This window comes from Theobroma cacao, chromosome 2, assembly GCF_053813885.1.
Source record: "Theobroma cacao isolate CCN51 chromosome 2, ASM5381388v1, whole genome shotgun sequence".
Taxonomy (NCBI): Eukaryota; Viridiplantae; Streptophyta; class Magnoliopsida; order Malvales; family Malvaceae; genus Theobroma; species Theobroma cacao.
The window spans coordinates 15,497,837-15,569,925 of NC_142640.1; the positions used below are offsets into that span (position 1 = coordinate 15,497,837).

The window sequence follows — 72,089 nt, forward strand, 5'->3', positions numbered from 1 at the left end:
GTAGCCACGAGATGGCACACAGTTATAATATTATGATGATGTTATGTACATGTTAGAAAAGAAGAAGAGAATATAAATTATGTATTGATAAAACTTAAGTATTTATGCTACATAGAGAGGGATATATACAAGGCTAATCATAATCTTATTTATAGTATAACTCTAACTAACTAAGGGTACGTTTGGTTCACAAAATAGAATAGAAGGGGAATAAAATTGTTATTCTATAGGAATATAATGAGGGAGGAATAACTATTGTATAGTTTGGTTCATGGGAATGGAATAGAATAGGAATTATTATTATGATTTATTCCAATAATTGATTGATAGGAATAGTTTTAAGAATAAGTAAGGAATAAGTGATAAATGATAAAAATAACTTTTATTAAAATTAAAGAATTTATTTGTTAAAAGATAAAAATATTCTAAGTAATAAAATCAAAATACCTTTTACTATAATTAAATAATATTTTCACCAAAATACAAACATATTTTTGTTATAATTTAATAATATTTTGTATTAGAAGATAATTAAACTTTTTATTATAATTAAATAATATTTAATATTAAAGATAAAATATATTCTTCATTAAATTTAAAAAATACTAAATAATATTCTTTATTACATTTATTATATTCAAATAATAATATTAAAAAATATTCCTTATAATATTTATTATAGTTAAATAATATTAATATATTAAATAATATTTAAATATTTTCATTTCTTTTTCTTTGAAAATGAAGTAAAAAATTTCATATCTTATGTGCTTTAGAGAGAGGAGTGAGGAAGAGAGAAAAAAAAATAAATTTAGTGTTATTTTATATGGTAATTTTTTAAATTATAAAAAAATATATTTATCTAATCAACTTCTTTTCTTATTCCCAATAATTCGAAATAGCCATTACCAAGAGAGGTCTTGATAATGGCTATTTAGGCACCTCTTGGAATGGCTATTATGAGGAATAGCCATTTCATTGAACTAAATGCAGTTTTATCTCAAGAATGAGAATAAGGGAGGAATAACTATTCCATTCCCCCCAACCAAGTACGTCTTAATAGTATTATAGTATAATTTTAACAAGATATTGTAATCTAACTAAGTAATACTATTGTATTATAACTCTAACTAAATAACTCATATCATTATCTTAATAATCCCCCTCAAACTCAAGTTGGTATCGTACATGCCAATTTGAGGTTAAAAATTAAGATAAACTAAGATAAACTCTTAAAATGTACTTGAAATCAACTAAAGGCTGCACGACATTTTGACGTAGTGAAACACGTGAATGACATGGTGAAACATGACATAAAAAGTTGAATGACGTGGTGAAACACAGCAAATTGAATGGCGTGATGAAACACGACAAGTTAATGATGTGATGAAACATGGCATGAGTCGAATGTCGTGACAAAACACTGTATGAGTTGAATGGCATGAGAAAACACGGCATGAGTTAAATGGCGTGGCGAAACACAGCATGAGTTGAACATCGTGGCGAAACATGATATGAGTTGAACATTGCGATAAAAACACAGCAAGTTGAACATCATGGCGAAACACGATAAGTTGAACGCCATGGCGAAACACCCACGACAAGTTGAATGACGTCACAGCAAACGTGTTATATAGTGGCTAAAGATGTCAATGCGTGAGACAGAGCTATTGACACGGGGCACATGAAACAATGATGGCCAACAATCAAGGTGCCTTGTAAGGAGGCTCTGATTCCATGTTAAAAAAGAAGAAGAGAATATAAATTGTGTATTGATAAAACTTAATTATATATGCTTTATATATATATATATATAAGACTGATTTTAATTTTATTTATATTCTAACTCTAACTAACTAATAGTATTATAGTATAACTCTAGCAAGATATTATAATCTAACTAAATAACTCATATCATTATCTTAAGAGTACAAGCATTGTGAGCAACTTTAGCTCACACTTGTGCAATATATGGATATTTTTGAAAATGAAAATATGGAAGGAAGAATATACGTTCGTGTATGGATGGAATATGCCTCATAAAAGCATGTACAGGTCGTGTATGATTACAAGGCTTGCTTGGGCTTTTGTTATTAGGCCCTTGTACCGGCCATGGCCTAGATTTGGATTGTGACAAAAGAGAGAAAAAGTGAAAGATGCTGACAATAAAGGGCGAAAAAGACTGTGATGATGAAAGTGGAAAGAAATGGAGACTTGTGGAAGTCAAGAAAGAGGGGAGGGTCAAGGGGGGAAGGTTGAGAAAGACAAAGTGGGGAATGAGAGGTCGAGGGAATGCCGAAGGAAAGGAGGGTCAAGAGACTTGTGAGGGAAGCGAGGAGAGGGTGGAGGGTTTCTTTTTGAAAATTAATCTCTTTCAAGCAAGACGTATATATAAAAAAATGTCAAGATGAGTCTAAGTGTATAATTTTTATCAGATTATTGTAAGTAGATAATTAAATGAAATTATAAAAATCCTTTTGATAGAATTTTTTTTAACTAAATAAAACATCACTTTAAAGACTTTATATTTTTTATTTCTATTAATTTAAAATTTTTCATTCTTACACTTGTACTTAACAAACCATTGAGGATGCTGCCCTTGTTATCAAGTAAATCATTTGAAGAATGAAAATTGGGTGGATGGTCATGGGAGCCTAAATTGAAGCGGATCAAAACGTGTCGACCTCAGCACAAAATTTATAATTAACTAGAAAAGAGGTAGAGAATGCTATGCTTGATTGAAGAGGCATTTTGTGGTTGGAGCGTCTTATCGGAAACAAAAAATGTGACGGACGATTTGTTAATTGCGCCAAATCTATGTTTGCCTTTTAGCTAGGGACTAGGGTTACTACTGTATGGTGGCACTTGCACAAATGCAACAACAATCCATTGAAGGCTTTCAAGTAGGATTAATAATATGTTCAAAAATGACAATTCCCCCACTAATTTGTGTGGCGGAAATGGAAAAAAGAAAAGGCGGCGGGTAAATATAGAAAATAAAAATAGCATATTGTTGTGGAAGAAAGCATAGAGACTCTGACCACATCCATGGATGGAATCTTTCCTTAAATTCATTAGTCATGTCATCAGACTGTAACAAACAAGATGCTCCAGCGGAATGCTGAAGGTGCCATCATTTTGCCGTAACATATTTGCACAAGACACAACTTTTTTAGCCAAAAACAGACAACTCAGTTTGAGACAAAGGGTCATTTTGAACAAACACACTTTTGGCTGCAATAGAAGCAATTGCATTTCCTTTTCACCAATTGAATCCTTGATTTGTTGTCCCTTTGGAACCCATCAGCGATGTGCCTGCCTTTATCCCAGATCACTTCAAACACATTCCCATGATAAACTACTGCTAATTTGTAGATGATTGCACTTTTCCTTTACGTCTCTAAAAATGCTCTTTTATCGGCAAACTAGAACACAGATTTTTCACGATTTTACATCACGAGAAGAGTGATGCGTGTATTTGCATTACTCTTCAAGACCAAGGAATGAAACTAACGAAATATATTTACAACTTTACAAGCTAAAATGACTAGTCTAATACCTGAATCAAGATCCCTACACAGGGTTGGAATAAAGCTTCAAATGCATTTTCTGACGCAAAATCTACAGTTTGGCCAAGCTTTATCAACATTTACAAACACCAAGAGGAATAACCTGGTGAAACTGCTCAAGAACATGACTTTATGAGGCCCAGGTTGTAAAGGAACTTCTCTGATCTAGATTTAAACAGAGTGCCCAAAGAGAATCCCCCACTCTCCTGAGGCGGGGATTTTGAGTAAGCATCATCCTTCACGTGAAGTATAGTAAGGCCAAGCTCTTTCCGAACTGCTTCAATTGTTTCACTTTTCACCGGATCTCCTGACGCATCAGTCACACAAAAAGCATTGACAGCTTGGGAACCCCTGGTCGTAACCTCTGCTCGAGTGACTGAGAGACCATTTTCTCTAAATATGCGAGTCACATCAGACAGAAGGCCTACCCTGTCTTCACTACAGAGTTCCAGTCTTATGCCCTGCATCAAAAATAACATATTAACATCAAAACAAAACACTAGCAAAAAGAATCAGCCGGTAGAATGTACTCTAAACTTCCCCATATCCTTACCTTAGAAGCTCGCCTCTTAATAGCAGCCTCCAAACAATTAATTACCCTCTGTCTCTCTGGTTCAGAACTAACAGGGCAACCATCCATGTGCCTGATGTAGTATTCCTATCAATCCAAAAAGTTAAACAAACAATTAACTAGATGCAAGATATCAATATCAATGATATCAGTTATAATCAATGACAATAAAAAACTTAATAAGTTAATGCAATATATCAATTATCATCCATGTGACTTTAAACTTGCATTTAACATAAAACTAATGGATCCAAAAAAATTTGCAATTACAACTTGAGGGAAACAAGGGCAACCTGATAAGCCTCTGGTCCTTCTGCTATCACAGTTGCATGGTATACCACATATTGCATATCTGTCAATGTGCAAACCGTATCAAAGAGTAGCTTAGGCCGATCAAGGCACCTCAAGTTCACAACAGTGTATCCCTTATCAGCACAATTTTCCACAGTCACTAGAGGTTTGCTCCATTCACTCGTTGATCCACTGTCAGCATCATTCATGTCATAGTCACGATCAGCATACATCATCTGGTGCAGCCTCCTTTCTGTATGCGTTGAGCCAACAGAAACAGCAGTATTAGCACGCATCTGATCTCTATCCCCTTTCAGAACATAGAGGAGAAGCTGTTTGATCTTCGTTAATCTTTCAGGATTGTCAATTGATGATCCAGTAGCCTCATCGGTGATGTAAACAACTGATGCCATTCTTGAATTGTGGGTCCACACTTCAGCAGCTACTCCATTACATTTGAGGTCAGTCAAAACAGCAAAAACCTCTGAGAGCAAGCCTGGTCGGTCTCTCCCAGTCAATTCAATAGTTGTGTGTTTTGAGGCAGCTTGAACGCCCACAGATCTTGTCAAGGACCTGAAACTGTATGCTCTTGGTCCCAGTTGCTGCGACATGTCAATTGAATCATCAATATGATATGGAATTCACGACTCCTCATAGCATGTAGCTAAATCATCATAGTAAAGACAGACAGCAAGCACTGCTTTTCCTTTGTCTGACAATGTTGTATTAACTAGTAGATGCAAATAATGTGGGAGGGCTATTATGATAGAAGGCTCGGTATTTAGTGATTGACACATACTACCAGATAAGTACACAGTATGTATACTTGTGCTGTCTATTCCAATTTACAATTTGACTGGCACTATTCCTTCCATGGCATTTGATCATTGACGCAAGAGTCGTTTACAGTATTCGTCCTCGTGCTAAAATTTTCCTCATCCTTTTGGTTTGTTGACTTTTTATAAGGATAATATCCAGTCTAAATGCAGACAAATGAAGGCCAATTCTGTGGTTGAAAATTTAAGCAGGAGTGGAGCATAAAAAGTGAGCAATCAGAGATAGAATACATAAAGCAGTTTTAGCAATCAATGGTGGTGTTACCGCTCTAGCAACTAGCAGAACACTTGATTCCCACTCGAGTAAGAATTGGTGGAGGGAACTCTTTGGTTTCTGTTAAAAATAAATCTAACCGAACCTCAGTCTCAGACACCACTTTACATTGGATCTCCAGCAAAATCATCTTTCATGAATTTGTTTTAAGATAAATCAAGTAATAAGATCACCACTAGTTTTGCAGAAGTACCTGCTGAATTCTTTCGGCCACATCAACTTCAGATAGCTTATTCCCATACTGATCTGTCACGTGAAAAACTGCAAAGAACCATTTGAAGGAAAACCCCAATCAGATTCCATACAATTAAACATTTTATCAAACAAGTTCAATACAACCAAGGAGCTAACCATCCATGAACCACTCCCCATCTGAAGAAATGTAAGCTCGCCTAATAATAAGATCCAAATCAGTCAAAACCTGAACCACTTCTAGCAGACTTCCTCTCTTATTAGCACTATCAACCTGCAAAGTTTCCACGAAACCAAACTTCATCAGACAATCCTCACAATTGCTTGTAAAAAAAAAATTCTTAATAATTCAATCTGTTACCTTAATTAAAGTTGCTTTCCTGCTTGTGGCATTATCAACTGTAACCCTGCAAAGCCAACAACAAAAATAAACGAAAATTCTTGAAACTATTCGATTTCATATCAATAAAAAAATGGTGATTTTTCAAGAAAATATAAACAAAAAGAACCCACTTTAATTACAAAAACAAAGATTTGAAAAATACTACCATAAAAGAGAATCCACCCCCGGGACCCAAATAGTCATTAAAAAAGAAAGAAAGTAAAAATCAGAAGAAATGAAGGACCTTGGAGGGTTCATTCGAATCACAAGCTTCTCAAACTCTGCATCCAACGTTAAAGAAGGAGACCAACAATCCATTACCAAGAAAAAGAAGAGAAAGAAGAAAGAAAAAAAAACCCAGAAAAAAGAGCTATATAAAAGTATGGAAGAGGAATCGAAATGGGGTGTGTTATCTTGTTCGAAATGGGGGGGTTCAGCAGTGTTATCTTGTTCAAATTTGCGCGAGTTTGTTAAGAAGAGCCCTTGAATTCTGAGTTTGGTTGTGGCTTGTGTGGGGTGTGTTAAGAGTTTGTTGGGCGGTGGTGGCTCTTGAGTTGGACGAAGAGTTTTGGAGGGACACAACAGTATAACAAAGAAGCAAAGCTTGTGTGTGTGTATATATATATATATATATATATATGTGTGTATATTTATATATATATATATACACGTGTGTGTGATTATGTCAATTACTCCTCTGACCTCTCCTAGTATAGTAATTTAATATTAAATAAATTAATAAAAGGCAGCGCATGGTGCTCTCATACGGGCTTGTCGCTGGCACAATGGGCCCCACGTTGCTCTCTTCATAACATTTGGTGGCCGCCCCCCTCATTGCGTTTTTGGTGTGCTGTGGCTGTTCTTTCACAAGGCGGCTCAATGTTGCTACGTTTGGTGTTCAAGGCTATTTGTTACTAGTAAATAAACGGAGAGACGCCCCGGCCCCTGGCACCTGGCCCCTAGCCCCGAGCCTCTTGACCTGGTTAAACCCTGTTAGATATCTTTTTTGCTCAAATATCATCTGAAAATCTAGCAGGATTTTGCTGTGCTTTGGGGGGTTAGAAGAATCACCGCTTCTCATCTTCCGTCACAAAGTGAAAATTGCAATCTAGTAGGGATCTTAGGGAGGGGTGAGGATGCCTCTACGCCTCACTTAGTAGTATTCCGATAAGCTGGCAAGTGGATCCTTTTGTCTCTCTATTTCCATTCTTTACAGAACATCCGCTATCCTCATATTGGATTTTGCTTGCCTACTTGCACAACAGAATCCATAACCCATTCACTCTTCCCCTTCTTTTCTCTCTACCATTTACCCATTTCTACATACGCATGTTCTTACTATTAATATACCATACATAAGGAAATGTTTCAGTCAAAATATCCTTAATTTTTCTCGTGGGATGTCTTGGAAAGTATTCTCCATTACTTTCACTTTGCTTCACCTACTCATTTCTTCCATTTAACTCTTGTTTTTATATTGTGGACTATGGATATCCCTATCATACCCACTCTTCGGAGCACAAGAGAGTGGAGAAATCATTTGTTTATAGTAATAGGGAACGACAGAGATAAGTCCAAGCAACTATTTCATTTTCCTTTTCCTCATTTTTCCTCAATTGATGAATTATAGTTATTTTTTGCAGCTCCGAATCAGTTTAGAGGCATAACCTGTGATATACAATTGGTGTAATTTAATAGGAAAAATAAATTGATTTGAATCTTGAGATAAATCATAAATCAGCATACTTCGACTTCGATTTTGTGCAACCGCTCAATTTTTAACTTGTAGGTTTTTTTTTTTAATTTCCATATTATCCAGAAGAAAAGGGAACAAAAGTTCCTCTCTTTACAGAGATTTTGCCTAGTATGCCCCGTACAAAATAAAGGGGTATACTTATACAAAATCGTTTCCAACACTCAGGTAAGCAAAAAACCACACCTGCAAAAAAACCCTATACACCAACCTTCAATGAACAATTAGAAAACACTGCTTAACCCAATCATCAACACAAGGTTTAAAGGCTTAAAAGAATTGAAAGACGTTCCCCTATTAAGCCAACAAATCTATTCAATGCCTACAGCCAAAAAAGAAAAAATTAACCGTTAAAGAAGGTCCTCTACCTCACTCCTGCAGGAACAGGTGAGACAGATGCAAACTTTGGGCAGACTCAATCGTTTATATTAGTAGCCTCGCCCCAAACGTTAAGCAGATCTTGAACTCTTCCTATCCCTGATTTTGCTAAATTGTCAAGTTGCTGGTTGGCTTCCCTGAAGACATGCTGGACTTCCTATTGAACCATTTTCCTTTTTAGCATCTCAATGTGAAGGATCCACTTTCTCATTCTCCATGGGGCTTTTTTGGGTTCATTAATCCACTGAACAACATTCTTGGAGTCACTTTCAACCACCATTATATGTGTGCTTCTCCATCTTGATGCTAAAAAGAGTAAAAAAGCTTCTCTTATTGCCAACACTTTTGCTAAATTTGAATCACCTTTTCCTATGGATTTAAAGAATATCATTTTTCTAGTCCCTTTTTCATCCCTTAGAATCCCACCTATTCTTGCCTCTCCCGGACACCCATTCGCAGCACCGTCAACATTAAACTTCATTTTCCCCTCCTCTGGCTCTTTCCATCGCATCTCAGGCCTGTCTTTTTTTTGCTTTTTAATATGGACTTCTGCCTTTGGTGTTCTATAGATGTCCAATACACTATTTTGCAAAAATGGCCATTTAGCCTTGGCCCATGAAGCTACTCGGAGTTTGATAAGCTCAAACAATTGGTCCTGATCCCAATGTTTTCCGTTGAAAACGATTTCATTCTGAAATAGCCACAGCTACCAGACCACAGTGTAGAAAGCTATTTTCCATATTGAGATTTCACCTTCTTTTATAGCAACTGCGTTTCGTGCATTAAAGAGAGTAGCGGAATCGTTCGGCATGACCCAAGCAATGTCCCATACGTTGCACCGGCTTGACCAAATCATCCAAGATTTTTTACAATGAAGAAAAAGGTGCGAAACAGACTCGTTTGCCTCATTACACAAGGGGTAGACAGCAGCACTCCTATTCATCAAACCACGTTTCACAAGCTCTTCTTTAATTGCCACCCTTCCTTGAAGAACCTGCCACACGAAGATCTCTGTTTTGAAGGGAGCTAAACTGACCCACACACTCTTCCACAATTTATTCCTGCTGTTGTCCTCTTTCAAATATTGATAGCAGAAATTTTTAACAGAATACTCTCCTAAAGGGGTGCCTTTCCATACTATGGTGTCTGGCATATCTTCATAAAGTTGAATTTCTTCCAATAGATCTTTGAAATTATTCCAATGCTCCTCTTTTGTCACGACCCGAAACCTCCATCGGGTCTATGACAACTGCCGTGACTTTCCGATTGATACTCATTATCCAAAATATCAATCGGAACCCCGCAAGGCTTACATATCAGTTTTAAACAATTTTCAGTCGTTTTCGGCTCAAGTAAATCAAAAATAAAAATATAGCATTTTTATATAAAATAATATTTATAGAAACACGTGTAAGTAATCTTTTGTAACTTAGAAGTAAAATAAATTCATACATACAAGAATTTACGAAGTTATAGTGTACACTAATAATTACAATGACAAGTGGCCCCAAAGTACACCAAGTGTTGGTGATAGTAACCAACTGTTTGTAAGATAGAGGGGTCAACTAGAATCCTCGACAAAATCGATATTTACAAGCTACCACAGGCCTGAAATATTTGGAAAGGAGGTGGGTGAGATTTCGCAATCCCAATGAGTAAACAGACATTATCATAAATATCTAAAGACGAGTAACATGGAGGCAAGTTTAAACAACAAATTACAAACCATTTCACAAGGTTTGCAATTTATTTCTTAAATCATAAAATATTTGTAATTTACCAAAATAGTTGTTAAGGCTTTTGACTTTTATTAAAAACAAGGCTTAAGCCAAAACTAATCTTCGGAGATACCTTGGCCGAGGCATCTAACTGAGTCCGCCAAGGTTGTTAAGATATTTACATGTAAAACACATTTTTTATTTCTAAAACAAGTCATTCCTTGGCGTTGGCCGAGTTACACATTCACGTGGGGGTTCGGCGTGAAGTGAACTTTAACATTACCTTGGGAGTTACCCTCCTCGCCTCTACTACCAGAGTAACTATATAACCGGGTTTACCGTGCCCCTCTAATAGGCAGTCCACAGAAACTGACCACTGTAGTGACTAAACCCACCAATTTTAATAAAATTTCGACAGTATAACGTGGCTTTTATTTACTTACCCAGCCTGCATAGTGAAAGACAGCTTACATAAATTTCCAATGCAATTATAACATATAGCCACATATACTCATATATCATAAGCCATTTATAGGAAAATATATATTTCAAAATAATTGGCAGCCTCCAATTACTCAATTTCATAATCAACACAATATATTTTTATTTGTCACATTTATTTCTAAAATATCAAAAATCTCATTTTAATCTCATTTTCGTTTCATAAAATACATAAAGATCATTTAAAAATAAACTCTAGATAATTTACAATAATAATGGGTTTACTCACCGTTTGTACAAATTAAATGCTTTCTAGGTGCCCCGATCACTGTTCGTCGGATATGACTTCCTTGCCTTTACTAGAAGGCTCTCCTACTAAACACATTGCAAAAATTTCACAATTTACCACATTGATGCTAAATCACTATATAATTGACTTAAATCCTATACTAATATATGGTATGAAATGCAATAGCCTAAAACGGCTTAAACGTGGTATTAACCTATTTTTGACACTTTACCCGATAAATTGCTAACGCGCTCTATTTTAGCTCTAAATTGTCCCATTTTCTCTCCAACATTTCTAACCATTAAATATCAGCCAATAATCCTCTAAAATCACCAAAATCAGCTCACTTTTCTCCTTGGAAAATTCGGCCAAAAATGGGACATTAACTAGGTAAATTTTTCACTTTGTTTTTCTATCACATTTAACCATTTTTTATCATTTTCTCTTCATTTCTCTTAGAATAAAAATCAGTTCATCATCATTGTACATCATTGAACATTCAGCCAAGGGTGGGTATTGTGAAAATTTCATGCTTTCTTGCCTAATTTGATTTCTATACACATTTAACTAACTAAAACTATCAATTTAACTAAAAATCAAAACATAAAAATTTCAAATTCCTCCCCCTTGAATTTCATCCAGCCCTTGATATCACTTTTTGATCTCTCTCCTCAAGCATGCTAAATGGAAACAAAGGCATAAGAAAGGTAGAGATCAAGCTAAAGTCAAAAAATCTTACCGTTAGACGCATAAATGGTCGAAAAACACGATTTTCCCTTTGAATTTTCTAGTTTTCCTTTGATTTTTCTCTTTTCTTTCTTTCCTCTCTATTTTCTCTCTTGTTCTCTCCTTATGGCCGGCCATCACTTAATATGGGGTTTAAATGGGCTGACTTTTCATTAAAATAATATTAAATCATTAAAAAGTATCATGTGTCACTTTCCCATTGACCCACTTTTAAAATTTCATCCTTTAAACTTCAATTTTTCACCACTTAACATACTATAGTTATTCATACCAAAAATAAGTAAATCCTATGATTTTGACAAGTTTCGGGTGGTGAAAATTACGGTTTTTACCCCCGAGGTGACAAAATTACCGTTTTGCCCCTATGTTTCGAAAATTGCCGAAATTGAAAATTTTCACTTCCTATCATTAAATTATACTCCAAATAGTTAATCTTGGTCAAAAATTTCACTCCATGATCAAATTATTATCTTAGGTGGTAAAATGACAATTTTGCCTCTGAACATCAAAATTTTCAATTTTTTTCCAAATGAACCCTCGAACTCCGAACAACCATTTTTAGTTATTCCTAGACTGTAAAATATTAAATTTTATCCTACGATTCCTATTTGAACTAGTTCGAGGTTAAATTAACTCAAGTGTACCGTTAGGTATAATATCGGGTTTCGTCTATTTTTAGAACTTTCCTAGCATAATAACATGCTACTCAGTGCATGTATGTCATGACATGTATTTATAGGGTCGGGTTTTACATCCTCCCACCCGAAAATTCTTCTCCTTAATTGAACCTCCCATTTCCATTCTTTATTCTGCTAGTTCCCGTACTCATTGATTCTCCCTACTTTGTTAAGTGCTAAGGCGTAGATTCTCGGAAACTCATGTTGTAGGATGATTCCTTCAATCCATTCCTCAGTCCAAAACTGAATTCTATCACCTTTTCCTACCAATTTAAAAAAATTGTTTGAAACCTGCAAGAAAAAATGGTTAGAAAGGGAAAAGGATGAGATTATATTCTGCCAAGTGGTGGACACTCTCTTATTTCTCTCAACATACAGCATGAGGCTATTTGGATCATCTCTGTTTTTTTCCACTATCACATTCCTCCACAAGCTTGATTTTTCCCTCCCATACCTCCAGATCCATTTAGTCAACAAAGCTCTGTTTTTTAAATCAATGTCAACAAGCCCGAGTCCCCCATTCTCTTTGTAATTGCAGACCCTTTCCCACCCAACATAGTGAACTTTTCTTTTATCCTCCGTTCCACTCCACAAAAACCTCTTCTGAATTTTGTCAATTTCTTTCTTTACTCCGACCGAAACTTTGAAGAGAGACATATAAAAAAGAAAGAGGCTGGCAATAACTGATTTGAGGAGTGTTACTCTTCCCCCCATTGAAGGCATTTTTGATTTCCACCCCGCCAAATGTTCCTCAAATTTGTTGATGACCGGTCTCCATGTGATGCTAGACCTATTATTGGTGCCTAAAGGAAGTCTCAAATACATAACAGGAAGAGAGCTAACTTTACAAGAAACATTGTTAGCCTAATTAGTGATAATTCTCTCCTCAATTCTTATTCCCATCAAACTGCTTTTCAAGAAGTTAACTTTGAGATCAGAAGCTAGTTGAAAACACTTCAGCAGTCTCTTAATATTGATTATGTCATCAAGTCTCGGTTGGCAAAAAACTAAAGTATCATATGCAAATTGGAGATGAGAGATAGACAACCCATTATTTCCAATCCTAATGCCCTCCACAAGACGTTCTTCCTCTGCTTTATACATCAACCTACTAAATGTTTCCACCACAATGTTGAAAAGAAATGGTGAGAGAGGGCATCCTTGCCGCAGCCTTCTCCTTATTTTGAACGGTTGGGTTGGGACCCCATTAACTAACACTGAAACTTGAGCTGTAAAAATGCACTCTTTCATCCATCCCCTCCGTCTTTCCCCAAATCCCATATTCCCCATAATTAGGTCTATAAACTCCCAATCAACACAATCATACGCTTTCTCGAAGTCGATCTTAAACAGAAGACCTCCCTTTCCCTCTTTTTTCAGCATATCAATGATCGTATTAGCTATCAGAGTATAGTTTAAAATTTGCTTGCCTTTAGTAAATGCAAATTGGTTAACCCCTATCACCTCCCCTATCATCATTCTTAACCGATTTGCTAACATCTTGGCCACAATCTTATATAAACTCCCCACAAGGCTTATTGGTCTAAATTCGTTGATAAGTGTAGGATTATCAACCTTAGGGATGAGAGTAATGAAAGAATTATTAATCCCCTCACCAAATTTCCCTTTGTCAAAGAATTCTTTCACGAAAGCAAGGACATCTTTTCTAATTATTCCCCATTGGCTCTTAAAGAAGTTCAAATTAAACCCGTCGGGTCTCGGTGCTTTATTTCCATCGCAGCTGCATATTGAATTCCATACCTCTTTCTTTGTGAAATTCTGCTCAAAGAATTGTTTAGATTGATCCCTCAGCTGTTTGAAATCACATCGGATGTCCTTAAGTCTCATCACCCTTTGCTGCTCATAGAAGCTTTTGAAATAATCAACAACCCCTTTTTTATTTCTTCTGGATTTTCATAGTTATTCCCTCCCACTCCAATTTTCCCCATAAAATTCCCTATTCTTCTGGCTGAGGCAATAATGTGAATATATCTAGTGTTCTTGTCACCCTCAACTACCCACTTTGTTCGTGACTTTTGATGCCATTCTCTTTCCTGCACTCTGTATAACCTCCACAGCTCAGCTCTTTTTCCAATAATTAATTTTCTTGCCTCCTCACTGCTCACACTATGTTGCCATTTCTCATGCAGTTTCTGTATCTCCTCTTCAAGCCTACTAATTTTAGCTTGAGTATCTCCTCATGTTTCTTTTTGCCATTTCTTCAGCACCGGTTTCAATCCCTTTAATCTTTGCCATACTCCTTCCTCCCTTTTACCACCTTCTCTTTGTGACCCCCAATAATTTTTAACCGTTTGATGGAAACTGATTTCACTTGTCCAATGGTTAAAAAATTTTTAAAGTTTAAGCCCCCAATCAAAAATTTCGTTCTCCAACAACACAGGAATATGGTCAGACAAAAACACTGGTAAACATTTTTGCATCATATTACTGTTCTCCCCTACCAGCTTAGCATCAATAAGAAATCTATCTAACCAACTTAATGCTGCCTGTTCTCTATAATTACAGTAAGTGAACTTACCTCCAGTTAGTGGTAGATCAATGAGTCTCATCTCTTGAATAAACTCATTGAAACTTGCAACTGATAGTTTAATGTTTTCCCTTCCAACTCTTTCTTCATCACTTCTTACAGTGTTGAAATCTCCTCCCAAGCACCATTCCCCATCAAAGTCATCCATTTCTATTTTTAATCTCTCCCATAGCACCCTTCTATCTCCTTCATCATTGGGTGCATGCACATTCCCAAAGCCATATCTTGTTTGTGAATTCCTGATAGTTCCCTTTAACAAAATGAAATTCCTATTTTCCACAATGCTTTCCACTTCAAAAAGATCCTTTTGCCAGATGCTTATTAATCCCCTGGACATTCCTTCTGCCATGACATCATGCCCTTTGATTTTATCTTTTCCCCAAACTCTCTCAAACACGGTTTGATTGATTTTTTGTAATTTGGTTTCTTGGATAAAAACCATATTTGGTTTGTAGCTTCCTATTATCTTCTTCAATGCCCTCTTCTTCTCTCCCATCCCTATTCCTCTAATATTCCAAGTCAAAACATTAATCATAGCACAAAGGTCCCCCTTTTCACTAGAACCCCTCGCTAACTCAACTTCTTGTTCTTTTATCGACTTCGATGCCTAAAGCATTCAAAGCTCTAATCACAGCATTGCGATTAGCTTGAAATTCCATGCCCACTCTTGTCAAACCCTGTTCTATAAAATAATTACGACGTCATTTACATGCTCAATAGAATGTTTGCAGATTTAGAACGTTCGAGGAATCGTTAAAAGACGATATTGCCCCTAATGGTACCATTGAGTCGATTAAGTCTTGAACTAGTTCAAATAGGAATTTTAAGGTGAAATTAAGAGTTTCACAGTTCAGGGATGACTCAAAATGGTAATTCGGAGTTCGAGGATCAATTTGGAGTCAAACCGAAAGTTTCACTATCGAGGGGCAAAATGGTCATTTGCCACTTGGGGACAAAATGGGAATTTTTAGAAAAGATTTTTTTGGTCCATTTGACTTATTGGAGTATGATTTAAGTATTGGAGTATGATTTGAAGTTTAGAAGTGTAAAATTTTAATTCCAGTATAATTTGGAGTATAAGGGTGAAATGGTAATTTTACCACCCCGGGGGCAAACCGGTAAATTTTCACCCTTGACACTTGTCAAGACTAAGGGATTTTATTCATCATAGAAATGGATAAACATGCGAAATGTGTGGTGGAGAATTAAAGAATTAAAAGTCAAATATTTAAAATTTGAGCCAATAAGGAAATGCCATGTGTCATGTTTTTATTATTTTATTATTTCTTTATAAAAAGGCAAAAAAAATCAGCCCATTTCTCCCATAGTGATCAGCCAAACCAGAAGAGAAGAGAAACCAAGGAAGAACAAACCCTAGGTGGGAAAAATCAAAGAGAAAGTGTTGAAATTCAAGGATTTGATCAAGCAAAGGTAAAATTTCTTTGATTTTGCTAGTGATTTACCTTACCCATGTATTTTTTCTTAATTTCCATGGTTAAATTACATGTTTTCATGATGAAATTATGGCTGGTCAAAATAGGTATGGAGAGAGAAAGATGTTGGAATTGTTTGATTTTGAGTTATGTTGGTGTTTAGGGTTAGTTAAACATGTTTAGAAACAAAACAACAAGAAAAGAATCCATTTTCCCCATGAACCTTCAATGGCCGAAAGTTTCAAGAAGAAAAGTGAAGATAAATTTGCCTAATTGTGTGTTAATTAGTTGTGCTTGGTGAATTGAAGGATTGAAAAAGAAATGGAGAAAGTTGGAGTGAAATTGGACGCATTGGCCAATTTATTGGATGAAAAATCGACTTAGGTCAATACCGGGTCTAGATGGCTACCTATGCATTTTTCATTTCATATCATGCATATATATCGAGCCTGAAATAGCTTATGACTGTTAGACACAATTTAATTGAAATATGTGCCATGGATTATGGCTAGGTGGTGAGGCATTAGATACGGGTAAAAGACTGTACCCGCGAACTGAAAATAAGAGTATATCGACTCCTAGAATAGTGAGTAAACTTACTATCGTCTTAATTATCTAGAGTATATTTATTTAATTGTGTGATTTTATGAAAAAATGGTTTAATTGGAAAATTATTGTGTTTTATGGGAAAATGAGATTTTATAAAATAATTTTATAAAATTTTTGAAAATTTAATAATGATTTCAAAAATAGAGTAATTGAAAACCTATACTATGATTGTGTTGTTTATCTATGATTTTACATTAAATGGCTTATGATAAATATGGGTATGACTGGTTATTTTTATGATTTTAAGAATATGTGAACTGTTTTGATTTACCTTGAATGTGTTAAGTGAGTCATGTCATACTATTGTGATTTTATTGATTGGTGGATTATAAAGTGGGCACTGCAGTGGTGGGGGTTTCCGTGGATTGCTTATGAGAGGGGCACGGTAACCCAATTATATATTTACCTCCGGGGGGAGATGTTGGATGAAGTATCTCCTGAGGTAAGATTTGAATGCACCTCACGGTCCCTGCAGTGACGGGGGTTCCGTGGGCCAGCCTAATTAGAGGGGCACGGTTCCCAATTATTGAGCTTACCTCGATTGGAAAGACGCGCAGGATAACTCCCGAGGTAGGATTTGAGTACACTTCATGCTGGGCACCACGTGAAACTAGGACTCAGCCAACGCCGAGGAACAGCTGTGTTGTCAGAGGTGAAATGTGTTTGTGTGTGTGACAATAAATAGCCTTGGCGGTCTCGGTAAGATGCCTTCACGGGGTATCCCCGAGAATGGATTTTTGGCAAGGGCCAAGTTTTTGAAAAGTGCATAAGCCATGTTGAGTAATTGGATGAAATCTAATTATTTATATGGGTTGGGATGAATTATTTTAATTGTCTCATATTACTCAGCTTTAGATTATTTTGATGATGTCTGTCTGCTCACTGGGATTTTATAATCTCACCCCTTCTTCCTATACATTTTTCAGGCTCAGGACAATTTGTTGATAGTTGATTAAGACGAGAATTAATCTCGGAGTTGCATCTTAGAAAGTAAGGGTTCGTAGCCCTACATCTTCTTAGTCAATTGGGGGCCCACGTGTCACTGTAAAAGTAATTTTATTCTTCAGTTATTTAATTTAAAATATGTATGAATATATTTAGCTTTTACACCATATTTTTGGCGAGTTTTTGGTATTTTCGAAGAAAAATTACAAAAATGCCCTTGTGAGCCAGAAAGTAATATTTTATTGTTTTGATTTGGAAATGACTTATGATTTTTTTTGAAATGTGAGATTTAATAACTATCGCTCACTGGGAAGATGCAGAAGCTGATGCTAAGTCTTGCGGGGTTTCGATCGGCATTCGGGGTAATGAGTGTCTATCGGGACCTCACGGCGATTGTTACGGGCTCGATGGGAGTTCTGGGTCATGACAACTCTACTTCTTATCTCCCAAGTCGTCGTTGCCTCACTCCAGTTTAGACTATTCCTGAAGGCTATGTCAGAATCTGTTACGGAAGCTTGGTTGCTCTCCTTTTCATCCATTTATCCCCCTTCCAGAATTTTCCTGATGCTTTTCCTTAATCGACTTCTCTGCCTTGTTTGCCCATCTAAGAACTCTCCGTTTGTTCCTCTTTTACTGGTGATTCGCCACGGCCTGGTACTTGCTTTCGCTGCACAAATCAGCTTCTCTTTATTCACCCCTTCACTTGTGTTTTTTCCTAGTTTGGTCACGGGAGTTTCTCTTTGAACCTCAGGTGACTTTTTGCTCTTTGTGCCTTGTTTTCTTATTATACTCACTTTGCTCTTCTTACTGTTTTTTTTTTCATTCTGCTCCTTTCTTTTGTTTCTATTTTTTCTTTTCTCTGCTTTTTTTCTCTACTGGCGCTCAATCGGATCACTAATTCTCCCAAGGTCATTTCATCATCCACGCTCTCTACCACTTTACTAAAGCCGTTGTCTGCATAAGAACCCTCCTCCCCTTTTTTTCGACCTTCCTCCTTTCCCATCTGCCCATCACCAATCTTACCTACCTTGATTCTTCTCTATTTTCCCTGAACATTCCTTTTTTTCTCTTGTCCCTTTTCCTCTTGATTTAAGGACTTCAACCCACTATCTGCCTCTTGCCTTTACTTTGACCCAGATCCTTTAACATTATTGTAACCCGGGTTCCCACTATCCTCACTGTCCAACTTAGCTCATCTTACAAGATGACTTGGGGATCCCTTTGCTTTGGGCTTCCTCTCTTTTGCCTCTTCATTGCTGCTACAATTCTCTTAGATATGGGCCTTTGGCTTTGTCCATGGGCTTTCCAGATCTTTCCTTTCCACTTTAGCCCAAACATCCACTGCATAGCAATTTGTTGAATTCTCCTTGCAGTCTCTTGGCTCTCCGTAATTTGAATCATTTTCTTGGGCTCCATAATTTGAATTTCCCTCTTTGAATTCTTTCATCCAATTTGCCCCCTTACCACTTGTCTTGTCACTATATGCCTGCCAATTTTGTCTAAGGTAGTTAGAAGGTCCCCCAAAAAACTGTGCCTCATGCAACACCAGCTCGAGATTCTCCCCATCATTTTTACCCGTTGGATTGATTTCCATCCTCGTCGGGAGATTCGTGTCATCATCTTCCTCCTCCCACCATGACTACTTCTTCAATGAGCAAAGAGAGTCTTGTATTACCTCTTTGCCTTTTTTCATTCCTAAAATTTGTCTCTCAACCTCAGCTTTTTCTGTCTCCACAATGAAAGCTCTGAGAGCAACTGATTTCCCTTTCACTTGGATTCTTGGGATAGCTGAAATATTTGTCTTGCTTTCCACCTTAACACAAATGAGAGCATGATCAAATCGTTCCATCTTAGCTGTGGCGTAGTCAACTTTGATGAATTTACCCCAACTATTCCCCAACACTTCAAACAAATTTGAGCACCATAAATGAATAGGGATTTCCTCCACTTTAACCCATACAATGTACCTTTTTGTTTCAATCTCAGCATTATATGGTGAAATACTTTCAAACCATAAATCAAAGATCTCACTGTATGACTCTAACAATGTTAACATTTCATCCCTATCACCAAAGGTAACCATCACGTTGAGTCCTCCTGCTGGTCTCACTATTGTCGTAACTTCTTCCATAAACATGGCACTCTGGATTGGTTTGCAAGCCTGAACCTTCCTTAGCCTTCCTATCGCACTTCTTTTGAGCCATTCAAAATCACCATAAGGGGTGATAATTTTGATATTATTTTTTTCTTCAGAATCTCACCCATTCTTTGGATTAACAAACTTTTTTGTAGGAGACTTGATTATAGCATTCATCTCCTTGTCATTCCCCATGACAACCTCCTTGTAAGATTTAACAAGCTCGATTCCTTTTCTGTTTTCATAGGATTTTTCTTGATTTTTGACTACTCTTTCTCGGGAATACTTTGCTTTTTTCACCATTAGTCTCTTCTCGTCTACACTAATCCCCGCTCCATATTGAATAGCTCTTTTCATTTCCTCTTCATGTTTGAACCTTACAAAGGCAAATTGACTGTTCCTTTCCCTTCTCCCTATAGGGATGAACACATCAACCACAACCTCAAACTCTTCGAAGCAAGCCTTTATCTCTCGCTATGTTAATCGTTTGCTGATATTATCCAAAAATACTGTAAACAGGCTTCTTATCCACCACTCTAACCCATCGAGATGATCCCCAGATCCTCTGCCGTCTTCTCTTCTCTTCCTAACGCTCTCTCGTATTCCTCTCATACTTTTTTTAGTTGATATTATATCTTATGCTGGCTATTTGAATGGTGCCTTGGCTAGGCTGCCATTTCATCTACTCTTTTGTAATTATCATTCTACTATAAATGAAATCTTTTTTAACTTGTAGTTAGATGTGTCAATTGGATAAGTCGAATCAATTTTGGGTCAAAGTCATTTACAGGTGAAAAGAATTCGAGTAATTTTTGTGTTTAAGTCACTTTGCATTCGGGTCAATTCAAGTTTGGCTCATTTCGAACTTGAATAATTCGAGTTTAACATTAGAGTCAATTCAAGACTAATTATTTCAAGAAGTTGATGACTTTTTAAATAGGGATGTCAATTGGTAGAGTACCCTATACTTTTAAGGTATTCAAACCAGAACTCTATTAAGTTTTGGGTACTCAAATCCTATAATTACTCGGATATATTTTAAATTTATTACCTTAACCCGAACCTTAATACATATCCACTACCAGCTATTAGTTCGAATCCGTTTAAAAAACTGATTATATTAAAAAATTTTATTTAACTCTTTATAAGTACCTAATTACCCGAACCCATATCTAAACTTGTATCCATATACAATTAAATTATATTTTACAATTCATATCCATATTCCTTACAATTCACTAATAATTAAATTTATAAAAACAAATAAACAATAAAATTACAAGTTTACAACAATCATTGTTTAATTTAAATTTGTAAAAGCAAACAAACAATAATTATATTCTAATCTCACAACTCTCTTTAAGTATATATATTATAAGTTTATGTAACCAAAAGTATATATTTATAATTAATAATTTTATAAGTTATAATTTTTGTAACATTAACATAAAATAAAAAGTAAATATGTTTATATTAACGATATATATATATATATATAATAGTAATTATATTCTTTACAAATTAACATAATATATAAATTACATATTTTAAAAGACAGTACAAATTGATCAATAATCATACTTTCATGAATTAATTTAATTTTTTTAAAAAAAGATGCAATTTTTTTGTTGATTGCCATAGCTAAAATAAGCTTTGGACTTATCTACAATGAAATAAATGAATTAATTTAATTAACTCCATAGATTTGTCCTTAATTACATGAAATTATAAAAAAAGTTGTAAAACTATTTTAATCTCACAGTCTCTTAGGTATATATATTATTATAAGTTTACATAAACAAAAGTATATAAATTATAACTAATAATTTTATAAGTCATGATTTTTGTAAAATACAAAATAGAAGTAAAAATATTTATATTAATTGTGTATATAATGGTAATTATATTCCCTATAATATGATATGATATTCATATTAGTTAAACATAACTAATAATCTAATAGTTTTTTAATTTAAATATATTATTGACATCTCATTAATAATTTGATTAACAACCATTTATCATTAATATATCTATCCATTTCTATGAAAATGAATTATTCGTAAAATTGGTAAAAATGAGGAGTATTTTTTATCTTTAGTTCAAATCCAAACATCAACAAAATTTTACATATTTAATTTAATTATCTATTATATATTGTATAAATAATAATAATATATTATATAAATGGGTATAGGGTTCTAGTTTGGGTAGTGGGTACCCAAGGGGTGGTACCCAAACTCAATATAGGTAGTAAAATTATTATCCAAATTTGTCCCAAATCCGATAATAGGGTATTCTAAACCTATATAATTGGGTTGGATACCCACAAATACCCAGTAATAGGATTAATCCTTTAAATGAATATAATTTCATTATCCTTCTTTAAGTTATTTATGGTCGCATTTTTATATTGTGATATATCTTTAATTTTTATTTTTAATATTTATAATAATAATATATTTTCTAAAATATTCATAAAAAAGGAAAAAAAAGTAAATTAGAAGTAATTTACTAATTTAAATTTATTTTATATCTGATATTAACAATTTGCTACTAAAATCATTAATGATTTTTATTGATTAGTATTTAATTTTCATTTTTATTACATTGATTATTATTAGTTATTTACCATGAATTATAGTTACAACTTACAAGGATAACAATATATAGCAACTACTAAAACTATAATTAAGTAGTAATACGGTTAAGATCACGTATTTTAACTAGCATTATTGTTGATTATTTTTCTAGTTTTATGGATATTTTTATTTTTAAAGTTATTTTAAATCTATTATATTATTAATTTTATGATTTGGTAAGAATGAAAAATAAAAGACAAATAAAATGAAATATTTTATGTATGATATATAATTGTAAAACAATGAATTTAATTGTAGTAATAAAAAATTATTTTACTCTTTTTTTTAATTACAACAAGGATATTGAAACAAATCAAAATTAAATATGAGTAAGAAATATAAAAGTAAAGCATAGAAATTTTATCCTAGCTCCTTAAGTTACTCATAGATTAATAGTTTATGTTATTAATTAAATTAACATTTGGAAGACAAAGAGTAATAATTTATGTTATATTCATTAATTTTAATCAAATTAATATTTTAAAATATAGAAAATAGTATTAAATTTAAGTTTGGATCACTTTAAGTTAATAAAGTTTAAATCGTTTCAAGTTCAAATCATTTCTCATTTGGATGAATTTAGATTTAGATTTAATTCGATTATATATATATACATCAATTTAAGTTTGAGTTGGGTGAATTTGGGTTATTGAGTCAAGCATTTGGAGTCAGAAGATTTGAATATAAATTTATGCACTAGTGCCACCTACTAAATGTACACTACTAAAGGAAAGGAGCAAGACATGAACAGAAGCGGAAGGAGAAGGTCCTCAAGATTTAGCATCCTAACCCTATCACCTATAAACCAAAGGGGACCCAGCAAACAGAGTCAAAACTGACTTGATTGGATGACCTTAACCACCCACCACATCTCTGCAGTGTCCAATAGGCAATAAGAAATTCCAAAAGGCACCGTGGTTGGTTAAACAAATAGTATATTAAAACAGCAACACATGGTATATAAAATTAAAAGTGCAGCTGCATTGCAATTAATATCAGCTTCCATAACTACTTGTCGTGCACATGACAGCCACATGGAGTGAAGGAAGGGGGTAGACTTGTTTGATTGTCTGGACGACCACATGCAACTCTGCCACATAAGTGAAGCAGGGTTCTGTCCCCAGTAAACATGGAAAAGAAGAAACGAAGGGTGAAGAGTGATTTTTCACTTTGGGCATAGCACCGGATGGCTAATTCAGCAAATCTTCGCCCCTTTCTAAGCCATGTCCGCTCCATTCAGAAGACAAGCATTGTGAAATTATTCATGTATGCATCTGTTTGTGGCTGTGCAGAATCTATATTCCGTATTTAAATGGGGGGGAGCAGATCACGATTCATAAGGGAAGGGAGACAACATTTCCGTACCATCAAGTAAAGTTGTGTAAGACCCACCTGTTTCCGAAACTTAAGCATGTGGATGGGATCTTTTTAATGGGATTACGTTATTTCTATGAGAAAAGCATAGCGCTCTCTTCTTTTTTTTTTTTTTCTAGTGAAAATAAAATAGGTAAACTTTACCTACATCTTTTATAGTTTCAATTTCCTCCCAAGACATTTCATGTTATTTTGTAATTAACATCCAGAGTGTGGGAGATAGACTATTAATTTTATTAAAATACATTCAATTCAAAATTAGATTATTTATTCAAATTTAAGAATATTTTCGTAATTTCATTGAACAAAATTAATATTTTAATTTTTTGTAAACGTAAAAAGTATAGAAAAAGTTCAACGTATAAGAAATAGAGGTGAAGTTTACTTAAAATAAAAATACTAATGAGTGATTAGGATTCGATCTGAAAGTTCTGAAAATCAAATAAAATTTTTTAAAAAATTAAATCGATCCAATTGTTAACGGAAATCGAACTTAAAGAAATCAAGTAAAAGAAAAGTAGAAAGAAGAAAAGGTTGAGCCAAGCTGCAGAATGAGGCCATAGACCACTCCAAAAGTAAGAATGATTTCCAACAACTAAAACCAACGAACCACAAATAGACGAAGAGAACCATCGCAAAAAACATAGGAAATTAAAGGGAACCAATTACCTCTCAAACAATCAAACTTAAAAGAAGCAAAAAAATCCTCTTCAAGAACCGAGGCTACTTGAACAAATTACAAGACAAAAACCGCCAATACAACTATGTTTCATATTATGGACATAAAAAACAACATTATAATGTAGTATAGATACTATAATTAACATTATAATAGAAATATTATATAAATAAAATGAAAAAACAACACATCAATAGAATGTTTTATGCTTTAATTATATATCAATGTAGATACTATGATTAACATTATAATGCATATGTTATACAGATCAAATAAAAATTTACTTACCATGAAGGTTGAAACAAAAAAAAAAAAAAACTGAAGAATAATTGAAGAACTAAATATTTGGGATTTGAGGTTAGGTGTCACACTTCGCAGATCTATGAGTAGTCCAGCCCATATGGATTGTCAAGTCAATCCACATGTAGGGGTCCATCAACTGTCACCTGAGGAGTCAAGTAAAGTATTATAGGGTAGTTAGAATACTTTTCAAAAAAAAAAAATCTTTCTTATTGATTACTTGTTGATTAAGGAGGTATAGTTTTAGGACTTTACTTTTCTTGTACTCTAAGAAAGTGTAAGTTAGATACTTTTTTATTTGCTTTTACTTACACACCAAGTTTAGATCATTGGAATAATAATACTTTTTATTCTCCCTAATCTCTTTTTTTATATTCATTTATTTTACGTTTCAGCACCAATTGTCAAAAAACCTCGTTTAATCTTGCTTAGTTTTACGAACACGAATCTACAATATCGCACGAAACTTGGCTAAAGTTCCAAGCCCGTGACATTAGAGTTTTTCTAATTTGGGGCTTAAGGTTTCAAATAGGAAATTAAGGAATGGGAATAAGGGAAAATTGGAAAAGGAGGAAATTGGTTGAGGAGTTTGTTTGGAAAGGTTTTGATGCTGCGCAGAACAGATGAACTGAATTGAACTGAACGAAATAAGAAGGAAATGAAATTATTTCTTTATTAGTAGATTTTATTCTTAATAACAAAAATATATATTATTTAAGATTGGTTTATTTGGTTAGTTCAATTAGGAATTGTAGACATTGTAAACTGAGTAAACAAACCAATGAAAATAATTAAAATCAAAATGATTAAACTGTATTAATTGAATTTATTTGAATCAAAATAATTTTACTCAAGATGAAAAAGATTTCTTATATAAATCATCATTATTACACACACACGAGAGAGAGATTCATTAGTAAAAATAATGACAGTTGTACATGTGAATAATTATTAAAAAGCTCAAAGTTAGATTCGGCCTTAGGCACAAAACATGCTGGAAAGTCACGGAATCACACATAAACAGTAAAAACGACTTAGATTTTTAATCAAAAGACGTAGAAACTGTTTTCTGTTTCATGGTTGCCACCAAATATCAAATTAGCTTTGCATTGGAGTTGCCAGAGAAAGAGATCACATGTGCATTTGTAAAGCTGAGCATCATCTCTAATATTAGATTGGATCCACTTCATCTTGACGTGGTCCAAAAGTGAGTGGACCCCTACCCATCCTGGATTTACTAGCACTCATTTCTGAGGGTTATCCTTCTCCAATCTATCGACCCTTACCATTGAAACAAGACAAAAACAATTATTTATAGATTTTGTTTGTTCAACATCATTCTTATTTATTGTCATTCGTGTCTTTCTCAAGGCAAGGCGGAAACAGCTTTAACAACGCCCTTCTTCATGGGTTCAGGCCTTTCCCTGGAATACTCCAAATTTGACTGTCCTACGTTTGAGGTCCTGTATAAATCGGTTGGGCTTTTAGACACAATTGTCACATTTGGAGAATGGACTCGTCTGCAGCACACCACTTGGGGCCCAGCTAATTCAAGTTTAGGCTCAATGTAGCCCTGCATGCAAATTTTTATTCATCCAAAGAAGCAGGCAAGGCAAGCCTGCTACAAACTGCACTGGGCAGCAAACCTGATTGTGAAAACAAACAAATTAATAGCAAACATCAGCTATACAAGTATATCTTCCCCTAGCGCCCCCCAACCCCAACACCCCCCCCCCTCCCCCAATTTTTAACAAGCAGTCTATTAATTCTGTCCCCTGAAATATGCTAAACTCCTTTAAGCCTTCATCTAACAGCTGTGTCGACATTGGAAGCACCCCCATGATCTGATTCTTTGCTTTGTAGGAAGCCTGTCAAGAATAACCATCCAAGCAATAATGGCATGTCTAGGGATATAATATTGAAACCATATAACCCTATGCCATTCCATCTTCTCCTGCCTAGCTATGTCAGATTGCATCCCATCTTGGAGCTGCACTATATCTCAATGAGCACAATTCAACCAAGCAGCCTCCCCATTCTGCTGCCTGACAAAGGAAAGGGCAGGGTTCCCAAGCTCTGACTTTGAGAAGGTTGAATTTGCCATAAGTTCTTATGCTTGAGCATGCAAGTTGCTTCTGAACAAGCATTATGCAATGTTTTTATATATGAAGGCCAAGTCCATCTTCTATCTATATAAATGATTGATGTAAACCGTGAATAATTAGAAATTCGATAATTCAATCTTAAATATTTTAATCGAAGGTCTCAATTTTAAATTATTAGAAAAATACAGTAAAATATTATACGGCCTTAAAATCTATTGAATTTTTTAATTGAAATAAAAAAATTTATTGAAAGACAAAAGGAGAGTTTTCTGTTTAATGGATTCGAATTCAGCTCTTTAAGTAGAGGATTATACATCAATTAATAAACTAAACGCTCGGATGTACCAATTAATGAACTAAATGCTCGGATGCACCAATTAATGAACTAAATGCTCGAGTGCAGAGTTTTTTTTTTAGGTCTACTGTCACATTTTTGCACCAAAATGCCCTCAAAATTCTTAACAGGTTTCCATTAAGTTAAAACATAGGTTAATCCCTCCCCTTCCTTTTATGAGTTCATTGTGAGGTTCTCTGGAAGAGGAGAATAAAATACGGTTGCATCCATTGCCGCTTCTCTTTGTCCTTTCCCTGGCCCATCCCATAACTTTTCGATATTCCACACCATCATTTGTTATCCTATTTTGTGTTTAAGGACGGTAAAGCTCAGAATTAGGAAGCGAGCTGTACAACCTTTTTCATTTTTCTCCCTCAGCAAGCAAGCAATAAGCACTGCCACTTCAGTGCAGACAGGCGAGGCAGAAGAACAGTGCAGAGTTGTACACATTTGACTAAAGAGCATAAAGTATACCATTACGATCTACGTAAGGAAACCATTGAACTTGGATTTCCTATTTACCTGCCAGTGCCAAATTTCCCTGGAAGATCATCTTTGGTATCTGTTTTGCCTTAAAAAAAGTTACTTTAGATTTGCTAATTAACGAGGTTGCTCTTTGCATCTAACAAAGTCACTGGATTGTCAATCAAGATGCCTTGAGTAGAATCTGAAAAGCAGAAGCAACGTTGCTAGGCTTCTGTAAAGTAGATTGGAGAGGAAAAAAGAAGATGAGAGCAGAAGAAATCAAAGTAACGAGTTGAAGATTCTTAATTGGGAGGGTTCAATAACATTTCTTCAACCATATCTTTTTGTTCGATTGTTTGTCAAAATTATTTAACCATTGACTAATCATTAGTTGGTTGGGATCGTTCAAACCCCAAATAGCCGACAGTCCCTGCTTTAGAGCATAAAGTTCAGATCAAATCTGTAACTTGGCGGTGCCTTGATATTGCTAAGATAAAATTGTATCGTCTGCAGGATACAAGTGTATATTTATCATTTTGAATCTCATGAATTTATGTTTAATACAATTTGACTATATAATCTTATATATTGATAATGCATCAAATATAAACACTTAGCTCTGCAACAAGATTTTCTTCATCATCTCTTTGAAGGAAGAAATCTCGTGTATGTAGGCAAAGCTAATAAAGATCCAATGTTACAGAGAGAGTACTAAAGTTATCTGAAATTAGCTCTGTTGGACGCATCAGGATACCGAATGACTATCGCACATAAGAAATATGCTGTAATTTCTGTAACATTCTAAATCTCTACTTCAACATTCAAAATGGAAATCCTACAGTATTAAAAACAGAACGCTACTTTGGACATGTAAAGCAAACAAGCGATATTTTCCCAACAAAATTGTTGTAGACTATAATAACACACCTCAAAGTTTAACAAGAAGCAAACCAAATCCAATTTCCAAGCCATTGTGCTCTTCAGAACTCATCTGCATGCCACAAGCCAAGGAGATAGAGTTATGCTAATGTTGTAGGAATAAAATTAGAACAACATCAACAAGAATTTGCATGTGTTTCGTGATAAAGAAACCAGAATACTAGTCAAAACTATATAATTCTATATAACCCTAGCCCCAGCTAGTTAAATAATCAGAAAGCTGCTTCAGCTTTTACCTCTAATTTCTCGTCTATGAAGACAACATAATGGGGTTCGACTACCAGCTTCTAAACTTAAGTGACTCGGTACTGACCAAAATTGAGCTCTTCTTCTTTAATGCTTGTAGCTACTGTTTAGATCCTTGGGAATCATCCTTATCAGAAAGCTGCTGCTGCTGATTCAAGGAGCCTACACCACCTCGCTGCTGCCCCATCTGCTGGTAAAACTGGCTAAAAGCTTGAGAATTCAACACTCCAAAATGCGGATCCTGTGAAAGCCCAAGCTCCAAACCTGGAACCTGCTGATTGCTACCGTTAAGCAACGAGGAAAAACTCACAAAACCCATATTCATATGTGGAAATTCAAGCCCATGGAACCCATATTTTGGGATGTTATTGGAGTTTTCACTTCCAAAATTTGATGCTGATGTGAGTTGCCCTGAACCTTGAGCAAACCCTGATGCAATTCCATTAATAGAAGGCCATGCCCCACTTGGAATGTGAGATCTTTCTATATTTCCACTCATCATTGACCAGTTGTTCCTATCTCTGGACCCAATACCTGACCCCAGTCCTTCGATTTTTGTATGCAAACCTGCTGGAACAGAGTTCCCCTGCTCAGAAACAGAGGTTCCTGCAGCTGCCAGAGCTGAAGCAGGAATAGTCCCAGTTCCAGTTGCGGCTATGATCGATGGTTCAGCTTGCTGCAACAGCCACTGAATCGTCTCTCCATCGGATTTATGACCCAATTCTCTGGTCAATTGAAAAATCCTGGCCGCGCATAGAGCTGGCATCCTTATTCGTCTACCTCTTCCATCAACTTTCTTGTGCCTGTCTTTGTTTGAGCTTCTCTTGGGTGCTAGTTGCTTCTTGTTATCATCTTTGCTCGCAATCATGATTTGGAAGTTTTTGATCTCTGCAGGCTTGTTGTTCTCTGCCATGTTCGCCTTTTGGGGAGGAATCAAGAAGGTGGGCACCTCTTGTGGATGATGATTTGAGCCCTTAGGTTCCATGTAAACATGGGAAAAAGAATTATGGGGCCTTCTTGATTGGAGAAGGTGACCTCTATTGGACTTTGCTTTCTTACCCTTTCAATGTAATTGTCAAATGTTTTGGCTTAATGTTCAAATATTGGAACCACAAAGTTTCAATTTAAAGTTACCCCTCAATGATTTTATGTCAACTTTTTTTCTCTGGTTCACTTGAGGAAAAAGAAAAATAAAAAAGGTTAGCTTTTCTCATTCTCTCCCTCTCTATCCTACTTTCCCCTCCTAGCCTGTTACTCTTTTGACTAGAGAAGATATCATATTATTACCTAATTCAGGTGGCAAATTCTCATCGCCATAGAAAGCAAAGTTAAAACCCTCAATATAATTATGATATAATTAAATTAAATTAAATCTCCCATATGGGATAGCAGGACACTCAATTGTACTTTTGTAGGGTAAGAAAAGTAGAAAACTAGGAGAAACAAACAAGCAACAGACGGGCCTATTGAGAAAGAGAACAGGTCTTATTCATTTCCCTATGGTGATATAACATGAGAACCAAGTAAAAATCATATGACGCAACACAGCCTAGGATAAGAATGAGTCCCCACCTCGTAGTTGGGGATTTGCACCTTCTTCAACAAGTCATAGACAGTAAACTGTCGAGTCTCCTATTTTAAGTTTTTTTCTTCTTCTCAGAATCCTATCATTAGAAATAATGGCAATCACGCGTCTTTTGTGCCTAAAATTAATAATCAATCTCCACACGGTTTTAGATAATGCTGTGTCTCGAGGTATGAAGCAGTGGGTGACTTCACTGCCCTTCTTGAAAGGGTAGAGAAACTGAAGGGAATGCGTCCACATGCACAGGAGATATGAAGTCATGGCCAGGGCTAGCTGCAGATAATAAGTGGGTCCTTGAAACTAGGCACCTTCAACTTTATCTACTGTGCAAGCAAAAATCTGCATAATCGGCAATCAATTTTCTTTATATATATTTAAAGTCCATAATGGAAAGACGCCCATCTTTCTGCTAAATAAATATGTGAAGTAAGGCATTTCAGCCAGGCCTATCAGCCAAATGGAAACTAGAGTTGAGTAGTGATTCAACTTATATAGTCTCTAGTATTTAACAAGATTGATAAAACCAAACCAAAACCATGAAGTTGAACAACAGGGAAATGGAGAGAATTCGCTTTTTCTTGCAGAGGGTAGGTTTGATCCATGCGTCTACTTGAGTTGCATCGTTTTCTTATGTTTGTTGCCCACCTTGGGGACACATCGGGGCCCTTCCAAAAAGTTTGCTATTGACATATCACCCAACATCACTTAAGTTTGAACCTTTGTATCAGAAAGTTGTCACTTTAGTAGGTTTGAAAAGTTGCTCCATAAATTCAGTATAATTAACCTTTTAATACTTTGAAGTGCTTGAATTGTCTCCATATGAACGGCATTGGTTTTGATTAACCCCAATCCATTTCTTGGCTCACCAAGTTTCATTGATCTTACTCCAAAATCAACCCAGCTTTTGTGGCTTTGCCACCGCCTGTTGAAAGAAATTCATTCTCTGTGAAGAAAGTTGTCAATGCAGATCACAAGGTTGATCCTGGAGGCTGTTGGGTCATATATTTGTCTTTACAATTAATGTTTTCGGTATGTATAGTCAATATTTGTATGCTGTAACTCAACAACTTGTCCACCTTTTCCTTGTGTTTTTTCATATTGGATACATCTGGGATCCTCCTTTCTTGGTGCCTGGACATTTCAAGGTCCCATTCATTTAAGGTTGTGAATCAATTCAGGTATATTCTTTGTTAAAACTTAAACCTGCCCTTCCAAAGATGAGTTGAGATGTTATCAACCTCAAACACCTCTTAAAAAAATTTAATTATTTTTTGTTCTCAAAGTAAAAGTGATATTCTGTTTCTTCATTTCGAAAAAGTAAAAGCCAAAAATTTTCTATAAAGAAAAGCAAAGAAACAATGTATCATAGTCTTGCAAAATAAAGTCACTTGAACCAATAATCCAGAGTGTAGGGGGTGGATGCCCTGCCCCTTGGCCTAGGAGAAATTCCCTCTTGTCAGACTTAAGTAGCAAAACACAAAGGTCACACATCACGCAAATGGTTAAAAAACCTTTCAACAGAAGGAAATGTGAAAGAAAGCAGCCCTTCCCAGAAAATAACAAACGAGGCGTGTGATGGCTGGCTTTAAGGAAGATGCGTATTGCACAAAACTACAAAAGCCATCGCTGTTGATATGATCGAGAGTGGCTTTTTTTTTTTTTTTAATCATTGTAAAGCAGAATTAGATATTCCTCTACGGTTATGGAATCAGACAATTATTTGAAACAGAAATCAGCCCCCCATGCCTCATCTTCCAGCATTCACAAAAACCTCCAAAACTATTCCCCTTCACTGCCGATTGTAAAGATGAAAATCCCTTTTTTCTACTAGGTTTTATCCCGACTAAAGGCTAACCAGTAACTACAACTCTTAGGGCCAAGTTTCCAACAACTTTTCTGTTTGGTTGTAGTTTTAGAAAAGCATTTTTCTCACTTCTCCTCAATCAATGGTTGCCGAGTTAGTGTACATGGTACACAGTACACAGTACACATACAATCTATCGTCCATCAGTCTTTTCAATGCCAAAAATTTCAACTGTGTAGGATTCATAAAGTCTTCCTATGAGCAATATGTTGCACCCAAAATATTACTCCTAGAAAATGAAAAACATTACTGCTGTGAAAAGTGAAAATTCCCTTGGTAACAAGATGATGCAAAACCTTGTTGCCATCGTGCATGGGGTTATTTGGATCCCCTACACTGCCCAAGTACAATGACATTAATTCTTCAATTGTCTTTCATTTTTTTTAATAAAGAGAGACGTGGAGAGCACAAGCAACTTACACAAACCATTGGCTACTTTCAGCAGTACAAACGTCACACGCTTCTATCCAAGTCACATCTATATTCTTCACTTTATCAATAACGTTCGGTTCTGCTTTCAAAGGCAATAATTTTTTTAATTAAAAGAAAAAAAGGGCGGGGAGAGGAGGAACCTATTTCCTTGGGAATTTTATGCTTTGTAGATTTAGCAAAACTGATAACCCTGCAAAAGTATCAATGCAAAAATCACATTTTTAATACAAGAATCGGAAGGACAATCCATCTCTCCCTTGTTGATTACATTTGCTTGCACAACTGCATGCTCCTAGCTAATTGGCACCGTATTGATAAATAAAACGTGGATTTCGTAGCAGTTAAAAATTTTGGGCAAGCTTTATGTAGATACAGCAAAGCTTTCCGTTCCGAGAATCCCATCCCATGCCGACCGCAATGTTGAAATGTACCTCACTGGTCTACACCAAGATCACCCCACCGGACATTGTATCTCGCTGCAAGATAATGAGCCCCAACAGGGCCACGGCTTCCATATGGATAGTACTCGGGTATAATTTTTTTCTCTTCCAGCTCCTTCAAAACAGGAGTGAAGAGCGCCCAGGCAGCATCCAGCTCATCACTTCGGATAAACAGCCTCCTCTCACCTTCAATAGCATCCAGCAGAAGCCTCTCATATGCGTCTGGGATCTCTTTGGAATATCTACAACCAACAAACCCATAAGTAAAGCAAGTTCTAAATTAGTCGCCGTCTATATGACAAGTCTTCTCAAATGAATAATAAGAAATGTACAATCTGCACGTGCTTCTAGATCTCCATCTTTAAACAGTAAAGAGCAACTACATACACCCATCTATCCATATAACTAACCATACAGATACTGTAGAGCTCGAAACAGCAAAATATTGAATCCTTTCCGTTAATATAAAAGCAATTTTTAAGTATACCTCGCAGCATAATGAAGGTTTAGGTTACTGCGGTCCAATCTCATTCCCAACCCAGGGACTTTGTTATTGATCTTCAAATAAATAGCTTCATCTGGCTGCACTCGAATGACAAGCTCATTTGTAGCTCGATCAAGATCAGTTCCAAAGTTTCGGTTATATAAATTGCCAGGCACATGCCTGAACTGTACCCTTATCTCTGCCCTGGAGATGAAAGAAATCTTAGTGGCAAGCATGTATTAAATAATCCAAATCCCAGATAGAATATATATGAATTCAAATTTCTTTATCAATTCCATTTACCTCTTATTGTGTAATGCTTTTCCTGCTTTCATTAGAAAAGGCACCCCATCCCATCTTGCATTGTCTATGAAGAGAGCAGCTGCTGCAAAAGTTGGAGTCAAGCTATCTTTGGGCACAGTATTGTCATCAGTGTAGGCAGGGTAAGAAATGCCTCCTTTAGTGTGGCTCTTGTACTGTCCGATAACTACATCATCAAGTTGCAAAGGCCTCATTGACCGCAATACCTTGACCTGAAACCAAGCAAGCAGTTTATTGAGAAATGCAAATATAGAGATAAGATCATGCTATCACATCTTAAAATAGCCCATATCAGGTTACCTTTTCATTTCTTATATCCTCAGCATCCAAACTCACGGGGGTTTCCATAGCAAAGAGAGCAAGTATTTGAAGCAGATGATTCTGCATTATATCTCTAATAATTCCATAATGATCAAAATACCTAGATAACCAACAACAGAATCAAATGGGTCACAAGTCTTTAGCATAGTTTATGCTTAATATACTATAAAACAAGGAAAGTTACCCTCCGCGTCCTTCAGTTCCAAAATCTTCGGAGAATATCAACTGTACATTTCTAATATACTGCCTTGACCACAAGGGCTCAAAAATAAGATTGGAGAAACGGAGAACAGATAGATTTTCCACAAGTTCCTTTCCTAGATAGTGGTCTATCCTGTAGAAAGAATATCAATCTAATCAGAGTTCACATTCTTTGCATAACCAGCACCAATCATGGGCAGGCAAACTTCACCTGAATATTTGATCCTCTGCAAGGTACTGCTTCAGGGCTTTTGTCAGTGCAGCAGAAGATTCTGAATCTCGACCAAAAGGTTTCTCAACAATGACCCTGGTCCAACCATTGCCGGATGAAGCTGACAAGCTTGCACATTTCACAGCATCGATAAAAATATTTGGAGGGATAGATAAATAAAATAGGCGATTAGAAACCCTCCCACCCTGCACGAGCAATTTCACATCAGCAAACAGAATTGAATTCTCAAATTATGAAAAGAATAATAAAATTAATGCTATCCAGGAAAAGAAAAAGTATAGTAGGGCACAAGCAGATCCTCCTACACTACTTGATCTTAAAGAAGAAATATAACACTTAAATGAAACATGTGAAGTGCTTATTGCAACTCCAAACTTGGAGGGCATTAGCTAAATATATAGGCCGTATTGTCGGAATGTTCTGATGACACCATTTCACAAGCTCAGATAAGATAATGATTGTCCAGTCATCGATTTCCTAGATAAAGGTTAGTAGTAGTTTATGAACAACAATTAGTTAACAAGATATATGGATACTGACTTATGTACAAGTACCATGGTGATTTAATAGAAACAGAGTGAGAATACTTCACATTATCCAATTCACAAATTAAAATTAAACGCAAGAAAGTGTCCAGCCGCTTTAGCACAAACTTAACTCGTCTGTAAAAGTGGAGATTTAGGTGAATATTGTGCTCAATGCATCATTCACAAAATTTGGTCTAAACTCTTTAATCCCACCAAAACATTGAATCGAACAAAGATCACAGACGGCAAGCCAGAATTCATTTCAACATTACGATCCTCCTGCCCAAAGCAATGGTATGAAATTCCAGTTAAATAAACCACAACCTCATTACCTCATGCTCCTTGAGCTTCTTGTCTAGCTGTGCAAAATTTTCTTCAGAATCATACTGACCAGAGTGGTAGAAACATCTTTTAAGAAATTGGTCCATCTTTTCACCACAATTCTCCCTGGAATTACATATCAAACCTCATTTAAGTTTTATAAGCAATTAAAAGCCACAATTAAATCCACTTATGACAGCATGCAAGCTTCAAGTGACAAAGAAATGATAGAAAATGAATCACCTTTTATCAATTCTGCAGGTAAGGGTCTTGCTCACCATGTTCCTAAGTTCTGCATCAGTCATCTTACTCCTGGCATAACCATAGACGGTAAAGTGCTGCAAGCAAATAAACCGCATTTCTGACATTAATTACATTACAACAATAACCAGATTAAAGTTGTAGGCAGTTTAGAAGACAATAGTAAGGTGACACTTTTGGATGAAAGTTACAAGAAAAAAAAAAATCTAACCTTAGGAAGACAGTCTTCGTAATAGAGTGCAAAAAGCGCAGGAAATATCTTCTTTTTTGCAAGGTCCCCAGAAGCTCCAACCACTGTGATACTGACAGTTGACTCATTTTCATTGATATCAAAACATGCTTTCTCATCCCATTCCTCTGAAGATGTAACTGACAACAATTCATTTTTCAATTTCTTGAGAGGAGTTTCTTTTTCCACGGGGTTAACTTTTGTGGCCACTGCACCTATGCATGAAAACCATTTACATATACATATACATACATATACATGTATATATATAACATTTAAGATCAAAGGAAATATACAAACCTTGCTCATGTAAGAAAAACATCCATATCAGTCATATAAATTGGAATTAAGCTAATTGCTAATCAAGTTAAGGCTTTTTCGCAATCCCCAAACATAATAAAGAATTGATATTTTTGTACAACATCTTTTGCACGCATTTCCTTGTATTCAGAAACCAAAACAATAAATCAAAACAAGAAAGAAATTGAAAATATATCAAAACCAAAAGAACCCATAAAATAAAAGTATACAAAATGAAGGGAAAAAGACCAAAATGAAAAAAGAAAGAGAGAAAGAAACTAACCATCTTGCATGAGAACAGCACTTTGATAGGAACTTGTTTGAGATTGAAGAAAGAACTTGGCTTTAGCTGGAACAGACAATCTCAGAAAAGAAGAAGAGAAAGCAAAGTGTTGATTTTGCCCTCCCTTTATAGATGAAGAATAAGAATATGAAGGACAATGCGTTGAAGAAAAGGTTGCCATCTCTACTAAAACTCGTTGCTGCATAAGCTCTCTGTTTCTTTAATTTTGTTGAATCACGAAAACAAAGGCAGAAAAAGATAGAGTATTTATGTGAAAGAGAGAGAGAAACGAAAAGTGGGAGGAGTCAGAGTTTTTGAAGGAGAAATACAGACGCTGAGACAACTTGGGAAACATCGAGGGGCAAGACCCTTGAGATCTCCGAAAGGGTACTTAAGATTTGCCTAATAATTCTCAGAGAAAAGAGAAGAGAGGACAAATTGCACTTTAATTCCTTTTATTTTATTTTTGGTTGTTGCTTGAGTAACTTATTTTTCAACATGTTTATAACTTTGGTAAGCTGGATCCGGAACTGGACCTAGATCGTTTAATGGGCCAAATTCAATTTTTATTGCATTTGGGCTGGGTTAAGGAATAATTAGTGGAAAAATTACTTACAAAATTCATGAATTATTAAAAAAATTCAAATAAAATTTTTATTCGTTTATCACGTTCAATTAAAATTTTATATTTTTATTTTAAATTAAATAAGTTTTTTTAATTAATAATTGATTAATTATTATTAGTTAAAATACTACTTGCCATTTTATATCATAAAGTATGTAGATATGTCATATGGATGATGATGTGGTATACTGATGTAATAAAGTGGTATGGTTATATAATATTTTTACCTCCATGACAATGTTATGTTTTTGCCATACAAATATAAAATAATAAGTAATATTTTAACTAATGATAATTAATCAATTATTAAATATAAAGATTTATTTGATTCAAAATAAAAATACATGATTTGATAAAATATAATAGAAGAATAAAACTTTATTTAAATTTTCTTAAATAATACAAAAACCTTTTTAAACATTGTATCTAATTAGCATTTTAACGGGCTGAAACTACTAAACTTTCCCTAAAATGATTGACAAGGGGCTAAACAAATCCTAAACAAAGCCTCGAGTTTAATATTTCTTCAAATTAATCAAAGCTTGAATTCTATACTCAAATTAAAATCAAACTTGATAAATGATGAGATAAATAAGTCCCTAGTCTCAGGGGCGGAGCTAGCCAATTTTTTTTGAAGGGGCCAAAGGTTAAGAAAAATAAAAGTTAAAAATTTTTAAAACTAATATATTGAACTTAACCATTAACAATCAAAAAATTTATAATAAATAATAATTTTACATAATATGTAAATCAAAAGAAACAAAAAGAAAAAAAACTTATAATAGTGCTCTAAAAAAGTTTTGTTCAACGATGACAATATCTTTCTTAATATAAACAACTAAATTATTTGTAAGAAACTTATCATCTATTTTATTTTGGAGTCTTGTCTTTTTCAATATAAATGACTAAAAAATTAATATAGTCAACATCCAATTTTCTTATTTTATTATATTTAAGCTTATAATACTAAATATTAAACTATAATCCATAAAATATAAATAGTTAAATACAATATACATAATTAATAATTTTTTTTATACTCAAGATAATTTTCTTTCAACTAAGTATAAAACGTAAAGCATATTAAAAATATATACTCAATATAATCTTTTCTAATATAATAAGGATTAATAAAAAATAATATATTTGTGAAATTTTAAACAATAACCAATAATGTAATGCTAGAACTTATATTTGAGAATTACATATATAATAATTTTTTAATTTTTAAAAATTAAAATCATTAAAAATAAAATCTACATAATAGAAAAAAAAATGACAAGTAGAAGACAGAACCTACATAACAAAAAAAAAAAAGAATATGGTTGATAATTCATAGAAATTTAGAAAGAAAATTTATAGAAACTTAAAACATATGGGCAAATAGAATAGAACTGAAAGAAATAAATAATAATAATAATAATAATAATATAAAAAAATTAAATAAAAACTTTACTTCTTTATAATTTCACAATATAAGGATAAAAAAAAGAGAAAGGTGGGTGGAAAACTTAAAAATTAAAAAATTTTAAGAATTTGAATAAAATTAAATGAGGTTTGTAAAGTCATTTTATTATTTTGCAATTATATTAATTATTTAATAAAAATTATTTTAAAAAGTCATCACAAAATATATAATATATAAAAAATTTCAAAAATATGACCCCCTTACAAAGGGACGCTCCGCCCCTGCCTAGTCTGGAATGCTTGATTAGGATAAAATTCATAACTTAGAGCCTTATTTGAATCCCAAACCCAGTTGCAATATCCGGTGTATGGGGTGGTGGCCTCCCATTTGGCAATTGGCAATCTTGTTTATCTGCTTACGCACATCTAGGAAACTAGGTTGAAGAGAGGAAGATTTCATCATCAAGAAAGCAGAAATCCATGACAATCCCCAACAATGCTCCATCCTATGCTTTTCTCTTTTTATATTTTTAGATTTTTTTTAGACTTGAGGGAATGGAGATGCGAACCTTAACTTTAAGTAGTGAAATCATGTACTGACGAATGAGCTAAATGCTCGGATGCAGTTGGTGGGAATTATAATTAAATATGCATCTCTTTGAGATAATCATTGAATGAGATTGTGTTCTTTTATTTATTTATTTTTTGACATTTCTTTCTTTCTTATCAATGGTACTACTACTAGAAGTCAATTTAATTTGGGCAACATTTGAAATTTTTCAAAACATTTGCTCAAGATGCATGCCTACGTACCTTTTGTAAAATACTCTGAGATATAATATATCACAATTCAACATTTCAACTTTTATGTATAGTCATAAATGGAGGTAGTAAAATGAATCTAAATACAAAAATTGCCTGAAAAAAGTCAGTCAAATTTGAATTGATAATAAAACTAACATCTCAAATATGAAATGATCCAAATTCGAAACAATCTAAATTTAAAATAATCTAAGTTTAAAATCAATCCGATTCAAAATCATAAAAACTTGAACTTAACAGTAAAAATGTAAAATTTAATTACCTACAAAATAATCTGAATTTGAAATTATCTAAACTTAAAATCATTTGATTCAAAATCATAAAAACTTTACCTTAACACTAAAAATGTAAAATTTAATTATTTACAAAGATTCATTCTAACTTGAACTCAAACTTAACCCAAACTCAAAAAAACTAAATATGAGCCCATGTGTATGCACCTCTAATCATAAATTGTTAGTCTCTATTTCTTCTGAAGAATTAATGTAAGTATATAATATACTTTTCAATCTCTGGACTTGACTCTAAGTAGGATAGAATATGTGATTAATGCATTTTAGGTGTGAAGCTGATTAATAAGACTTGAATTTGGTAGATTTAAAAGGCAGAAACCATGAAGCAAGATTGCCCCTTCAATGTGTGCGTAGGTCAGCTCATACTTGTATATAAGCAAGCAGCAGCAGCAGGCGGGGAATGTGTGGGCGGCCATTAGGACTTAGGAAAGGAGAAAAGGGAAAAAGAAAACAAGGGATGCGCATGTGCAATTGTGCATACCAAATCATTAAATTAGGGAGGGCATTAAGCTTACGGGACATGTCAGTGGACTTGGTTCCAAAGTGCTGAGGACAGTAGAGGGAGTCAACCCGACCAGGGATTTGTTAAAAGAAGCACTTTGTGTTTCAGCCATTAGGAACAAAAGGGCAAAACAACACCTGTCCTCGGTCGTAAGGTAGGCTTTTTCTACGGCAATAGTAATCTATAATTATTCGACGGTGAATGATGCGACTGGTTGCCTCAGAATCAGCATGCGCCTCTAGACTCTAACAAAGGATGGAGGCTTTGGTCCTCCAAGATGAGAGGACCCTGGATTATTAATTGCCAAGTGACAACCCTAGAGAACCAAGCCCCACTCACATCCTCAACCCTCCTCAGGGCCTATAAACAGTATTTTCCAACCTTTGCCCAGAGTAAACTCTACCACTACGTTTTGATGATTGCGTATCAAGTTAATAACGGAAACAAACAAAAATTATTTTCATATATTAACTTAATATATTAAATTAAATTAAATAAATTAGTATATAACAAATTCAATATAAAGTTAAATTAGATTATTAGTTATAGAATTAGGATTTCGCATTTGGGGAGGGGGCAAACAAGAGGTGGGTTGATCGTGGGGTCTTGAAACAGTGAGGCTTGGAGAAATATTCTACTGTAATAAATTTTACTTTAGTCCCTAAGTTTACTAAAATTAGTTGTTATATCTCACCTAACAAAAAAATTATTGTAGAAACAAAACTATAAAATTCTAAAAAAAGATAAATGTATATTATAAAATTTTAAAACTTTTGAAAGGGACAGGAGCATCTACTAGCCCCCATTCCCTCCGCCACTGTATATGATGAAATACAAACGTAAAATTTCAAAAATTTAAAAATCTTTTTATCATTAGGACGAGGAAAATTTTCGTTAGTGCATAATGTCAAAATACACCCTCCAATTATCACAAAATTTATATCCCTATTCTTTTTATGTAGAGCATTGAAACCTTGTTCTAGTTTTTTTTCTTATTCTAAGTTTTTTTCCATGTAACTATAAACCCTATTTGAATGGATAAAACTGATGTGACTAATGGCTCAATTAACTCGTTTGCACTGATATCCACATGAAAATTTTGGATGATATGGTTATCATTAATTAAACAAATATAGTTAACACTCAATTAAGCTTAATTATAATATCATTATAACAATATAAATACAAATTAAAAAATTTAATTTTTATCTGTTAAGTTAATTATCCAAACTATTTAATTAGAGTTATTATACAATACTATTATATATGTAGTCTAGATTTCTTAATGCACAATTTAGATTTCTATATAACTTATACTATATTATATAATACAAGATTTTCTTCTAACATTATCTACAACTCTTGCTCGTCATTATTGCCACTATCACTATAACTCCCATCACCAGCACGTTCGCCAACCACCACTTGCTTCCTTGCCTCCTTCTCGCTATCTAAAAGTTGTTGCATATGACATGAGGCTAGATGGAGGTGGTGCTATGCCAAGTTTCAAGATGGCTTGACCCTCGAGCATAACAACCAAGCCATCAACGTCCTTTCTCTTTTCTAGCAAGTTACCAATTGTTGTAGTAGTGTAAAGGAGAGTTAATTTAGAATATGGGCCACACGTAAGAAAACGCACACCAATAGCCTTTGTGCACAAGATAGCCCACATGAAGGGGGTTTAATAGTTGCTAAGAAGAGTAGCGGACAAGTAAACTATTCTAAGGTAATTAGAATACTTTCTATATTTAAGTTTTTCTTACTTGTTAATTGCTTTACTTACAACACAAATAAGCCTAGTTTTTAGAACATTTACTTTACTTGTACTCCAAAGAAGTCTAGGATTAGAATACTTTCTTATTTAAGTTACTTACGTTACAAGTAGGTTTAGATGGACCATCTCTATAAATAGTCCATTTATGTTTCATTGTAAAATTGAACAAGGTTTCCTTAATTTCATTTTCCATCGAATAGGGTTTCCTTGAATCCATTCTCTATGAACATGGTTTTCTTGATTTCATTCCTTTTGAATAGGTTTTTTTAATTCCATTCTTTTGAGATATTTTATTTTTCATGGTTTCAGAGTAGGTTCCTAACCTAACCTTTTTTTTCCTTTTTAACCATGACGTTGATCTGGTTGTGGTAGAGTGATGTCCTTTCTTTGTGATTTGTTCTCCATCAGGCTACTTGGGTGCCATACTTGATTTATTTTTCGTCGGCTACTTGGGCATCGTACATGATTTGTTTCTTATTGGCTGCTTGGGTGCCGTACTTAATTTATTCTCCTTAAACTGTTTAGGCACTATATGTGATTTATTCTCCATCGACTACTTTGGTGTTGTATGTGATTTATTCTTTATCGATTTCTTTAGCATCGTACATGATTTGTTTTCCATCGATTGCTTTAATGCCGTACGTGAATTTATTCTTCCTCGGTTGATTTGGTGCCGTACATGCTTTGCTCTTTGTCGGTTGTTTCAACACAACACATGATTTATTATATCATCAACAAGGTTTTAGAAGAGCCACCTATGCAAATATTGCAATCAAAATATGGCTTAATTTGGAAGAGCATTTTTGTCAGTACCTAAATTTCGGGCCATGACCCACGCAAGGGCCCAATAGACGTAGTCCACTAAGCCTAAACAAGCCTATTAATCTGACATGTTCATCATTCCATCATAAACTGCTAAGTCATATTTCATAACTTAGAATCAAAATAATATTAAACATTGCCACCTCATATTGGCATACCAAACAAGTGTATATACATTATCTACAACATGTATCTTAATAATTTACATTAGGTTTGTCTATACACAACAAAAGAATACTTGACTTCCAGCGGAGGGACTCGAACGAATGTACAACTATTGAATGCCGAGACACCTACCAAAATATGGATACAAGTATACAAAGACACCTCATCCTAGTTATCGGCTGCCTCGTGATATGAAAACATGAAGTTGAAAACGATGAGTATAAACCCAATGAGTGAACAAGAAAGGGAACAAGCATACCATAAGGAATGTTTAACGAAATCATGATGCATTCTTTTTCAAAACAATGCAATTTGTTTTTGTTCTTATTAAAACCCCTTATGTAAACCCCACATGAGTAAATAACTTTATGAAAGGGGCTATATTCAACAAAGGATTTGGAGAGTGAAAACTTTAATAGCATTCATGCAAATCAAGTCAAATAAAGGAGAATGCCTTTCTGCTGCAGCGACACTTGATTTAAATTATCAACTAACCGAGAGTTTCTTGACTGGCCGAGGGTTTCTCACCAAACCTCCTCATATTAATCTTAATTCATTTATTCCTTAATGTTGGAAATCCATGCTCAAATATGGTAGCAAAGAAGTGGAAAATAGGGCAACAATTGATCAAAGTGAGGTGAAAAACAGAAAGTTTTTCGCTGCAGCGAGATTTTGGTTATAAAACAGAAAGTTTCTCGCTGCAGCGAGAAGCTGCAGTACTTTTCTCGTTGCAGCAAGAATCGATTTTCGTTGCAGCGAATTTTTGGCCAACCAACCCTTTCAAAACCCGAGAGTTTCTAGCTGCAGCGAGAATCAGAACATCAAGAAAAAGGTTTCCTTTTCCCTTAAAACAAAGCCATCCTGCTAAATAACAACAGCAACATGTAACACATGCAAACTCCTAAATTTCAACAAATCAAATGTTCACATTTTTGCATTACAACCATATACCATATATGAATATATATATATATATATCAATCATCATGTACACCCTCCCATTATCATCATCTCATATGCAACGGCTTATGCGCACTCCTACTCGCACATAGCCGGGTTAGCAACAGCTTATGTGCACTCATACTCGCACATAGCCGGGTCCACATCAACATACAAACAAGCACCCAATGCATATCATGCATATTGTCATATTGTGATAACACATAAAACGTTGTATAGCACATTTTCATAATATAAAATCTCTTTACCAAAGGCTTGTTCCCAAGGTACATTTTCAAAGACAAGTTGGATAAAATCATTCACATTCCCCAAAACAAGTTTGAAATGCAAGTCCACTCATCGGTATATTATTGAGCCTTTCGCTGACTCTAATTCCCCTTATTGTCCAAATGGGATGATGAGGCTTCCTTGAAACCTACCATCACATTAACATCACCATTATGTTAATTCACATATTATAAACCCTAAAAGATATCTTATAACTAGCTTTCAATTGCCATTTTAAATGGCTATCTATGTTCACTACCTAATCACATTAGAGTCAATACACACTCTCAACAATAAACTCACAAATTAATCACTAAACATTATCAACACTTAAAACTCAATTCTAATTTACTACTCACCTTGATAGCTTTGTAACTTTGAAATTCTTTCCAACAATTCCCAAGCTTATTATAGGGCTTTCTTTCTCTTTCTCTCTTTAAACACTTAGCTAGTGAGAGAAAGTATGGAAGTAGGATTTTTCAAGGGTTTTAAAGTGAGAGAGTGAAAGAATACAAGGATTCTAGTCAAAAGGGCACAAAGATATGAAAACTAGAGCTAGAGAGAGAAAATTATGTAAGCTCCATATCAAGCTTCCATGGAGGTTGGAAGCAACGTGAGATGAGAAGAGAAGAAGAAGAAGAAGCTGCTGGAAATTCAAGAAGCTACTGGAAGGAGAAGCTATTTATAGCCCAAGCTTATCCACTCATTTAGAAATTACGAAAATGCCCTTAGTATGTTAACTTGTCCTTCTCCACCCTTGTATGCAATCTTTTTACTCTTTTGACACTGGGACAAGGTCCATAATGGTCTAGAAATATTCAAATTCATGAAAACTTAAAAATTTTGACCCGAGATGAAAAATGACCATTTTGCCCTTATTGTGAAAATCATCAAAATTTTTGTTTCCTTGTCATTTTACCCATATTTTCATCATTCATTTATGCCTTAGGCCTACTTAGGCCATAATATTGTTTAAAATCTTACTTTTATGGGTTTGGTAAGAAAATGACGAAATTACCCCTGATTAGGGATATCGCGTATACTTCCCTTTACGAGTCTATAAAGGTCAAGGTCTCATAGATTTACTTAGGGAATTGCACCCCGAGTATATGAATTGAAGCGATCCATTGCATTAGTACAAAGGACACACCCAGAGTTAGAAGTGTTCTTGAGATAGCCAACGAGGAGCTGCCTCAAACAAACCCTCGAAACTAGTGGGGACCCAGAAAAAAACTTGTGGTGGAGAAAGAGCACGAGGCAATGATGGTGTTACCTGAATTAAGTGGGGGAAAATGTCACGGTCTGTGAACTTGTGATCAATTCAAGGAGATGGAAGGCTTAGACCAGTAGTACACCTATGTGTCACACATGCCATAGGGGCTCAAATTAGCTATGGGACGATATCACCTATGGGCCTATTGACAACTAGCATCGGACCACCATTGATTAGGGGTTTCTTGACAATCCGTACACTTGCAAAGTTGAGCCACACCCAGACAGGCCTTATAGTGCGACACGGATTGGCAAGCCTGGCACGTTAGCCCGACATGCTAGGACAGTTAATGAGTAGTAAAAACACGAGAAAACTACACACTTGAGTGTTGCACATACGCACGGAGCGTGCATGGGTAGTGCAAACTGAAAGCCAACGCCAGCCTGCACAATAACAGGTCATGCACATCATAGCCTAGCGACAAGGGGTTGCGTCATGCTCTAAAACCAAGGTTTTAGGATCTAACAGATGCCACATACTTATGAGGCGAATCCAATAAGCTTGTAAGGCAATAATATCATACTTAATCAAATGTAATATCTTCAAAGTATTTTCAAAATTTATACTTTACAAAACCTCAAGTCTTCAAATATAACAATATTATACAATTCTCTATATGATACAAACTTTTCATCTAGCTAACTTTCTTTACAAGTTAAGTTTGAATTCTTACATCAAAATTTAAAATTTATCAAAGGATATATCCTAATCTCGCTAACCAAAGCTCTTGCCAAACAAGTATAACCCCCAAACATACAAAAATGTAAAAATCTATAAAAATAATAAAAATGATAAAAATGAGTACAACCACTCTGCAAGTAATGGACATCCCTTTAGTTGGATTCAGCATAGTTCAAAACATTTAGGCCTAAATTACCAAAATTCATATAGATATCAAAATAAAGTTTAAAGTTATCTCATTCAAAATCATATTATTCCAAAATTTGATTTTCATATCACAAAATTTACATAAATCCATAATATTTTGGATTTATAAGTCTCTTGTAACATGTTATGAACACGCTTAACCTTTGTGGCATGGGTCATAATCATAAACCACAATTAACCCCAGTGGTATGGGTCATAATCATATCGAAAATCACAATGAACCCTAGTGGCATGGGTCATAAGTATATCAGAAACAACTATTGGCTGCGTTGAACATACATCATAAAAAAACCACTATTTTGTAACTAGTGGTGTGGTTTGGATATTGATCTCTAATCACAAAGTACATGTTAACTGACTAACAATTAACTCTCATTGGCAATATCATAAAATAGCCGTACTGGGAGACAAAACAAAAGATATTTCTCATTACCCAAATTCACAAAACTGTGATATCCATTTTCACAAAAACACATATTGTGCACATCAAAAGCATATTCGTTTCAAACAAAATATTTTATATTTGTCTTCACAAAGATAATCATATATCATACATTAGACAAGATCATATTTGAATTTCAAAATTAGAAATCACACTTTACATAATTCACATTCTAAATCCAACATATGAAAATCATATATATACATTTGCATCCAAAACCTGATTTTAACAAATCATGTGACAAAATATATTGTACATAATATACAAAATTCAAATTCACATTGAGGCTAATTTTTAGAGTGTGAAAACACCAAAGAGATATCAATCACTTGCCTAATTTTCTAAACCAAAACCAAAGGACTAATAATTGAAATCGTCTTGAAACCTATTAATTCAAAATACTTGAAATTAGAAACCAACACTACTAACTTATCAAAATGAACTATGACTTTCGGTTGGTCATTTTAAGCCATTCAGGTGTAGCACATCTTTTGCTAACCAAAACTAATTTTACTTAAAAATTAAAATTGATTTTCTTTAATAATGTATAAATACATAAAATATTCAAAATTAATAAACTCATAGGTTAAAATACAAAATTAGTAACAAATATAAGGTTTGATGGAAATACTTCAAATACCAATTAAAACTCAACTTTTGAATATTGTTAATGATTTTTTTTTGAAATTTACCTACTCAAAGTTAACTTGCCAAATAAATATTTATTGATACAAAAATTTCACTAAAATTCAAATAACTTGAATTTTTAAAGTTTCTATCAAAATCAGTCGAATATAGGTTAAGGAAAATATTCAAACTAATTAAAAATGGATTTTCACAAATTTTGAAATTGTAGATTTTCATGACCATTTGGCTTACTTTAAGCACTTATAGCTCACAACCTAAGCTGAAACCAGTGGTGTAATAAGCATTAAATTGAACCTTATATGACATAGTTTAAAACCCAAATTCATTTCAGAAATAAAGATTGTCAAAAACACAATTTTCAAAAGCCAAAAGTTACAAAATCATCACCAAAATACCGAGATTTATGGGTTTTAAGATTCAAAGAACCAACTTTGAACCTTCGATTCTCTCAACACAGCCCCTAAAGAAACAACTCAAATCATTACCGAAAGGGGGAGTTCTGGTGATCCAAAGTTAGATCATCAAAACTATTAAAAAAAAGTTTACCAATCAACTTTAAAAATTCATATCTTCCTAACCATAAAGCCAAATAAGATTCTACAAAAACCATTAGAAAAATCTTTTAAAGATCTTTCCATTGGTACCATCATGGTACTAGAATGTCACCAAAATAGTACCGAATATGAATGGAAATTAAAGAATCACAAAATAACTTAGGGCTTTTATGCCCAAATTATGAAAAAACACAAAACCTAATCATACCTTAATAAGCACCACCTTGAATGTTTTTTTATTTTTCACTGTCTTTCTTATTCTTCTCCTAGGTTAAGTTCTTTTGACTACTTATTGTTTAAGCCTGATGAAATAAACTGATATTAACTTTTCAACCTTTTCTTTTAAAATATGGTAATGAAAACCGACTTTAATCTCACATATATGCTTTTCTTTTAAATGTGGTAAATAACATGATATTATATAACTAAATTAACTAAAATAATATTACTCTATTTGCTAAAAAGTCTTTTTATTCCCTTTTTATTAATAAACCCTAAGGTCATATTTGTAATTATAAAAAGTTAGACTGATATATAAATATATATTTTTATAATGTCTATAACTTAATAAATACTAATTTTTTATAACATTATTAGTTAAGTAAAATATTTTTGAGGGGTATTACAACAACAAAGCTATGTATACTTAGGATCGCACACCTGAAGGCCTCATATGAGAGAAACACACCCAAGTGGCCAAATTGGTTACAATGTGGTGCCTTTTTGTTGTTGCTTAAGTGCGCAATTGGGAACTCCATAAGTTAGATGTCAACAACGTTTTTTTTACTTGGTGATCTTGAAAAAGAAGTTTACATGAAAATTCCTCAAGGCTTTGCCAAACAAGGGGAGCACTGAGTTGTAAACTAGTTTCCTCATCCATGGATCAACAACATAAACTTTATCTTGATTTAGGACAGTATAAGCATTCCATTAGTAGATTACTTTATCTTATGATCATGCGTCTATATATTAGTTACACATCTCGAGTCAATTTATGCACAAGTTGAGACAACCACACTTTGATGCCATTGTACAAATCCTTGTATATCTCAAACATTTTATTACTCTGACTGATTTCATCTTAGTATCAACTGGTAGATATATTCAGTAAGGCATATGGTCAAGAACAGTTTCAAACTTTGTTGGGCAAGTTAGGCATTTCCAATCTTCATGCTCTAACTTGAGGGGGAGTAAAGGAGAATTAATTTAGAACATGGGCCACACAGAAGAAAATCGTACGCACAAGGCCCGCATAAACAAATGCGCACTAACAGCCTGTCTACATAGGACAGCTTGCACGAAAGGGGTTCACTAGCTGCTAAGAAGAGTAAAAACCAAGTAAAGTATTATAAGGCAATTAGAATACTTTCCATATTTAAGTTTTCCTTACTTGTTGATTGCTTTGCTTGCATAACAAGTAAGCTTAGTTTTTAGGACATTTATCTTATTGTCTTTTTACTTTATTTTCACTCCAAGGAAGTCTAGGATTAGAATATTTCCTTATTTACTTTTGTTGCATTAAAAGTAAGTTTAGAATGAACTATCTCTATAAATAGTCCCTTTATGTTTCATTGTAAAATTGAACAACGTTTCCCTAATTCCATTTTCCATTGAACAGGGTTTCCTTGAATCCATTCTCCATGGTTTTCTTAATTTCATTCCTTTTGAACAAGGTTTTCCTAATTCTATTCTTTTGTGACATTTTATTTTTCACAGTGATCCTCATTGTTTTCATTTTTTTCCCTTTTCACTAGGTAAACCTATTCCTTTTCTCTAATGTTGTGAATTTTTTCACTTTTCATTTACTTTGGCTTGTAAAAGTGCTTTTTGTCACTATTTCACGCACTTCACTGAGTATCTCCTTTTTGTTTGTTTGTTTGTTTTGCAGATGTGTTTCATGAGGAGTTGGGTTTGAGTGGAAGGGTGGTTTAAGGCTACATGGAAAATGGGGGTTTCAGATATTGTGGGTATATGGGTGTTTTAGAATGAAAAAGGGATTTAAGTTGAAAGGTGAGATATAGGGTTCGGGTTTGAGCAAGGATTAGCTCAAATGATTTTGAAAAATTTCTTTATACTCAATGGATATGTTTATTTTTGGTGGCGGATCCAAGATTTTGCATGAAGGGTGGTTAAAGGTAATAATACAAGGTTATAAATCTATATATCTCAAATTATATATATATATATATATAAAATAAAAAAATTAAAAACTAAAAAACTAAAGGGTGGCAGTCGCCACCACTTGCCACCACCTTGGCTTCGCCATTGTATATGGCATGTTTGGTTTGGTCAATGGAATTCCTTATCCATTTTTATAATAATATTTGGTTCATGGAATAGGCATGTCAAGAGAGGTCAGAATAGTCATTACCGACCTTCCTTGGTAATTCCTATTCTTGTTGTGTTTGAATAGAATAAAATAGTTATTAGACAAAATATTCTTAATTGCTTTTAAAAAAAATATTCTTAATCAATTTTAAAAATTACTGTCCTATTTTAGACAATTCATTCATTTTCCTCTTTTTCTTTCTCTCTTGACTGATCTACTTTTCTCATTCTCTCTCAAAATTTCCTCCATGACCAGAAGACGATAAAGGGCAACGATAGCACCAATGTGTCCGTAATCGGATTTGGTCATGGGAACCAATGATCAAGTCCTCTAACGACTAAATTCGACTGTAAGAAGCACAAAATTGGTGCTCCATTGCACCAACCACATTTTTGATGGCCATTGACCAGGAAAAGAGAAAAAAAATATCAAAATGAATTTCAAATAAAATTTTTTAAGGTTTTAGTAATAAAATTATATAAAATGTTTGGAATTAAAAATTAAATTAAGGGCTTAATTATAAATTTTTAATATTTTAAAATATTTTAAAATAAAAAATCATATTAATATTTTAATCATAAATATTTAATATTTTAATAAACTATATATTTTTAATATTTTAAAAAATTAAAATAAAGAAGAAATAAATAATCATAATAAAATTTTAATTGAAAATTTATTAATATTTTAATAAATTATCAAAAAACTAATAATTTCAAATTGAAAATTATAGATTACAATAAAAAATATTTTTGTCTTTTATCACTTATTTTTTTGTTATTACAAAACTTTTTTACCAACCAAATATTGGAATAATGTAACAATGACAATTTCATTCCACAAATCAAACAACATCATAGTAATTCATACCATATTCTATTCCTTCTCTATTTCATTATGTGTACAAAACATGGTAATGTTAAATTTTCTTGAAATGGGAAGGAGAGGTAGAAGATGCAAATCTTAATTTTTGTCTTTTCTCATTTCTTTGTTGGTGGTGAAATATTAGTGGTGTTAATATAGCTTCATTTTCATTGTTTAATTCATTTTCTATTTTTATTTGTTTCATAAGTAAATGTTATGTCAACTACCTTTGTCCCTGTGTAAAGATCATGTTAGCACGAAGGCTTGATTACACCGAATAAAACTATAAACGTTTAAGAAAGAAATTAAGTATAATTTGAGGGTTTATCTGGCATTACACCTATGAGACCCCAACCTCTATAGGCTTGTAACTAAGCATAGATGTAATAATATGAGCCAAGGGTAGTTTCGTCATTTTTTGTAATAAGCTCTCAAAAGAAAGTTTTATGATATTTTAAGGTCTAAATAGGCATAAGATTGCATAAATGACGTGTAATGATGAAAACACGAAGAAAACTAGAAATGACAATAATTTTCACGATAGGGGCAAAATGGTCATTTTTTATCTCTAGTTAAAATTTTAAGTTTTCATGAACCCGAGCATGTCTAGACCATTATGGATCTTGTCTCGGTGTCAAAGGAGTAAAAAGATTGCACAAAGGGTTGCATGAGAACAAGCTAACTTGTCAAGGGCATTTTCGTAATTTTAAGGGAATGGATAAGTTTGGCCTATAAATACTTTCTTCCAGCAGCTTCTTCTCCCATTTTCTAGCAGCTTCTTCTCCCATTTTCTAGCAGCTTGTCTTCTTCTTCTTCTTCTCTCTCACGTGTCTTCAAAATCTCCATGGAAGCTTGATATGTAGCTTATAAAATTTTCTCTCTCTAGCTCTAGTTTTCATACTTTTGAGCCCTTTTGACTAGAACCCTAGTATTCTTTCACTCTCTCACTTCAAAACCCTTGGTAAAGTTTATTTCCATACTTTCTCTCACTAGTTGGGCATTTTAGAGAGAGAAAGAGAGAATTACCCCACTTATTTGGAAGCTATTAGAAGGGAATTCAACTACAAAGAAACCCAAAGGTGAGTGATGAACTAAGCTCGATTTTAAGCTATAGAAAATGGCTAGTAATTGGGATTATGAGCTGTTTTATTGTTGAGTATGTTCATTACTTTTTTAGTGATTAAGATAGTGAACATAGATAGCCATTTAATGTGGCAATTGAAAACTAGCTAAGAGATAGCTTTTAGGGTTCATAGTGTGTAAATTGACCTATTGCTTATGCTAATGTGATCCTAGGTTCTAAGGCAGCCCCATAATCTCATTTGGACAATTAGGGGAATTGGCGTCATTTAAAGGCTCTACAATCAATCGGTGAGTGGATTGCCTATCAAAATCATTTTGGGAATGTGACTATTTTGTACAAAGTGTTTGAATGATTTTATACAACTTTTCTCAAAAATGAATGCCTTGGGAACAAGGTCTTGAGAAATGATTTATGTTATGACATGTGGTTATTATGGATTTCTATGCAGCTGCATTATGTTGATATACATATATGTTTGAATATAGTGTTGTGTAATTATATTGACTCAGCTATGTGCGAGTAGGGAGTGCGCATAAGCCGAGGATGACCCGGTTATGTGCGAATAGGGAGTGCACATAACCTGGTGATGACCCAACCATGTACGAGTAGGGAGTGCGCATGAACTGGTGATGATGATGATGTGATGGTGTGTATGATGATGATGGGATGATGCGCATGATAATGATGGGTATACGTATACATATATACATATGTAAATATGTGTGTTATAGGAAATTTATGAGTAATGGTATATGGTTGTAATGCATGTGAAACTTGACATGTTAAACTTTCAAAACTTATCATGTGTTTCATGTTGGTTTGGACATTTCAGCAGGGTGATTTTTCTTTGAGAGAAAAGGGAAAATTTTCATTGGTGCCCTGTATTTCGCTGCAGCGAGAATCATTCTCGTTGCAGCAAGAAACTCTCGGGTTTGAGAACCTTTACCAGAACTGGTTCTCGCTGCAGCGAGAATGAATCTCGCTGTAGCGAGATCGTAACTGTAGCTTCTTGCTGCAGCGAAAAGGAATCTCGCTGCAGCGAGAAACTCTCTGTTTCATCAGTTGAATTTTGCTGCAGCAAGAATGAATCTCCCTGTAGCGAGAAACGTTCTGTTTCTGGGTCACAATTTCGCTGCAGCGAGATTCAATCTCGCTGCAACGAAAAACTTCATGTTTTGGTCTCCTATTTTGTCTAATTGCTGCCCTATCTTTCACTTCTTTGCTACCATATCAGAGCATGGACTTCCAACATTAAGGATTAAATGAGTTAAGTTTAAAATGAGGAGGTTTAGTGAGAAACCCTCGATCAGTTGAGAAACCCTCATTCGGTTAATAACCAAATCCCAACTTTGCTGTAATGAAAATTCATTCTCGTTGTAACTACGCTGCAACGAGAATGCCTTTCCGCTACAGCGAAGATTCGTTGTCATATTTGACTTGCTTAGTATCATTGAAGCTTTCATTCTTCAAATGGTTCGTTGTGTATGGATTCATGATTTTCAAATGATCAATCATTTAAGGACTTGATGAGGGGTTTTTAATATGAATGGAATTAAATTGCATTGTTTTGAAACAAGTGCATCATGTATTTTAAATTCTCCCTTGTTGTTGCTTGTTTCCTTCCTTGTTCACTCATTGGGTTTATACTCATCATTTTTAACTTCATGTTTTTAGATCACGAGGCAGTCGGTAACTAGGACGAGGTGTCCTTGTAGACTTATATCCATCTTTTGGTAGGTGTCTCGGCATTCAGTAGCTATACATTCGTTCGAGTCCCTCCACTGGAAGTCGAGTATTATTTTGTTGTGTATAGACAAACCTAATGTAAATTGTTAAGATACATATTGTAGACAATGTATATACACTCGTTTAGTATGCCAGTATGAGATGGCAATGTGTAGTATTATTTTGATTCTAAGTTATGAAATGTGACTTAGCAGTTTATGATGGAATGATAAACATGTCAGATTAATAGGCTTGCTTTGGCTTAGTGGATTATGTCCATTGGGCCCATGCGTCGGTCATGGCCCGGAATTTGGGTCGTGACAATACCTTTGTTAATTAGACAAGTTTTTCATGTGTCAATAAACTAGACAAGAAAACCAAAAAGAAAAAGAAAATTTTTGCTTCTATGCTATATTTTTATCCAATTTTTACAATTTTTGTTTGTAATTAGTATTCTCTTTTCTTATTGAATTTTATTTCTACGTTTAATGTGAAGCAAAATTTAGGTGAGTTTGCTGATTAACCAAGTAAGTGTAAGTATTTGTCAACCCTTACTTGATAGTTTACTTAAGTTTGTTATTGATAAAACCACTATATTAAGTGATTGGTTGTAATTATAAAGCTTTCTAAAATCCTTACTTTCCAATTATTTTGTGACTGTTTGTACTATTGTTATTTTAGCCTTTATACATGCTTACTGCTACTTATTAAGTTTGGTATTTTTTTGTCATAAGATTTTGTAAAACAACTACTTCTCAATTATTTTGTTATTGTTCTTTCTATTGGTGCTTTGCCCTTAAATGTTGCTTATAGTTTTTTATTATTTATATGGATTAATGTATTGAATTAGTTTTTCTATTGGCTTAAAGCAACGACGTTTTGTATTGCCATTGATGCTCGAATTTTGGTTAGAAAAAAAATATTTCTCCCTGTTAAAGGAATGATTGATCGTCAAAGAAGATTTACAAGCTATAGTAGGACATGGATCATTTAGGAACCCCAAAGGGATATATTTGATATGATTTATGAAATAAAGTCGTTCTTAGAACAAAGTTTCCAACTTTAAAGCCCACCAGAGAAAGAAAAAAATTTGTGCATATGAATAAGCTTTTTTTTAGAATGATAATAGGAAAAGTTCAAGATAGGAGAGAAAAGTAGAGATATATGTGGAAAGACAATGAGATGTAGAAAAGGATTCGAGAAGAAAAATTAAAGTGCTAGATTCCCACTAGGAAAATAATTCCCAAAGTCTATAAATAAGAGAGAATAGTTTTATAAAAATTCACAACCAACCTCTAAAGCTTTTCCCTAAAATTTCTTTGAACAAGTAAGTTTTATTTACAACAATTTTATTTGTTATGTTCTTGTTTCTATTCTTTTATGCTCTGGCACAACTTTCATAATGGTAGGAAAAGAAAAAAAAAATTATTACTACTTTTACTTCCCATGTCATAGCACAGCTTTCTCTTACAAGAGAGTGCTAATTTGTTACTTTTTTAACATAGAAAGGGTATTTATTTATTTTTATTTATCTTTGCTTGTAAATGATTACATTATTCAGCTACAATTACTAATATTCCAAAGGCTGGCTACAACATATCACACAATGATATAATATCCAAGTTTATACTATAAACATATATATATATATTGTCACAGCCCAAATCCCGGCCCATGACCGACGCATGGGCTCAATGGGCATAGCCCACTAAGCTTAAGCAAGCCTTTTTTTTTTAATCAAAGATGCAATCCCATTCATCATTCTCAATCGTCATCTCTAAAACTACATAATGCAATTCTCCATTATAAATATTTTAGTAAAGTTTTATAGCAATCCAATATTCACATTTGTATTATGCTAACATAGTATTACTCATTTACCACTTTACAGTGGCATCAGTAATAAAATATACATATTTGATTTTTAACATCAATCTTAGTGGTTTTCATTACTTATACATGTACACAAGCATAAAACTCTTGACCGTCAGCGGAGTGACCGTGGTTAAAGGTACAGCTACTGAGATGTTATAGTACCTACCAAGAAGACGAGCGTACGTGGACACTTAATCTAGGTCCCAACTGCCTCCAAATCTGAAAACATGAAGTTTAAAAACGTGAGTATAAAACTCAGTGAGTGAACATAAGAAGGGAACAAGCAATCAATAGAAAGTATGTAGAAATCATGATGCACTTGTTTCAAAAACAATGCAATTGATTTAGTTTCTTACTAAAAACCCCCAATTTCAAACTTTGATTAATAATCTCATAGTGTTGCAAAAACCCAAGATCAATCCATGAAGTTAAATGGGTGAAAAATATGTCAAAATCAAGAAAGGTAGCAAGCATGGCAGCAAGTTTCTCGCTGCAGCAAAGTTCATTCCCGTTGTAGCGAGATTTAGGCAACCAAAACAGAAAGTTTCTCGTTGCAGCGAGAAATAATGTCAGTTTGCATATGTTTCAATTTTTCTAGCATATCTCCCGTTACAGAAGTCCAATTGACCTGATTTTTATACCATTAGAAAGCTAAGAGGTAGGGATACAACTTTTATGTTTATCACTTTTCCCATTTCTGATGAGAAGGTGGTCAAAATCTTCATTAAAGTGAAAGCACTGCATCAGAACTCGAGAGTTTCTAGCTGCAATGAGATTTATTTTCGCTGCAACAAGAAACAGGGCTGGTTTATGCTCCCACCACTCAAGAGTTTCTTGCTGCAGCGAGAATGCATTCTTGCTGCAATGAGATTCGGGGCAATTGACAAATAAGGGGTTTACACATGCCACAAAATCCATCCCTACCATATTGCAGATCAAAGTGAACACATTGACAATAATCAAGTTATCAACATTCAAAACAATCACATATTATAATCATAAACTTGCTATCACATATACATATATAAACATATATCAACAAGTACACCACCCCACTTCATTCATCGTCATAGTCGGGTCATAATCACATCGGCTTATGCGCACTCTCTACTCGCACATAGCCGAGTCATCATCATCATCGACTTATGCGCACTCCCTACTCACACATAGCCGGGTCAATATTATCACACAATATTATTCATCAATGCTCAACATATATTCATATATATATATATACATACCAACATAATATAGGAGCACATGGATTCATCCTTTTGCACTATTCACATTTTAGCAACATCAAAACATTTATCAAGGGCTTGTTCCCAAGCACCCATTTTTAGTGAAAAGTTGGATAAAATCATGCAAATAATTCATCTCAACACAATTCTATTTTCCAAAACAATTTTGAAATGCAAGTTCACTCACCGGTCTTGTTGATTCTTTAATCGATTCTAACTTCGATTATTGCTTCAAACGGACATGTGAGGCCTCGTTGGAACCTATCACACACACACAACATCACTACCAACCCAATTTGCATAAATACATTTCTAAAAGCTATTTCTTAAATCAAGTTCTACTTGTTATTCCTAACTAGCTTCCAATTACCTTTTGATTAGTTATCTATTCTCTCTACTCTAGTATCACTAGAAATAAATAAACAAACCTCAACAATAAAACAACTCACAACTCCAATTACTAGCCATTATCAACAACCTAAAATCAATCCTCATTCATTACTCACCTTGATGGATTTGTAGTTGAATTCTTTCTCAAGAATACTCAAGCTATCATGGAAAATCCCTCTTTCTCTCTCTAAACTTCCAACTAGTGAGAGGAAGTATGGAAGTAAGACTTTTCAAGGGTTTTAAAGTGAGAGAGTGAAAGAGCATAAAGGTTCTATGAAAAAGTGCACAAAAGCATAAAAATTGGAGCTAGAGAGAGAGAGTTATGGAAGTTGCAAAGCAAGCTTCCATGGAGGATAAAAGGAACATGAAATGGGTGGAAGAAAAAGAAGGAGAAGCTACTGGAAGCTACTGGAGCTCAGATATTTATGCTTCAAGTTAATCCAAATTTCCACCGAAATTACCAAAATGCCCTGAACATGGTGGCTTTATCTTCCTCCCATCCTTTGTGCAACCTTTTTGCTCTTTTGACACTGAAACAAAGTTCATAATAGTCTAAAGGTACTCGGGTTCACGAAACTTAAAAATTTAGACCCAAGATGCAAAATGACCATTTTGCCCCTATCATGGAAATTATCATTATTTTTATCTTCCTTATTTATTTACCATCATAAACATCATTCATTCATTCCTTAGGCCTATTTAGACCTTAATAGCATAAAAAAAACCCACTCATAAGAGCTCACCAAGAGAAATTATGAAATTACCCCAAGTTCGCATTATCGCATCTACTTCTAGTTATGTGCCTATGGAGATGAGATTTCACAAGTTCACTTCTGAATTACCCTTTTAACTGAGTAATCAACCTCAATTGGCATCTGTAAACTTGATTAGCCACCGTATCAAATTACGAGGTACTACATATATATATATATCAAAGAATACATAATTTTTTGTCCTAAAAGTAATCTAGAAGACATGGAAACTCTTATGCTTTGTGTAGAAACAAGGATTTCGAAGAGTAAACTTAGATTTGGTTTATCATTAGATTGTAGGAATAGGTATATATATTATATATAAATCACTTGTTAAGTCTCAAACCGCATGTCAATGTTCGACTTAGGAATGTAGATAAAGGAAAAGGTTATCACTTTAATGTTTTCTACATCATAAGAGTATAACTCTTTAATAATATTGTTCAATATTTTAAGAGATTTAAGCCATATGAAAAGTTAATATGGAAAATAGAAAAGGTAAAAGTTAGGACTCACAAGAAAGGAAGGAGAACATGGTTTTGGGACAAGTAATGATCCAAAGGAGAGATAGACAATTGACTCATGACAGATTTGTAAGGTTTTGAAGATAATAATGCATGCCTTTCCATTTGTTGTGTAAGCCTTTGAATAAATGAAAGTTTCAATAGTTTTGATTTCCTCATTTTTTTTAACGATGTTTTCCATATATAAGTATTAATATATATTAACGATTTTTCCTTTATTATTGCCACTAGCTTTTCTTAGAGTGTTTTTTTGTTTAGTGATTTATATATATATTCTTATTTGTCTATTTGGCATAAAGATAGGAATAACCAAACAAAAATGTGGCGAAGATAAGAACAAATAAATAAACATGGAATATTACTGTAACTTTGAAAGACGTAATAGTGTATAGGTTGGACTGATAATGTATGAATACTTATTTGGTTGTCTTTATCATTTATGCTTGTAGAGATTTTGTTGCCTCATCTTATGGCCAAGACTCGTTTTACCCTAAAAGTTCACTATGGTGAGCCTAATAGGGTTTCTTTGAGAAAGAAAATGAAGAATACTACCGTAACTTCTCTTTATAAGAGAATGAGAGTAAGGAGAACAGGTGAAGTACCTTCTATGCCAAAAAACTGGGATGATGGTGCCATCAAGGAAAGAGGAGAGGATAGCTTTTAGGAAGCAGAGTGTGTAAAACAGGTAAATAGGCATCCATGGGCATCTACTAGCTATCATTGGGACCGTATTTGTAATAAAGCTACTTTAGATAAAAGGTGTTCTATCTTAAGAGTGTTAGTATTGAAGTTCATATTTGAACGTAGTGAAGTCCCATTTTTTGTCACAAAATTTGGATCCAACTCATTATGGGTCCAAGGTTGGGATATATGGGTAGAGAAAGTTTTGAAGAATTCCACCTATGTGACTATTCTTAGTAATGCTGGAGTCCTTGATGCTGTAAGAGTCACCATTAAACTCCATATTGGTAGGGAGACTAGAATTGAAGTATGACGCGTTATTCTTGCAAGGTGGAGTACCTTTTCACACATTATGATTACTGATTAGGGAGAGTCTACTTTTACTCTTGAAGACGTGCAAACTTTTTTGGAACTTCCTTGTGCTAGTAGAGATGAGTTTCATTTCGACATACTTTTCAGGGAAGAAAGGAGTGTCAAGGAATTCTTTATCGACTTGTTTAAGAGCTAGGTTAAAGCTTCCAAAGTGGCACATTTTTCTAACTGGGTAGGGCTCTTCTATAAGAAGTTTAATATTAAAGGCCCAAGATCTTCCTATGTATCTAGATCACACTCATGAGTTAGTGTCTTTGTTAATCATGTGGTTGGCTTGATATTTCCTCTTAGGTTGTCTAGATGATGGGATCTCTTCATTAGTTACTCCTTATGCGATCAAAATTGCTTAAGGTATGAGTTTTCCTTTTGCTGCACTATACGTGGGATCTCTATATAAAAGGTTAGACTTGTATCACTCTAAATTGCTGAATAGTTGGCCACTGTTGGTCGGATTATACACGCAAATGCACATGGCTATACAAGTAATATAAAGTAAGTTGAATATCGTTTCCTGTAGAGATTTATACTTATTCATACTTGTCATATCCCATTTTGTGATGAAACATGATCGATGCATGAACTTGGACAAGTATAGCCCGTTAGGCCCAAGCAAGCCTCTTTAACATACATTGTTAAATATTCATCAATGCAGAAGCATACATACACATCCATAGGCATACAATATCAACTCATGCAAACCATCATATGCAACATTACACATATATGGAGCATTTCAACATATTAGTGTAACTGCAAACATTTCATATATCATCAAAGTGCCACGTTCTCTATGCACCAAAATATTTACATGTCTCAACACCCTCGGTGTCCATATAGGCTCTTAAGCCACTTCATACATTTAACATAACATTTATAATGTAATATGCCCAAACATTAGGCTACATTATTTTAACATACTCGTAATCAATAAACATGTTCATAGCCTGTAAACATAAACGAACTCGTCAGCAAAACTTGACCCAACTCACTAGGCATCAAGGGGCTGCTAACACCTACCGATGAGGAATGAACAAATCACATCTCCATGACACTAGTTGCTAACAAGAAAGTACTATCAATGATTTGCAACAAAAATTGTGAGGAAAAATAATGTGTGAATCACAAAGCCCCGTGAGTGGATATGGAAAAGGGAAAAGCTAGGGGATATGAGTTTTTCATAACCATGTAATTACAAATACATATGATTCATAAATTCAACATCATTACGATATTGATCATATGAAAACCACTTGTTTAAAAGATTAGAACTTGTTTATCCTTGAAAACCTTTTTAAAATCACTTGAAAATCCTTTTTTGTAACCATGTTATCGATACATTCTAGAATGTATCGATATGTGCAAGGAATCTATTGATACCCTTAGTAATGTATTGATACATTTCACAAAAAATGCCTCATGTAGCATTCTGTTGAAAATATATCGATACATGCTTCATATGTATTGATACTTTCACTGCAAAGTCCAACTTTCTGAGCATTTTCTTGAATTCTAACTCATTCATAAGTCTTTCTAGCATTGAGGTATCATTCCTTAGGCTAAGGTTTTATTTAACCAAGCCGATATCACAACATTACAGTGTGAATGACATCAACAATACTCATTCAATCATTTCTTTAACTCATTAATCTCATTCATCATAACATTCAACTATGAGTGGATTTGCCCCATTCCTACGAATAGTGGTTTAACCCCCATTATTTTAGGTTCCTAGCACGCTTTCGTGAATGGCACATCGGCCTCATTCACGATCTATCAAGTGGTTTCACTCCACCCAAGCATGTAGGGGACAAAGTTCTCACTATTGTCTAGTTCACCTCACGTGAACAATTATCATAGTTGTGTGAATAGCACTTCAGCCTCACCCGCGATCATCATAAGATTTCTTAAGCTTAGGATCATTCTTATCCTTAGCTTGCATTAAGAACATACAACATTTCCATAAATCATCATCATACTTAGCCCATAGTGTATATGACTATCTCAACACTTACATCTCATGACATACTTTTCATAACCTCATAAATCACTCGCATACTTAGCCCATAGTTTATATGACTCTCTCAGCACATACATCTCATGGCATACATTTCATAGCCTCATAAATCAGTCACATGCTTAGCCCATAGTGTACATGATATGCTTAACACATACATCTCATGGAATACATGTTACAATCTAATAAATGGAACTCATGCATCCAACATTCTTATCATGCTACATTGCATCTAACATGTGCATAATAACATTCATACATTCACCATAGAAATATCTTATACCCACACAAGCCTGAGGTTGGAGTAATCGAGTGGACTATAAACATGAAAAGGCTTGTCCCCTCTTATTGAAAACTAGTACATAGTAGCATATTTACATACATAGTAGATTTGTAAACAATTTAAAAATCATTGTGTCACACATATCATAATCGTTATCAAATCTAGTCATTTAAACATTTTCTTGAAAACTTCATTAAAACCTTGTAGTTCAAATCCTTTAATAAATAATTTTGAAAAGAATTTTTCAACATGCTTAAACAACCATTTCCATAAAATCATGCTAACTTAACATATTCAAATGCATGAAAAGGTATATCCACTCACCTACTTGGAGAGTCGATTCTTAGTTTCAAGCACTCCGTTTCGACGATATCTGTGTAGTTTTCAAGTGTTCTTATCATACAACAATCATCACAATCATTTCTTAGAATAAAAATCTCATAATAATCATTCTAGGTACTTTTGAAACTACTCGCTTTTAGCTAAACTAATTCTCTATCTAAAACCTATGCTTAGAAACCCATAAATCTTTCATCTTTACCTTAGGTGAGCTTAGATGCTTAGAAAAATCACAAAACCTTTAAACTTCAATCACCAACAAAAAATCTCAACAATAAAATCATATTTTCAGAAAGTAGAAATCAATATTTAAAGTTTCCAAAGCTTAAAACTGTCACTTTTTTCATAACAACTCAAAACCACATCATTTAATCATAAAAAAAATGAATATTTGAGTTAAAAATGAGTTGAAAGGGTTGAGTTGAGAGAAATAACATAGAAAAATGATTGAGGGTTGAAAACCATCAAAAAATGTGAGGTATTTATAATTTTCAGTGCGAAAATATAGTTCTGTCCCTTTTATTTTTCCAAAATCGACGAAATGTATCGATACATTTAGGCCATGTATCGATACATTGCGTTCTGGAAAAATTGTACCAATACATTATGAACATGTATTGATACATGACCATATGTATTGATACATCATAAACATATATTGATACATTTGAAACAGAATGCAGTTTTTGAGACAGATTACCTATAAAACCTGCCAAACTTATTTACATTATATACCATTTAAGTAAATGCCCTCACTTTTACTTCTTTCCTTTTTACTCTCCATTTAGTTAAGATATTTAATATAAATAAGCAAACAACCACCCACTTGGATTAAATAAAAATATCAAAAAAATCAAAATCCATAAAGATCAAAATCTAAATTTTAGTGTCAAGAACAAAATCGAAAAAGTTCGATCGAAATTAAATTTGCTGCTCCCATTTACTATAGTAAACGTATTTCAATAATTATGGAAGAATCATATTTGGTCATAAAAAATTCAAGGGAATCATCATCGCTATTTTTTATTTGCAAAAGATTATTCTATGAAAATCACATATTTTAATCCATTCTAAACTTAGATAATTTTTTGCTTCAAAAGTGACAAACAACCAAAAGTGTCAATGAATTCTTTTGAAGGTTAAAACTAAATTCAGTGTTCAAAATATGTAATCCATATACTCACCTAAGGATTTCTTAACTTATCCTCTTACTCAAGGTGGGATTTCACATTATTGAGTACTAAACTTCTAAAAAAGAAATCTTATCCAAGCACTCAATTTCAAAGGATTAATTAAATTAAAAATAACTAATTAAATAAATTATGAAGAACAAAATGTCAGTAAAAGAAATAGTTACTCAAAACCTAGGATTATAGTGTCTTTCAAAATTTTTTGTGATTTAAATCATGTCTTTAACTTAGATTAATGAAGTACATGACTAACCTAAATCCAAACTATATACACGTCATCTGTCAAGACCATGCACACATACCTTTTCTAAATTAATCCCATATGTCAATGCAAAATAACTAGAAAAAGTTCATTAAGTTTGTGTTTTAATATGGTTGCCTAAGGTATTTAGGTATATGTCTTTCCTAAACATGAAACTATCACCTAACTCCGAAGTGAATCGAACAAAGGGTATACAAAACTATGGTCTATTCTAAACTCTCTTTGTCGAGTTCCATTTAAAGACTCACTACATTTCAACTGGTGATCAAGCAGTGAAAAATATTAAGTGCAGAATTGAATAAACCATGTGATTTCCATTAACACTAAGCAAGAAAATTTCAAATAATCAAACTACAAAATGAAATATCCCATAATCCTAGAAAACAAAATTAGTTCATCATTATATTTACAACAAACATAATTAAATCAGGAGAAAAGATCATTGCTATAGCAAAATAACAAGAAAGAAATGAAAAGTCAAGAAAAATCAAATCCTCTGTCGATTCTAGATCCTCGATTCATTTGATTTCTTTTTGTTTCTCTCTTTGAAAACCCTTTTCTTTTCTCTCAAAAACTGTCGTTCATTGCTTCTTTGAACCTCTTCTCTCAATTGTTGAAAAAGACCTATTTATAGCCACCAACAAACCCTAAACACTTATTTCTCGATTGGCTACACTTCATTAATCCATGCCAAAGAGTCACAGCCTTGCTCCAAGGGCATCACAGCATTCCTGACTTAAATATTTTTTTTCTTGCCTTCCATTTGACACGGTGGTACTCCTATTTAGGCACTACAATGCTGAACTCTCAGGAAATTGTATGGGAATCTTGATGCATCCATAAGCACTGCTGGCACTGCTCTTCCTAAAGTTGCCTTGGTGTAGACTACTGCAGTACTTCATCTTGCAAAGCAATTTTCTCCTACATTGAGGATGATTTGGGTGGAATGGTAAACATGAAAGTTATAGGCCTCCCTCTTAGCTTTCTTATGGTTTAAGAATCACATTGATTGGATCTTTGTAGCTCAAGGGATGACCGAAAAATTGCAACATATTAAGTGAAAGTCTACACTTGGTCTCCATTGCCTTATTCACCAACATTCAACTTTAAGCACATATGAACCTACAATATCAAAGACCAAATCAACATTGACTTAAATAGAGACTTTCAACATGTATTTGAGTTAAAATTAACAAAATTAAAGTACATCAACATGCTTTAAACTAATTAACCAAAAACCTAAAAACTATCTAACATTGACTCAAAACATGATGATGTAGCTATTTCATCATCTCAATATGTAGTTAAATAACTCCATATAATAGAGTTATTAGCTTATATAGAGTTTTGACTTATGTGGATGTATCATTCATTTAGATGTGTTTGTGGGAGAAATTTCGTAGTTGTGCCCCCGTTTCTGACGTGTATCAGTTTTTTGTGTCTTCTTATACAAATAAGGCTTTGAGGGATACTAATAAAGTTTGGGTGTGGCATGACTAGACTTCCACAGACAACATTCTTAAGATGTTGGATTAAGCATATCAGTTTACTATAAGGCCTTATGTGAGATCAAACAATGGTGTTGGTGATCCAACTATTTATTAAGATAGGAGAGCATTTGAGACTAAAAAACTGAGCTTAGGCAAATTGAACTTCTTAATGTAGATTCATTCTTCTTAATTGCCTTCCATTATTGAAACGACTAGTTCAAATGCTGATAGAAATTCATTGTTTGTCAAAGGATACTCTTCTTATAGAGTGGCACGCCAATTTGGATATGATCAGCCAACTCCACCTAGACCACCTTTGCTCGTAAACTTCTCTTCTTGTACTTCTTTATTTCTTATTAGTGTGCTCGATCATAATGTGGATAAGTTCAAAAACTACCATACCTTTGACAGAATAAGTGCTTACACTACTAGTTGGTATGCTTATTGGGGAAAGTATTTTCAAGAATGGACCTCATCTATTGTGATTAATTCTAAGGTGCAATTGCATGCTCATTCTATTAGTAGTAATGACGTGTTGTTTTTCTTGATTTGCTTTAAGAGTAACAAAACCTTTTGTCAAGTAAGCTTATTTTTTTATTCTCTTCATTTACCTTTTTCATTACATTTTCACCTTGATATTGAACTCCTCTTTTTTATTAAAGGAGAGTTAACTCCAGGTGCAGAAGTGGAGGGACAATATATCTTAGAGTTTAAGAGTGAAGAAGAATTATGTGACCACAAGAATGATTATAAGTCCAGTGATGAGTCAATTGATGATAGGCTTCCCAAACATGAATGTTTGAGTTTGGGAGGAACAATGATGGTAATGGTATACAAGAAGGTTTGATAAATATGATTGATTTTCTATATTCTACTATGCAAAATGTTGGTGGTGATGATGTGAATGCCACTACTAGAGTTGGTGGTGATGATGTGAATGCCATTACTGGAGTTAGTGATGATGATGAAAATGCCATTACTAAGGTTGATCAGAGTGTTCTTGGGATCGATTTTGGCTTTGGAATGCCTTAACATAACAATGCAAGTATCTTTTTTGAAGCAACCTTTGAAGTTACTCGAAGCATTCAGAATAACTTTTGAATTAATGCTACTCTTGGTGTTACTTGCAACGCCACCTTTTCTAGGGGTTTTTCGAATGTTACTCGTAATGTGTTTTTTCTTTAGGATGTTATGAATGCTACTCGCAATGCTTCTTCTTTTAGAGGTGTTCCAAATTCTACTTGTAATACTTCTTCTCTTAAAGGTGTTTTGAATTCTACTCATAATTCTTTTTCTTCAACTAAGAGTGTTCTGAATAGTACTCGTAAGGCTTATTCTTCTTGTAGAGATATTCTAAATAACTCAAATATTATTTATTTAAATATTTTTATGCCCCTTCTTAGTACTCATTATGTGTCACTTTTTTTTTTTGGTAAAATATAGAAATGATACTTCTAATACTCATTTGGAAGACTTTCATGGCATTCTAGTCTTACCATAACATTTTCTGCTTTTGGAGCGTATCTACAAAGTAGAAGGTCAATTTTGGCATTTTATAGACAAATTCATGAACAAAGCTATTATGGATAGCTTGGGTAGTGCCTTAGAGATTGCTTCTTCCCCATGGGCAAACATTTCTTTTGAAGAATTATAGAAGATGGTGGATCTCATGGACCTTTGAATAGCCAAGGCCAAATGATACATTATGATGAGGATTGACAAACCTAGCATAGAGGTTGAGATAAAAGAACTTGATGTAAGGAAAGTGGTGTTGCAAGGAAAATTAGATAGCCTCTCCAATTTTGAGAATGATAGATCCTCCTCCTCTCTGAACTTCATACTTAACTAGATTGTTCTTGTTCTTCTTTTTCTAACATTGTAGACTTGTTTTCCATAGTAAATATTTACTTTACTTTTTTCGTGGTTTTATTGAGATATTATGTTCCATATTTCATTCTTTACAAACATATGATTGTTTCACAAGTATCACTGTATACGGCCAAAAGGATTCACAACTTCATATTAGGGAGAACAATCCTCAATCTAGTATGTGTTGGCTTCATTAGTTTTTGATGATAATAAAACATTCCCATTTATTTGTGTCTAATACCTTTACTTGAGTGTGTAGGAAATTAATATATAAAATTAATTTCTTGACTCTTTAAAGAGTATTTTTGAAAGAAAAAGAGGGATAAAATCATCAAGATGTAACTAAATAACAAGGAGGAAGCTTATTGGTGAAACAAGGAAGAATATTGGTTGACCAAATTTCAAATTGGAGAAATGACGAGCTGAAGACTTTAAGAAACAGAATCAATTTAGTCAACCAAGTCAGTGGACTAAGTACTTTATGCTAGAATCTGCAAACCAGAAATAGAACCAACTTAGTCAACCAAGTCAGTCGACTAAGAGCTCTTTGTCTGCAAATTGAACCAGAGCACTACAAGATAGATTAACGGCTAGAACTCATCCTCAACTGTTTCCAACGGATATAAACTACCAACTACCATCAGAGTTGCATCTTCGAGTATAAAAGAGTCTTCCAACAATAAGAAACAAGTTTTTTGAAGCCTTGAATGAGATTTGAGTTATACAAAGAAGAAAAATAAAAAAAGCTTCACTACACTTGTCTGCACTTAAACGCCTACTCTTTGCATTTGTATTTAGCACTCAATCTTGTACCAATCAGATCAACAAGTGATCATAGGTACTTTCTTTTACCACTTCTCTTGTATTCTTAGAGTGAGAGAGTCACTCTAAGGGTTGTTCAAGCTTGGGATAGCTTGATTGTTAAAGGTTGTGGTTGAGCCCGTGAAAAACTAGTGTAAAAGGTTTTTGGCTGAGCCTGGTAAAAGTCATTGTAAAGCTTGGTGAAAGCTTGTGAATTTCACCGGTCCATAGTGGATTTGTGGGAAAATCCTTGGTTGGATAATCAAGGTAGTGGATGTAAGTCTTGGACCGAACTACTCTAAATTGTTGTGCATTTTATACTTTATTTTTGTTTTCTTAAGTTCTGAAAATTAGTTTTCAATCTTGTCAAGAGCCAAATTGTGCTATTCACCCCCCTCTAGCACATATTATCGGGACCAACAATTGATATCAGAGCTAGTTCCTTGTTTTTAAGGCTTAACATCTTTTGGGAAGATCCAAATGGCTCAACAAAAAACCATAGTTGTTGAGGGACAATCAACAAACAGACCAACTCTGTTTGATGGCTCCAATTACCCTTATTAGAGCTCTAGAATGTCAATCTATATTTGGGCTATAGATTATGAAATGTGGGACGTCATAACTGATGGACCCTTTATGCCCTCAATCGTGAATGTAGTGACAAATGAGTTGATGTCCAAGCCAATGTCTGAATGGACTAAGGCTGAAGCTAAGAAAGTTCAAATAAACTTTAAGGCCATCAACACATTACATTGTGCCTTGACCCCCACTGAATTTAACAAAGTCTCAAGCTGTACAACAGCTAAACAAGTGTGGAAAAAACTTAGAATAATCCATGAAGGGACTTTTCAAGTAAAGGAGTCCAAAATTGCTCTCTTAACACATAGTTATGAAATGTTCAAAATGGAGCATGGTGAAGACATCACCAGCATGTTTGATAGGTTAACAAACATTACAAATAAATTAAGTCAGCTAGGCAAGCCTATCCCTGAACATGAATTAGTTAAAAGACTGCTTAGATGCCTACCAAAATCCTAAAAACCAAAAGTGACTGCCATTATAGAGGCTAAAGATCTGAACATCATCATTCTCGATGAGATTTGTGGTTCTCTTCTCACTCATGAGCTGGAGCTTAAGGAAGAAGAAGAAGAAGACCGAAGGGAAGCAAAGGAAAAGAAAAAGAGCATTGCATTTAAAGCCAGCATCCTTGAAGAAAAGCTGGAAGAGCTTTCCTGTGACGATGATGAATAATTAGCTCTAGTTGTAAGAAAATTCAGAAAGCTAATGAGCCGAAGAAATCGAAGGCTAACTAGAAGAGGTTTTAGGAAAGACCAAGGTGCTTCATGGAAAATGAGGAACAAAAATGACTCCAACAAAAATGAGGAGATGATCTGCTATAAATGCAAAAAACCTGGTCACTTCAAGTCCGAATGTCCATTGCTGAAGGATGAAACCCCCAAGAAAAATAAGAAATCCAAGAAAGCAATGGTGGCTGCTGCATGGTCGGACAATGACACATCAAGCTCTGAAACTGATGATGAAAAATCTGAGAAAAGAGCAAACATTTGTTTAATGGCACAAGAGGATGAAACAAAGGTACCTTCATCTCCCTGCATTAATTCTTATGATGATTTACAAGATGAGTATGAATGCCTTTATGATGAATTTGAAAAACTTTTTTCAAAATACATATCATTAAAGAAAAAGGCTGCATTTCTTGAAAATGATTTGGAACAAATCAAACAAGAGTTTACTTCTATTTTTGAGCAAAGAAATATTTTACAAATTGAGTTAGAACACTCAAAAACAGACTTTGAGGTTTTAAAACAAGAGCTGGAAAACAAGTCTGAAGCTTTGCAAATAACTATTGATGAAAATACAGCTCTTAAATGTTTGAAAAATGAATCGTCAAAAAGAGATGTATACCACAATAAAAGTTCAACTAAAGCATTACTTAGATGTTATAATTGTGGTAAACATGGTCATTTATCATATGAGTGTTTTAAGAAAAGAACAGTGCAGAAAGTTAAGAAAGTCTGGGTTCCTAAGGGATCCTTTGTTGCAACTAACATTCAAAGACCCATCAAAGTATGGGTACCTATAAAGAAAAACTGAAATTCTATTTTGTAGGTTGAGCTAGACTTAAAGGAGACATGTTCAAAAGCTCAACTCAAGAAGAAACAGCCTTGGTACTTGGACAGTGGTTGTTCACGGCACATAACAAGACATGAAATGTTGTTTGCTCAACTGAATAAGAGAAAGGGAGGAACCGTATCCTTTGGAGATAATTCAAAAGGAAGAATTCATGGTATAGGTACGGTTGGTAAGAATTCCCAAACTCAAATTAGTCATGTGTTGTTGGTTAAAGGCTTAAAGCATAATTTACTAAGTATTAGTCAATTATGTGATAAAGGATTTAGAGTGTGCTTTGATTCAACTAAGTGTAAAGTGATAGATATGAATACAAATAAAATCTCATTTATAGGAAATAGATTAAAGAATATGTATGTAATTTTTCTTGAAGATCTTGAAGTTAATAGTAAAGTATGTCTTATTGCAAATGCTAAAAATGATAGTTGGCTATGGCATAGGAGATTAGGACATGTGAGTATGAATACTATGTCAAAATTAATTAAGAAAAATCTTGCTGGACTGCCTGAGTTAAAATTTGAAAATGATAGGATATGTGATGCTTGCTAACTATGAAAACAAGTTAGGACATCCTTTAAGTAGAAGAAAATTGTGTCAACATCTAGACCTCTTGAATTGCTTCATATTGATCTATTTGGTCCAATAAGCACAACTAGCTTAGAAGGAAAATCGTATGGCTTTGTTATAGTTGATGACTATTCTAGATACACTTGGGTGTATTTTCTTGCTCATAAGAATAATGCTCCACATGCATTCTTAAGTCATTGTAAAAAAGTAGAAAATGAAAAAGGACTAGCCATAGTGAGCATAAGGAGTGATCATGGAGAAGAATTTGAAAATGATGAGTTTGAAAAGTTCTGCAATGAAAAAGGGTTGGATCACAACTTTTCTGCACCTAGAACACCCCAACAAAATGGAGTTGTAGAGAGGAAAAACCAAACCTTGAAAGAAATGGCTAGGACCATGCTATGTGAGAATAACCTACCTAAATAGCTTTGGGCTGAGGCAGTAAATACAGTAACTTATATTCTTAATAGAGTCTCAATAAGGCCCTTGATTTCAAAGACACCATATGAACTTTATAAAGGTAGGAAACTAAATATTTCTCACCTTAGGAGTTTTGGTTGTAAATGCTTTGTATTGAACAATGGAAAACAGCCCCTAGGGAAGTTTGATGCAAAGAGTGATGAAGCAATATTTTTAGGATATGCTTTAAACTCAAAGGCCTATAGAGTTTTTAACAAAAGGACCTTGACTATTGAAGAATCAATTCATGTAGTTTTTGATGAGTCAAATGCATTGCAAAAAGAAGTTCATGATGATGATGATGATGTAAAAGTCCTAAAAAAATAAATGGAGGAAATGAGCTTAGAAAACCTTTGGCTTTCTCATAAGAAACAGAATGCTTTCAGTCAACTAAGGATTTCTCAGTCAACTAAGAGTGGTCTGACAGTCTTAAATAATAAGACTCAGTAAGTATAGAGAAAGAAGAGTGAAATGTGGTAAAAATATGTGTTTACCGGATGCAAAAAGAATGAAGAAAAATTGTCAAGGGTAAATTACCAAATTTTAGAGGGAAGTTTGAAATTATTAAGAAATAAAATAAGGCAGTACTTAAAGGAAGATGAGCAGTTTTTCTTTGCAATAACTACAGACTACCTCTACTCATTTTGCCTCTAAAACCCATTGCTCCAAAAACAAAAACCTAAATCTCACTGGTTGCCTCTGAAACAGAC

The 72,089-nt window shown here is 34.1% G+C and overlaps 2 protein-coding genes and 1 pseudogene across 6 annotated transcripts; all 3 read right to left on the bottom strand.

Annotated features, from left to right (window-relative positions):
• Positions 1 to 3,385: 3,385 nt before the first annotated feature.
• LOC18608925 (ACT domain-containing protein ACR4-like) lies at positions 3,386 to 6,718 on the bottom strand. 2 transcript variants are annotated; one of them, XM_007043841.3, is made up of 8 exons: positions 6,360 to 6,718; positions 6,095 to 6,140; positions 5,893 to 6,007; positions 5,735 to 5,802; positions 5,533 to 5,601; positions 4,434 to 5,033; positions 4,123 to 4,227; positions 3,386 to 4,030 (listed from the first exon to the last, which is right to left on the bottom strand). In XM_007043841.3, exons 1-8 carry the CDS (start codon positions 6,431 to 6,433, stop codon positions 3,686 to 3,688), a joined length of 1,422 nt encoding a protein of 473 aa, XP_007043903.2. In that variant the 5' UTR covers positions 6,434 to 6,718; the 3' UTR covers positions 3,386 to 3,685. The 2 variants fall into 2 exon arrangements, with proteins under 2 accessions (XP_007043903.2, XP_007043904.2); XM_007043842.3 differs by lacking the exon at positions 5,533 to 5,601 and having other exon boundaries at positions 6,360 to 6,647.
• A 21,722-nt stretch (positions 6,719 to 28,440) lies between these two features.
• On the bottom strand, positions 28,441 to 30,093 carry LOC18608928 (transcription factor TCP20 pseudogene; annotated as a pseudogene). Of its 2 annotated transcripts, none has more exons than XR_016024416.1 (2): positions 28,942 to 30,093; positions 28,441 to 28,680 (listed from the first exon to the last, which is right to left on the bottom strand). The product of XR_016024416.1 is annotated as a transcription factor TCP20 pseudogene, transcript variant X2 (transcript). The 2 variants fall into 2 exon arrangements; XR_016024415.1 differs by having other exon boundaries at positions 28,865 to 30,088.
• A 2,833-nt stretch (positions 30,094 to 32,926) lies between these two features.
• G6PD2 (glucose-6-phosphate dehydrogenase 2) lies at positions 32,927 to 37,132 on the bottom strand. Of its 2 annotated transcripts, none has more exons than XM_018116344.2 (10): positions 36,676 to 37,132; positions 36,075 to 36,301; positions 35,846 to 35,940; positions 35,614 to 35,728; positions 34,734 to 34,939; positions 34,506 to 34,655; positions 34,301 to 34,421; positions 33,983 to 34,212; positions 33,683 to 33,883; positions 32,927 to 33,437 (listed from the first exon to the last, which is right to left on the bottom strand). In XM_018116344.2, the coding sequence occupies exons 1-10, from the start codon at positions 36,878 to 36,880 to the stop codon at positions 33,188 to 33,190; spliced, it is 1,800 nt and encodes a 599-aa protein (XP_017971833.1). In that variant the 5' UTR covers positions 36,881 to 37,132; the 3' UTR covers positions 32,927 to 33,187. The 2 variants fall into 2 exon arrangements, with proteins under 2 accessions (XP_017971833.1, XP_007043909.1); XM_007043847.3 differs by having other exon boundaries at positions 36,075 to 36,307.
• Positions 37,133 to 72,089: the final 34,957 nt, after the last annotated feature.

Coding starts and splice junctions, on each gene's coding strand:
- LOC18608925 (XM_007043841.3), bottom strand. CDS start 6,433: ATGGATTGTTGGTCTCCTTCTTTAACGTTGGATGCAGAGTTTGAGAAG. Junction 6,141..6,359: donor ATTCGAATGAACCCTCCAAG/GTCCTTCATTTC, acceptor TTGGCTTTGCAG/GGTTACAGTTGATAATGCCA. Junction 5,034..5,532: donor TTCTGCTAGTTGCTAGAGCG/GTAACACCACCA, acceptor GACATGTCGCAG/CAACTGGGACCAAGAGCATA.
- G6PD2 (XM_007043847.3), bottom strand. CDS start 36,880: ATGCAGCAACGAGTTTTAGTAGAGATGGCAACCTTTTCTTCAACGCAT. Junction 34,656..34,733: donor GCAGAGGATCAAATATTCAG/GTGAAGTTTGCC, acceptor TTCTTTCTACAG/GATAGACCACTATCTAGGAA. Junction 33,438..33,682: donor AACCTTCATTATGCTGCGAG/GTATACTTAAAA, acceptor TGTTGGTTGTAG/ATATTCCAAAGAGATCCCAG.